Raw genomic sequence first — 64247 nt, 5'->3', positions numbered from 1 at the left:
CCTGAATATCATTAAGAAAGATGATTAATCTTCACGTTATAGATAGTTTAAAACTTTTCATTAATCAATCAATGATTATAATCCATTATTGGGAGATTTTTTTGGATTGTGATGCTCTTTTGTCCAATATTTAAAGGATCGCGCAAAAATGCACTAACAAACATTTTTTGTGAAATTATTTGGATAACGTTTCCTTCATATATGAAGTAATACTATCTATTTATTTGTGATAAAAATTATTATCTATTTATTGCATATGGTTTATCAATAAAAAAAAAAACTAACTATTTATAGCATATGGATTATCAACAAATTAAAGCAAAAAAGAGAGTAAAAGTACAACAACAAAGAAAAAAAAACTACTCTTGTTCCTATAACAAATACAGAAACGACATCAGCAAAATCTTAAAAAACATCATATATATATATATATATATATATATATATATATATATATATATAACATGGGGTTATTATAAACTCAAATCATCCGCAAGCAAATGCAATAACTATAATTTTCAGGCCCGGTCTGGTTCAAGATCCGAATCCCGGGTTTTGACCGGGTCGCCCGGGTCAATCCTCGGCATTACAAACCAAGTGAAGTTTCATGTTAGGAAATTTTTCATGTAGAACATAATTAATAACAAATTGTGCTCAAACACCCCCGCCCTCTGTTTTCTTTTTCTTTTTCCTCTTTTGTTGCAATAAACACCTAGCTCTTGCTGTTAGATCAAGAAATGGGATGATGCTTAAAAGTTAAAATAAGTGCACGTGCGGGAGACAAAAATCATAGGAAAATCTAACATGGTGGGGGAGTACTGTGTATAGGATGTTCAAAGATGAGCAGTTCAGTAAAAAATGGCAGCCTCTCATGTGCTCATGTCTCTATTCTAACTTTGTAACCATGCACACGTTCCGCTCAATGGCCAAAACGAAGACAAAATCAACATTTGCGTCCATAATTATTCCACACCATATGCAGAGGAAAAAAAACAATTCCGTCGGTGTGAACTAAATTTAAAACATTTGACTATGATGTTTTGGCAGTTGTAAAAAACTACGAAATATGATGTTGAGATTTTCTGATTTTTTAAATATATATTTAGATACTTGTTTTTTTCTTATATAATTATTTTTCTAAGTTAGTTCCTCTCTCATTATTTCAATAAATAAATTAGAAAAGTAATTTTTTTTTCCTATAGAAAACATGATAGCGGAGCTAGGTTACTAAAAATTCTTGAACCCTTGAATTTTCTTTTCGCAATCCTTAAATTCTTGAATTTTTTCCACAGTTAACTAAACAAATCCCATTGTTACTTTGACCCCAATCATGTTCAAACCCTTACTGATGATTTGAGTTTAGATTATGTTATAATCACTACAAGATTTCACAGTTTTACCGACGGACATATTCTGTCGGTGTGTGATTAGCAGTTCATCGGTGATTTATTTACCGACATCATCACCGATGGATTACGCCCGTCGGCTTTCTTTTCGTCGGTGATTCCCCATTCCGTCGCTATATCGGTCGGCAAAACAAAAAAACCATTTACCGATGGTTTTACAAACGGAATTTGTGCGCCAAAAAAAAAAGATTCCCGCTTGAAATATACCGATGAATTTTTATTCCATCGGTGATATCGTGATTTACCGACGGCTACTTACCATCAGTAAATCTGTCGGTGAGTGTATGAAATACCGACCGAATATATCTGTCTGTAAATTCGTCGGTAAGTGTGGCATTTACTGTCAAATGCCGACGGATTAAGTCTGTCGGTAAGGCTGTCGGTGAGTGTTTAAAATACCGACCGAATATATCCGTCTGTAAATGCGTCGGTGAATGCTACTGTCAGATGCCGACGAATTAATTCCGTCGGTAAAACCCTTGGTAATAGTTTTTTCTAAATTTGTTTTTAAAAAATTATTTAGAATATATAATATAAAACTATATAAATTAATGGTAATAAAAACCAATTATGCAAATAAAATTTATATTAAACATTAAAAAAAATCAAAGTTAAATAATATTCATTACAAACTAAATATGTTTCAAAAGAATTATTAAATGAAGTTTTAAAGGTAAATAATGTTTATTGCAAATTAATATAAAGGTGGAGCTGGAGGAGGAGGAGGAGGCTGGTGGTTATACGGCCAAAAAGGATTAGGCGCACATGTTCCACTATGTGTTGCCATGTTCATGACCATTTCGCGAAGCTGTTCATAAGCCGCTTTTTGTTGTTCATACTCCGCTTTTTGTTGTGCTTGAGACGCTTTGATTTGCTCAGACTCCGCTCTTTGTTATGCATGAGACGCTTTGAGTTGTACGTACTCCGCCGATAGGTGGTCGTATTTGCCGGTGAGCTGAGCCGTGTGTTGCTGCAAGGCCACGAACTCCTTAGATTGGGAGCTCGATATTGATTGGGAGCTCCCAACGGTTGAAACACTACGAGTTGACCACAAGTTGTCGGCCGTAGTGTTGGAGAGCCCGTAAACCTGATTTTTATTGGGTCCACCTGACGATCCAACCTCCATCCACAAATCCGGATTGAATTCCGGATGGGTCAAAATATCATCCCCGTATCTCTCCCTCGACCGATTATTATAGGTCTCCTGAAAATAAAAAAAGTAATCATCATATTCAATTCAATAAACATAATAACTTACAAAATAAAATGGTTGAACAAACATACCACGAAATGTTGAGCACGGTTATCAACGAACTGTTGCGCCCCCTTTTGGCGGTCTTGACTCCGCACGTGCGTCTCCACAAACAGCTCCATCGGGCTCGGCTCACGTCCAAGAGACGCAGCCTATAATGAAAAAATATATATTAACAACAACTTAATTTAACGATATATTTCATTTAAATTAATCTTACCATTCGTTTCGCATGTGCAGCAAACGGAACGGAGCCGCCAATATGCATTGTCACCGAGCCATGAATTGGCCGATTCCGGTTGCCAACACCGGACTGTGAGCGTCGTGTGAACCACTCAGACGTCACGTGCTCAAGATAGTGCAGCCATATATCTTCCGGGATGTATATCGGTTTGAAATCCCTCCAAATCGCAACATCGTTCCAGCCTTGGAAACCCCTATCCCTCGTGGTTTTTTTTGCCCTTTTTTGTGCTTCGTACCAAAAATCACGCAACCTACTTCACGCAACCAAAAATTACATTTCGAAACATAAATTTTTGTCTAAAAAAAATCTTGTATTGTTTTCGATCTTACCTAGTTGCCGCGTGATTTTCCTACACCCTCCTCACAAAAGTGTTATGCTTACTATCCCAGCAGAATTTGTGCTGTGTATAAATAAATAAGTTTAAATAAAAATAATGATTTATTTACAATTATATTAATAATTTATTAGAAATAAGCTGAAAATTATAAATTAACACCAACCTGAAATCTGTCAAACCATGTATTGATTTAAGGCATCCATTCAGGATGCTTGGATATCTGACTCCATTAAAACAATGGAATCTCCATCGACGATTTAAACACCGATGATATTACTCGGGCGGCCTCAATGTTTGTGAACCTGAAAATAAATGAAATAAATTAAATAGTGATTACTTCATAAATTATGTTGTAATTTTTTTTTAAAAAAAATAAAACCTTAACAAACTTACATTGAAAGGTCGTCCTTCCATTGTGCCTCGTACTTGCGGGTAAATTGATTCCGCTGCGAAGGCACCCCGCCTCTGCGCTGTGAAGTAGCACTGGAAGAGGCAACATCGGTTGATGGCGCAGGTGGTGTAGGTGCCTCTTCTTGAGAGGCACCTAAGGAAATATCAGCATCGCTGCTAGACGAACTAGCTGCGACCGTACGTGAGCGACCAGCTCTGGTTTTTATTCTGCGCATCTCCACAATTTTATACAAATAATTATATAATTAAATTCAAATGTTAAAAAAAAATTCGACAGCACCTCCCCTATACTGGATACTACCCAAATCCACAAACCTGCACATATTAACAAAAGCCACAACCAATTGACCCAATCTATACTAATTATTCCAACATATTCAATTATTAATCCTAAGGTAAATTCAACATTAAGAATTACAATTCAACAAATTATTCAATAATTATGCCAATACAACAATAAAATATATTCAATAAATAAAAAACAAACTGTAGACTAACAATTAAAATTAATGGAAAAAATTAAACATAAATCATGCAATAATAAAGTAAAATTAACAATTATTCCAAAATATTCAATTACAAATACTAAGGTAAATTCAACATTAACAATTACAATTCAAAAACTTATTCAATAATTATGCCAATACAACAAAACAATAAATTAAAAAAAAAACTCTAGAATAACAATCAAAATAAATGGAAAAAATTAAACACGAATCATTCAATAATAGAGTAAAATTAATAATTATTCCAACATATTCAATTACTAATTCTATGGTAAATTCAACATTAACAATAAATATTCAACAAATTAACTAATAATAATTATGTCAATACAACAATAAAAAATATTCAATAAATTCTAAAAACAAACTATAGACTTTATCTACATTATAAAAAATACACCAAAACAAAAAACATAGCAAAAAAAATAGCAAAAAAAAACCCTTAAAGTAAAATGAAATAGAAGAAACGCATACATTTTAAACTGATGGAGATTCATGAGAAAAGTTGCTAGAGATTGCTGGTGAAACCTTTGAAGAATGGAGAGGAAAAGAATCGATGAAAAACTGAGGAGAAGAAAAAATGAACTGAAGCGGCGATCGGGGGAACTTATATGGCAGTTTTACCGACGGATTCACCAACGGATATAAAATTAATTATTATTTTAATTTATTCCGTCGGTGAAGTGTCAAAAATCCGTCGGTAAATTTTGAATTTCGCACCAAAATTTTTAATGACCCTCCATATTTTTCGTGGTCCGTCAGTAATTCTGTCGGCAAGATAACGCGGTCAAAGATGCATTTAATGCACAACCCTTTGGAATTCGCGCGGTCCGTTGGTAATTTTGTCGGTAAACTTGACCCGCCGACAACTTACTAATGGACTTATATCCGTCGGTATTGACGTCGGTGACTGTGGCATTTCAAGTAATTACTTTCGAACTCTCTATGAAATGCCGGCGGACTTATATCTGTTGGTATGGACGTCGATGATTGTGGCATTTCAAGTAATTATTTCGTGTTACAAAATATATCATCCATGATCTATAATTATTTCAAGTAATTATTTCGTGATTGTGGCATTTCAAGTAATTATTTCAAGTAATAAATATTTCGTGTTACAAAATATATCATCCATAATCTAAATTACATGAAAAAAGGGTTTTACACAGGGCTTCATTTTGGTAGTTAGTCAGACTTTTCTTCTTCTTCGTCATCAATTGAATTGTCATCACCTTCATCGCAATCTTCAATATGGATATCATCTTCTTCATTGACATTTGCTTGTCCGCTAGAGCTCAAAACAAAATTCAACTCCTCTACGTCAACATCAACATCAACAAGACTATCATCGAAAACATGAAAATTTGAATTTTCTTCCAATTCAATCGAAGGACCAACTCGATATGGTTCAACCAACTCACTAACTTGAAAGACTTCATCTCGCACACTTGTGTCTTCGTTCTCATCCTGAACAACCTCGATACGACCCCGGGGTTTCGTTTTTAAAACGGACAACCAGTCCACTCTTGATCGATCCTTTCTAAATGAAGGGGTGTATGTGTAATAAACTTGTTGACATTGCTTTGCGAAAACAAAGACATCGTTTATGTTGCGAAGTCTAGCTTTTGAGTTGATTTCGACCAGACCATAGTGCGGATCAACTCTGTCAGTCGTGTCATACCAATAGCATTTGAATAAAAACACTCTATTCTGCTCGTTATGATATTGCAGTTCAACGACCTCTTCTAATCTGCCATAGTAGTCAACTTCTAACTCACTACTAGTGGATCCCTTAACACAAACACCGCTGTTGTATGTCTTTCTTCCTTGCCCGTATTCTTCAGTATGGAAAACATATCCATTGATAAAATACCCGTTGTAGCACTTACATTTTCTTTCAGACCCCAGGCTTAGTGAAGACAATGACTTAGGCGCACTCCTTCCCATTTGATAAACCTTGTATGTAATGTACATCAATAAACAGTAAATGAACGAGAATCTCGTAATGACATGCATATGTACAGTAATTTTGCAAGTTAGAATGAGTTTGTGATAGTGCTTACATGTGTTCTGAACCACGTGGCAAACTGTTCATCTTGTAATTGAAAGATCTAGGATTCGGTCAGCTGTGAGTTATTGGAGAGCAAATATTATCGATGTTGCCTACAAGTGATAATGAGTGTATGATATTACAATATATAATTAATAGTATATTACTAACAAAGTTTAATTAGTATAAACTTACTGAATAAAAGGTCTCAGCTCATCACAGTTAAATAGAACATAGTTGTGTGCTTGTTTGAACTCTATTTCCTACAAATATCTTCCTTTTACAGCATTTTTAGGTGTGGGTCGTCCAGTATTGGAGAATATTGACAAGTTCCCACTGGAAGGCACTTCACCGCCGCCATCATGCCGTGGAACGCGATTGATTCTCGTTCTCAGAGAAGGTTCGAAATAGTACGAGATAAATGTTGAGATCTCCTCAATAATATAGGCCTCACATATCGAAGCCTCAACATGCGCCTTGTTCTTAACCTTTTTCTTGAGATTAAACAAGTACCTACATTGAAATATTAATCAAGTTATTTCAATTAAGAAAAACATATAAAATACTTTTATATATGAATTACATTGCAACTGTAATATCTAACCGTTCGAATGGGTACATCCATCTATATTGGACCGGTCCTCTAGCTTTTGCCTCGAAAGGTAGATGTATAGGGAGATGCTCCATTGAGTCAAAAAATGATGGAGGGAATATCATCTCAAGTTTGCATAGTGTCTCGACGATATTCGTTTGAAGCCTCTCAATGTGATCAACATTCAACTTGCTGGAGCATATATCTCTGAAGAAATGACTGATCTCCGTGAGTGCATCCTATATTCCCTTTGGCAACAAATCACGAAAAGCTAATAAGATGAGTGTTTGCAAAAACACGTGACAGTCATGACTCTTCATTCCATACAATCTGCAGTCCTCTATATTAACCAGCCTTGATATGTTCGATGCATGTCCATCCAAAAAACACAGACTCTTAAGCCATTTGTAGACTAGCAGTTGTGCGTTTTTCTCTAACACGAAGCTTGCTCTTGGTTTTGCAACCCGTGACTCATCATAAACCAACTCGTATTTATTACGGTTACAGTATAAAGCTATATCCAATCTAGCCTTGATGTTGTCCTTTGTCTTCCCCTTCACCTCCATGACGGTGTTGAAAATGTTCTCAAACATGTTCTTTTCGATGTGGATGACATCAAGGTTATGGCGGAGCAGATTGGTCTTCCAATAAGGAAGCTCCCAAAAGATACTTCGTTTCACCCAATTATGGATCAAACCAAAACCAGGAAACTTTTGCTTACCTGATTGAAGGCCAAACACAATGTCACCGTACTCTGAGACAACGTCATGCAATTCTTCACCAGAAAAATACGGGGATGCAACATCTTTTTCAACTCTGCCAACAAAGAAATCTTTTCTGTTCTTTCTGTACCTGTGATTAAGTGGCAAGAAGCGACGGTGACAGTAAAAAAAAGAAGCTTTACCTCCGTTTGCTAGCGTGAATGCCTTGTTGTTTTCCATGTAGTATGGACATGTGAGTTTCCCATGCGTGCTCCAACCAGAAAGCATTCCATAAGCTGGAAAATCATTGATAGTCCACATCAAAGCCACCCTCATAAGGAAATTTTGTTTCCTCGATATATCATAAGTCAGAGCTCCGGAGGACCCCAACTGCGCCAACTCATCAATCAACGGTCGAAGACAAACATCTATATTCCGCCCCGGGCTGCTTGGACCGGGTATGACGGTAGATGAAAACATGAACTCCGACCTCATACACATTCCCGGTAGCAAGTTATAAACTGTGAATATGACCGGCCAACAAGAATAAGGAGCAGTAAATGACCCAAATGGGTTGAATCCCTCTGGACACAACCCAAGACGCACATTCCTTGATTTAGCTGAAAAGTGAGGATGCACACTGTTAAAGAGTTTCCACGCTTTGTCGTCAGAAGGATGCACCATCACTCCATCAACCGCATCATGTGCTTGGTGCCATGTCATGTACTCAGCAGTCCTTGGTGACATGAATAACCTCTGCAGTCTAGGTGTGATCGGGAAGTATCTAAGTTTTTTATATGCCATTAGAGTCTTTCCCCTGCCAGTTCTAGGTTTGTAACGGGAATGCCCGTATGTCATGCACTCGGTCATCTCAGCATTTTCAAGGTAGTATAACATGTAGAAGTTAGGGCACATGTTAATTTTCTGGTATCCTAAACCGAGAGGTTTCATCATGGACTTCGCAGCATAGAAGTTCTCTTTCAGCCTGTTCCCTTCAGGTAAAATGCTTCTTGCCCATTCAATAATCTTGTCATACCCGGGCTCACTCAACCCGTGATCTGACTTGATGGTGAGCACCTGTGCTACGGCCGATAATTTACTGTGGTTCGTGCAGCCATCCCATAATGGTTCGTCAGAATCTTTCAACAAATCAAAAAACCTAGCTCCATCTACATTAGGTTCTTCTTCTACGATTGGACATTGGCTGACATTACCTTGATTCATTCTCATTGCATCCATAACCATATTTCTGTAAGGATTAGTGTTGTCATTTGGCGCTTCATGCACGTTGCTAGCACTAGAAGTAGACCCAACCACCGTTTCTTCCATTCTCCTCTTACTAACAAATACTTCTCCATGTGCATATCAACACTAATAATTCTCCATAAACCCTTTGTGTAGAAGATGCATCATTACAACATCTGGATTCAGATACTTTTTATTTTGACACTTCCTGCATGGACACCTAATACCGCCTCCAGTAAAATTTCTGGGAATAGATGTTGTGAAATTAATAAAACCCTGAACCCCGTTACAATAATCCATCCTCCGCAATCCTTGGGGTGAATCTTGATAAATCCATGAACGATCATCCATGACTTATATCGAACCTCTATAAAATTACGATGACATCATGTATTAATTAACTAAGTTAGGTAAATAAACTTGCAAAAATATTACTTTACCTCGAGATTATCCAACAAACCAATCACAACTTCTCATAAATATTAAATATTCATTATCATTTATCAACGTTCATACAAATTAAAATATATAAATTTACAGAAATTACCACCCCGCAATACCATTGATAAAACTTTAAACGGACCCATTAAGTAAGCTATTAATTATTTCAAAACAGCACATGTACTTCGGTAGTTCCATAAAGTTTTAACAATTTACAAAAAAATACAATCTTACAAAATCTAAAACAAACCATAATAGGTATAGAATTATACATTCATATACTACAAGTTTATTTGAGAAATAACAATAAAACATGTACATCTACTAACAAAATACATATACTAAAAAAACAATAAAATTGACATTTAATTAAATGTTAAAATTTAAAAAGATAGAATTACTTACAAAAATTGATAAAATTCATCGGTAAATCAGAACACGGATGCTGTGACCACAAAACTTTAAGAAATATAACTTGTTGTGCTGATATGAGGGAGATTTTTGTTTGGGGGGGAGGGGGGCTGGTTGTTTGCAGATGGGAAAAGTTGGGATTAGGAAGAAGAAGGAGAAATAAAGGAGGAAAGGGTCAGCAAAGCTGACATATATTAACTTTTTCTGACGGTTTCACCGACGGATTTTCCGTCGGTGATGTCGTCGGTGATTCTGACGGAAAAATCAACACGTCACCGTACGGATCTGCCATTTCAAATCCCTCGGTGATTCCGTCGGCAATTTAAACGGCGAACCGGTCACGTCACTGTACGGGCTGTCGTTTTGAATCCGTCGGTGATTCTGTCGAAAAAAATAACCCGCCAAAACCTCCACGTCAGCGACCTGTCTTTTGTTTAATTCGGAAACTTTTCCATCCGTAATTCAGTCGATAACTACCGACGGAAACTTTCCGTCGGTAGTTACCGACTGAATTACGGACGGAAAATATTTCGTTGGTAGTTACCGACTGAAGTACGGACGGAAAAGTGTCCGTCAATAATTTCGACCTCAAATTACCGACAGACATATTCTGTCGGTAAATCCGTTGCTATTTAGCGAATTCATGGTAGTGAATTTTCCCATCATTATATTATAATTACTTCTTGTTGGTTTCTTAAATAACCTAAGCTAAATATTGTATGGTAATTTTTTGGCCTATGCTTTATGTATTTTAGGACATCTGAACCGGACAAAAGATTGGTTATGAAATTAAAAAGGGAACATGTATTACTTAGGCTTGGCATTAGAAAGTTATGATAGGCTACATCAAGTTTTAACAGTATGTTATCTTTGATTATCTAAAAAATTTATTTCTTAGTTTATTTAATAATATTGAAGACTCTAATTTTTTTTATGTGGTGTTTGTTATCGAGAAAAAAACCATCAACTTTATTTCCATTAAGTTTGAATAAAAATCATCATCCATATGTGGTTATACATTACCAAGAATGTGGTTCATCCAAAGTCTTTACTTTAGAAGGATCACTTTGGTTCGTTACTTTATTAATGATTGTAACATGATATCTTGAGTGTGCTTAATAAAATTTAAAAGTGAAGTGAACTTATTATTTTGAAATTTTTTTTCTTATAAAATGGTTGAATCTCAATACAAGAAAAAGGTTCATGTTCTTCACAGTGATAATTGGAAAGAATATTAAAGTTTAGAACTTCAATATTTTTTAAAAGCACATGGAACTATTATTAATCACACTAATTGTTCCAATACAACTTAACAAAATAGGGTGACATGAGAATTGACACCTTTTATAGGTTATTCATGCATCATTGATAGAAGCTCATATGTCATTATATTATCAGGGAAAAGCACTTGCTTAAGCAACATATTTAATCAATCAAGTACTCTCTAATTCCATTAACGTTCAAACACCATTATGAGCTCTCACTGATGTTGTTTATGCCTTACCAGTCCTAATTTTACCACCTTATATTTTTGTTTGGTCATATTCATACATCTCCATGAACACCAGTACAATAAGTTGACTCTTCGAGCATCTTGATGTGTTTTTCTTGGATATGTTAATCATTAAAAGGGGTATCAATGTTATCATCCTAGAACTCAAAAAATATTTATAACAATAGATGTTGCTTTTTATGAAGACATCACGTATTTTTTTCTCAAGTTTGAACTTCAGAAGGTAAAGGTAATGTAAAGAAATTAAGAATCTAGAATATGATTTTATTTAAATCAAATAGGATTTTAGTCAAAATGATTTACAATCTAGATTAGATAATTGAGAAAATGATGAATTGGATTTTAGTGGTGTATTTTTTAATCAAAACGGTGATGAACACCTAGAAGCTGAAGATATGACTCTAAAAAATGCTTTTCCGACAAATAATTTAACTGATTTTGAATTTCTGATAACTAATTTATCAAACCAATCAATTGTTGAGGATGTTTATGACTTAATATCCGAGTCATAAGAAAAATCACCGTATCATCACACCAGAAGCATTCCTAAACCCAGATATGAGACCAAACTTTCTAGTAAAGACAAATATCTCATGAGTCATTATGTGTCTAGCTATTGGTTATCAAAATCAAATATATCTTGTTTTAATAAATCATCTACCACATTTATTCTTAATAATATATAAGAAGTTTTAGCTAACCCGAGGTGGAAAATACTTATAAAAAAAAGAGATGAAATTATTGTACAAAAATGGAACATGAAAACTTATTAATCTTCCACCAGGAAAGAAACCAGTTAGATGTCAATGGATTTACATGATAAAGTACATAGTCGATGACATATTTGAACACTTTAAAACAAGATTGATAGTAAAAGGTTACACTCAAACTTATAGGAATGATTACATAGAGACATTTTCATCTGTAGCCAAGATCAACATAATTCAAGTCTTATTATCTTTAGTTAAAAACCTAAGGTGGTCATTACAACAATTCAATGTGAAGAATGCATTTATGTATGGTGAATTATTAAAAACATATCTATATGGATCTCCCACCATGATGCATAATACTTGAAAGGTATGATTAGAAGATGTGTAGGTTGAGAAATCATTGTATGGATTAAAACAATACCTGAGAGCATAGTTTAAAAGCTCACAAAATCTATGATAGCATTTTGGTTATAACCAAAGCAATTCGAATCACACATTATATAGATGATATGGTGATCACTAGAAATGATTATAAAGAAAGGACGGCACTTACAATAATACTTGGCCAAAGAATTTAAAATGAAAGATCTGGATCCTTGAAAGTTTTTTCATGGAATCTAAGTATCTCAATCTTATGAAAAAATATTCTATCACAAAAAAAATATATCTTGGATTTTTTATGAGAAATTGATATGTTAGCATGTTAAGCGGTTGACAAGTATGAAATTATATATAGAGTAAAATTATGAAAGATAATTGATAAAGAAAGATACCAGAAACTTGTAGAGAAATTAATGTATTTAATCGGACAAGACTTAGATTTGGAAAAAAATTCAAAATAATGAAAAGGACGGGAAAAAATCATGAAATCTTAAAAAGAATAAAATAAACCTAAAAGGAGAAAAATAAAGGCTCCGTGGAACAAATCAAACCAAACAATGGTAGGAAATCAAAATGTGAATTCAATAATAGAACGTAATGAATATCAAACACTGAGCAAGTTACATTGAGATATCAATAGGAAAAAAGGAGCATGAAAGAATCCATCCAAACACCACATTAAACGAGCACTAGGAATAATGAGTCAACAATGGCCTGAAAAAAAAAAACAGAGAGCAACGTGAAAGAGAAGGTCAAGCCTGTGTCGAGATTGGAATGTGCAATAACTGACCAGAACAACACCAAGTAGAGGGCAAAAAGGGTTTGCGAAAGGAGACTAAAATGTGCAAGGCATAAAAATAAAAAAAAAATAAAAAAAAGATTATCAAACCATTTGCTAAATCCCCGGGACAAACCTGCAAAGAGTAGATTAAAAGGCAAAGAAACCATAAAAAAACCACTCCATGAAAACTAATCATTCACGTAAACAGAAAATTACATGAAACATTTCAAAGATTACAGGCAAAAATAAACAGAAAATGAAGCAAAAGAAAAATCCCTACTCCAATGAGGCCTTAAAACCCAAACATGTTCAATAGACAGATGGAGAACAACCAATCTTGAGAGAAAAAAAGATGAATGACAATAAACATGCAAGGGCTTATATGCCCTGCCACATTCTTTTCACACAACTCCATTTTATATATATATCAAAGCCAAACAAACCACAGGGAGGAAAGCGACCAAAGTCCAAAGTTTGTTTTTCTTAGCAACTTGACTGACAAGGCAAAACCAACAGTAGAAAAGCATAGAAGCAGCACCATAGTCTAATAAAAAAAAGAAGAAAAAGCCAAACACATAGGAAAGCTGTCACGGGGTTAATTTTTCGCAACTAAACTTAACCCAATGCGGCAGTCTAGTCCCAACTAGACTCAGCCTTGCCTCACCCTTTCACTCGTGTTTTCCTACGACTATGTGTTTCGCTCACTCAAGGAGGTTCTCACACTCGCCTCGTCGTAGACAACAAGTAAACACAAGCAACACAAACACACTAGAGTTTACAAGAATCCCTCTCAACCTTTATTTATCTCGTCAACAAAGGAATACACAAAAATGGTGTGTGCTATGCACAAATCGCATGCTACACAGCAGAGGCTTGGCAGCCTATTTATAGCCAAATGTGAGATTCCATCCTCACCTATAATCCCCTAATTTCGGGGCATAGTGGAGCATTATCTCCCCCATGATCACCCTTTACATGGACTAGTGGAGCACTACCTTCCCCATTATCCTTAGTGGGTTGGTGAAGCACTTTGTCCTCCATTATCTGGCCCCTCCACCCATGATTCTGTCTGCCCTCATAGCAGCCCCAATTGTCTGCCTTGCTGTGTCAGCTGCTGACTTAGAAAGTCCATTGTCTAAGCCCCACGTCCATGCCAAGTCGCCAGCTCAAAGACTTGCACAGACCCTTGCACGCTGCCTGCCGAATTCGTTTCTGCCGCAGTCCATCGCTGCCAAATTCTAGGCAATGTGCCTTCGTTGGCGCGCCCCGCGCCTAGACCTCTAACAAACCACCCCCACTAGAAGAGTCCGACGTCCTCGTCGGAATAGACGTGAGGTAGTCTTGTATTTGATCCTCAAATTGCCACAAGTCAGTATCTTTCTCCCATGAAACCTCCTCATTTTTCTTCCATTTTACTAAGAATTCTGTCCGCCGATTCTTTCGATGTTGGCCGAGTCTACGATGATCCATAATCTTGACAATCCCATCGTCAAATTGTTTATGAATCGTAGGAGGAGCTCGTTGTGACTTGCTTCTTTTTGGATTCTCGTTGTCTTCATGAAAAGGCCGTAAGTAACTTACGTGAAACGTAGGATGAAGTTTCAGCCGTTCGGGCAGCTTCAGCCTATAGGCAACAGCGCCTACCTTTTTGAGGACTTCGAAAGGTCCATCGTACCTTGGCACCAGCCCTCGGTGCTTCGTCCCCACAATTTTCTTCCAAATCTGCGGAGTTAACTTGAGCAACACCTTGTCGCCCACACTGAATTCCGCACGGGTTTATTCGCGTAGCGAAAAGTACCCCCGTGACAAAAGCCATGAAAGCTAAAAAAAATGCCTTATTTTAAATGCAGATCTTTTGCCTTCTAAAATCACTTGTATTTCATGTCTACGGTGGAGGCTTATGTACTGGAATTTGACGTACGATGGTGCTCTAAAGTCTTGTATGATTCATGCACGAATATTCATGTACTGCTCTAGAACATAGGGGAAAAAAAGCTAGATAAAGCAAAAACCCTCCAAAAGAACAAAGATGAAAAGAGAAGAAAACACAACTTGATAAACGTAAGAGCATGGCAGAACGAAGAGAAAAAAAAACAAAACAAATCTGGAGAATAAGCCCAACACACTCTCCCAATCCTAGCTAGAAGAACCTGTTGGAATCAATACACAAACGACAAACAAAGAGAGCATCAGAATCCACAAAATAAAAGAAGGAATCGAACACAACAAACGGAAAAGTGAAACAACTGTAATGTGAAAGAACACACATGCAACAACAATTGAAAAATGATGAAAATGCATAAAAGAAAGCAAGAAAGCTGTTTGAAACTGTTTGAATAAAAATGATGAAAATGCATGAAAGACAGTCATTATCTCTTTTACAAGGAATTTGATGTCAAAATCTTTTAAACTATTAGTAATCACCTTGACATTTGTCCCTACAATTTCTGAGAATGTCATGCCTGCAGTTAAATTTCATCAATTATTAGTTAATGTTATATATATAAAAAATTAATTGAGTATTTTTTTTAATTTGCAGTACATAGGTTGTAATTAGTACTTCGCACTTGCATTTAGTTTATCCATTTTTTCATTATGATGTCCCATAATATTTATTAACTGTTTACATAAAAAACATGGAAAAATCTTTTTTCTTAACTATTTCATTTTGTGCAACTCTAATTGTTTTCAAAACAAATGTATTTTAAAAATTATGCACATGCAGCATACAAAACAATCAATAAACAATTTATAGTCTTGATTCATAGTGTTTTTATCTGAGCTCCTTTAGTTATTTGTTAATATAGTTTTGGCCATCAATCCAAAAAAAAAAAAAAAAAACGAAGAAAAGAAAAGAAAATGTAAATTATTGTTTGAATCTTGTGTTTTTAATGAAATAGTTAGATGATAAATCCAATACCGAATCTCAATATTTTTTTTTAACTATAACTTAAAAATCCTTTTTATTGTATTTTCATAACAATTAACTTTTTTTATGAAAAATATCCTTTATTTGTAGTTAAATTTATGAAATCTAAAATGCATTTAAAAGTGATAATCTAAAAAAAATTACAGTCAACTTTGATCAAGAGAACGGTGATTTTCAAAACTACAGTATATAACACGAAATAAATTATAATTTACTCAAATAAAATAAAACGTAAAAAAAGGGGAGGGGTTGGACGGTGAAAACAACAAGACGAAACAAACATTTATTGTATACCTCACGACCAACGGTACTGTCTGAAAAACCAGTTGGTTCAATGATAATTGAGGATTATATTAATGCTATAAGACGTCAAAGATAAACCAAGATGTTTGTCAAGATGTGTGACGAATAAAAGCCACCCGACCACCACTTAAATTTCTGGCTTCAATGGCGGAAGACCTTCTCGTGTAGTCTTCATCTAATACAGAGTGAAAGATGATGGGCGTGATTTAAAGATGATTTCTTTTCCCCTCGTTGCAAGCTAATTGCGTATTGGGTGTTTGATATTTACATTTGAGTATTATAATGGTGGTTTATTAAAGTGTTTTTTATTTAAAAATATATTAAAATTATATTTATTTTATTTTTAAAAAATTATTTATGATTTCAATATATCACAACAATTTAAAACAAAAAAAAACGATTCTATCACATCAAACCAACTATAATTAAACGAAATCTTAAGTTGTTTAATCATTTGATTCAAGAGGGGCCGCATTAATAAAATGGGACATCTCAACTAACTAAAACCTCTAGGTGAAGAACTGTCAATGCACGGGATGAGGACAATATTATTGTTGTGCCAAATGAAACTTCGTATGTTTAATACAAATGAATCTAATGATTTTCTCAATCACAAATCTTTTTGAAGATAGTGTTGTTCGATAATGGGTCCCTCAATTGATTTACGTGATGTGTAGATTGAAGGAGTGTAGGGTGATTCGGATGCATGGGGCTGTAGAGTACTTCTACGTATTTGTGTGCATATTGGCTTGGTCTTGTATGGTACTTGATTAATCTTCTTTCTGTCTCTCAATTCACCCTTCGAAGTAGAAAAGGCGAGGGTGGGTGGGTTAGTGATGGAGTTTCAGATTTAATACTCGGAGTTTTATGGTTTCCTTTGGTAACTTTTGTCCTTTTTGCACGTCTTAGTACACATTTCGGTGACAATCATCATATATATTTTATTTTATTTATGCATGGTAACTTGTATTGTGTTTATTTTCAATAATAAAGTAGCTATTATGCTCTTGCTAAAATTCTTGTCTAAATTATAATAAAAAATTATTAATTCTAAGATAATGATTTGAGATATAGATCTAACAAGGTATGATTATCCTTTTTAAAATACAAATATTTAATTTAAAAAAATAATAAATAATAAATTAAACTTTAAGCTTGTTTCTTAGATTATGTTCAAAATGAACTTAAATACATTCATTCACATTTAATGAATCTTAGTGGAGTCATATTGATCTCAAGTCCTTTAACAACAATAGAAGGAGGCATATCACAAGACCTAAATATTCAAAAAAAAATATAGAAACTAGAAACCCGTATGATCACATTATTATAACTCAAATCCCACAATAATCAACAAATACTTACACGCATAATATATTACAAATTAAAAATAGATAAATCAATGTATTAGGGTTCAAAGTAGGCCTTTAAGAGCTCTTTGGGTTGGCCAGGAGTTGCTAGAATTGGCCCTGCCAGTATGTTGATGTTGCTCTGAGGTTAAAAAAGATGTGGAGGGTGGCACTGAGGTTTTATGGCAGTGGACCTGTTGATAGTGATCAGTGGTCATTTATGGTGGTTTCTGCCATGGCGTTGTGTTTGCTTTTCGTGATGGTTTGTCACTATGCTAGTGGCACTAAATGGTGCGAGAGCTTCTAGTGGTTGGCGACTTTCTCGGTGATGCATAAAATTCATGAAATGTTTTACTTGGTATTTATTTTTTAAATAATATTTTATTTTTATTTTAAAAAAAAGTTTCAATTATAAATATATTTTTTTATAATTTTGATACAAGTGTATCAAAAAACACAAGAATAACGCCTAGCTTGTGTGTTGTCCCAATGAACTCTATAGTAATATCATTAAAACCGATCCAACAAATTAATCTTGAAATTTTCTAACCTAACTTTACCTAACCTAAATTTCAAATTAATTCGTTTGAAAGTTGATCCAATATTAACCGGTTGAATTGACAGGAGCTAAAGGCACTACGAACAACTAGCAAAACCTAATTTGACTTAAAAAATCAAGACAATATTTTTAAAATATTGAAATGATAATATTTAGATTAACCAAGGTTAACTATTGTAAACCTATGACCCAGGTCATAAAACTAACTAGGTTTATTAACTATTTTTAAATAATTTTTTATTTAATTATAATATAAGAAAAATAAATATTGATAAGAAAGCAATCAAATAAATTTTTTTTTAAAAAAAGTAAGATCATGGTGGGTTGTACAAAAAAAAAGCTTGCTGGTATTATAAAAAAAATATTATAGTCTTCTTCAAAAACAAAGTAACAATAGAATGACGTTTAATAAAACAATATATAAAATATATTCTAAAGAATTAAATTAAATAATATATATGATATATTAATTAATTTTAAAGAAATTAAATTTAAATTGAAGGAAACAATTAAAGAAAAAAAAGCTAAAACAGTCAAATACATGGGTCTAAGTGGCCCAATAGGCTTGGCCCATCTAAAATCAACCCGAGCACATGAGTTGAATAAAATTTTATTCATAAAAAAACAACCAAGTAAAATTTTAAAAAAATCATGGTGGGTGATATAAAAAAAATTGTTGCTAATATTATAAAAAGATCATTATAATCTTTTTTTAAAATAAAATAAAAATTAAATGGTATTTAATAAAATTAACAAAATAAAAAAGAAGAGATGAATTCATTGTTCACCTTCTCATAAAAGCACTATAAACTAGAATAGTACTTTTTCTTTTTTGGCTTATCAATTTAGGTTTTTTATTCAATTTCATATTTTAATATTGGGTTTGATAAGCAATGAGCTCCATATTTGTTTTTAATTGTTTTCTTTTGGGTTTTCGAGATTTAATGATTTGGATCATGGATTTAACAGGAATGGTAAATTAATTTAAGTTGACTTGAGTTATTTTTTTTGTGTTATTATTTTAATTGATTTTTTTTAATTTTATCCTAATTAGGAATTGAAATTCATAATTTGTTTTAATTTATTTTTTATAGAGTTATCACGGTCTCATGACTTTAGTCGTGAATTTGATAAATTGGTTTGGGTCGAACCCACATACTATCGTCTCATTTTTTCAAAAAAAAAAAAGATATACTCTTGAAATTTTTAAGACAAAATATATTTTGACCGGTTATTCGAGTTACCTTTAAAGTTGTCAAGTCAACTATATCATATTAGATTAACCTCTACATAATATTTTTTTTTTCTACTAGAAAACTCATTAAATCAATATGGAAGATTGTTTAGAGAAAAATCAATATGATGACGTGAAAACTGATATGATGATATCTTTCCATGAAAACAAAAAAACATGATGAAAAACACCATTTAAAAAATGAAAATGTCACATAAATCATGTTTCCATGATACATTCTCTCAATTTAATACGATTATATTTCAGAATATTTTAGTTCTATACGTTTGGTGTAGAGAGGAGAGACCGTGGACTTAGCTCCTTGGGAGGTGACAATTAATTTCAGCATCCAAGTTTATAAGACCTAGCTAGCTCCATGCATGGACTGGGCAACTAAATTTCAACATGGAAAGTTTATTGATACAAATATTCTACAAGGGTTTTCATATTTTAACATCGGCCAAGCCCATGTATCTAAGACTAATCGAGGTAGGATCCGGCACACTTTTACATGAGACCAAACCTAACCCTTTATCCATTTCTTATTTTCTAAAGTTTGATAAATTGAATTCAAAGAATTACATGGGCTTAATCCATCAATACTCAATTCTACCCAAACATCAAAACTCACTCCCATTTGATAAATCTACTGTTAGTAATGGATGATACTAACAAAAATCAGTTAACAACATTGTTGGGGCACTTGCTAGGACCAGAGGAGGGTAAGGGACCCTTTGGGAGGAGATTAAGCAGCAAGGGCCTGTACTTGCTAACCACTTCCTCCCCTTCTTGGCCATCATTTCCTCCTGGAAGAGCAATATTTGGTCCTCGTTTGGACTTTGTGTGTGTAATGCTGAAGCAATTTATGAGACGGTTTTCCAGGAGACTTTAGGAGCAAGCTCTTATCTTCAGAAAGGAAAGTCAGCATTCTGAAGGTTCTCGGTAGGAACAATAACGTGTTTCTGATATGAGGTTTTGACATTCTACACTCTTTATCTTTTCCATTGAATCCCTGGCGCCTGACCATGATAAATTCCCGTTTTCATGTCGGTGTATATGGCCATAAGTCTGTTCACTCTGCACATTGTTCCCTGTAAAATACTGACCAATTGAGGGTAATAGAAGTCTCTAAACAGTATACCCAGGAAAGATACTGATGCTGAACTGTTGAAATTAAAAAAACAGTAGTGGACTCATTTGGCTTTCACATTCTGGGTTTGCTCTACAGCTTGATCTGATCTCAAGTTCAAGTTTCTCTCAGAAAGCGTCAAACTTGTTTGGTTTCTCCTACAACAGATGCAAAACTTAGGCTTTTTCATTAATATATAATTGAGACGCCAGAAATAAAAGAAACTGAAATTCTCAATGAATCTTATTCGCAATAAGGAAGAAAAAAATGGCTTCGAGCTGAAATAATGAACCGATGAAGAAAATACACACTCACTGTCACTTTAAAGAAGAATTTTGTTTACAAATTCCTAAGATTTATTTACAATTAAGAAGCAAATAACAAACGTAAATGTGTTAAGCTGGTAACACCACTGTTGATGATGCGCTACTCACAGTTGCAACAGTACTATGCCCGTAAAAAAATTCAACATCCAAACCAGCTGCCCATCTTCTAAGAATCCTCAACAAAGTGGAAGCCTTTCTTCTTGCTCTCATTGTTCCTGATGCCAATAATTCCCATATAATTCTCTCGATTCCCATTATCGACGCCAGCTCTGCTATCGTGTCTGCCCCACCTTTACGACAGATGGTAACAAGTGTTGCCGCAGCGCTTTCTCTTACTATATCCGATCCTTCCCTCATTAACACACCCAACTTCTTAATAGCATTATATGCGGCAGCTACTGCCACTATTCCTCCTCTCTTCACCACCATTTCGAGCACCGCGGCGGCTTCTTCCGGCATCTCATTGATCACTTCATTAACCATATCCACCACCCCTTCCTTAACTAACCTCCCAACTGTCTCTCTATCTCCCGCCAAATTCAAAATAGCCACCATTGCATCTCTCTTCGAACTCGCGGGCCCGCTTTTCGCTAAATCCACCAATCCTTTAACGACACGCGTCTTCCTCCCAAGTCTTTTCCTATACGAGTGCACGCCAGATAGGCTGAATATAGTTGCTGCCGCATTCCCTTTAGCCTCCCAAGTGGCACCAGTGCGTAACACCTCGATAACGCCGTTGAGAGCTCTGCCGTTTTCAATGATCTTTGTTTTGTTCGCTTCTAGAATGGAAAGGTTTAGCATAGCAGTAACGGCATTAACTTGTAAATTTGGAAACTCTGAACCTATATCCGGACCTAAATATCGTGCGAGCACGGGAATAGCTCCAGCTTCAGCGATGCAGGCTCGGGAATCCGAGTTAGACTTCGCAAGTGCACGAAGCTCATAAATAACTCCGTTAACTGCTTCCATTGACTGTGAGGCCGACATTTTGTTAACCAGAAACGACACTGTCATTTTGTTGGCCTCAAGAGCCGCCTTGCTTTTTATAACGCGGTCTTTTCTGTTGTTGCCTTCCGCGGTTTCAAACGGTATTTTCTGCTCTCGGCACCACATGGCTATCAAATTCTTCAAAGCTCGGTTAGGAATCAGGTTGGTGTTGACCAGGGCCTGGCCTGTCTTCGGACAAGTGCTGTGCCCCGATTCAATCCAGAGATTAATACTCTCACGATCGTACGTCTGACCTGTGGCCACGACAACTGGATCCCGCATTAAATCCAGGCTTATCGGACACCGGAAATCCACCGGTACGTTGACATCCGATGCTAATTTCTTACTCCTGGAATCAGCGCCTGGTGTGGATGGTTCAAACAACACGCATTTCACGTAACGAACCAGTCCTATCAAAGCAATCAAGTCGGATTTCGATTTCTCATCTTTTTGGTTCTGAACTTCATCTTCAAGATTTTCAATTTCTTCTTTGCAGGATAAGGAATTGCGAAACCCCAACAAATAAAAAATCTCTGCTAGCTTTGAATGATCAGGGACAATCTCTTTCTGAATCCGATCAAGCATTGCTAACACGTCTTGGCGCAAATTGTAATCTCTTTTATCGACAAAGGTTTTAGCCTTAGAGCATTGTTTTCTTAACAACAAAAACAATTCTTCAACTTCCTCGCTAATCTCGACTTCCTTGACAGGAAAGATATCCAAAAGGGTTGCTAGTTCTACTGTCAGCTCGAGGAAATTATTAGCAACCGAATCGCTTTGCATCAATAGCCACATCCTGCTTCCGTTCACGCAGTCTTCAAGCAAAGTCTTGAATCTTTGAAGAACTAAGTACATTTCTTCGAAGCATAAGAGAGTAGGAGATAAGAACAGAATTGGGTTTTTCAGGAGTTCCTCGAATAAGATTGAAAGGATCTTCGTCTTCCGTAAGATTGAAGAAGAGGTGCGTTTTAGAAGGAATTGAAGAGGTTTGAGAGAAGAGATTTCTTGGGAGAGTTCAAGGAGAGTTTGGAGAAGTCTCTGGTCGGAGAATTTTGGTGGTATGAATGCCCCGGCCGACGGCCGCCGTTTTCTTGGCGGGAAAACTTGAGGGGAAACTGCCATGGAAAAGAATTATAACAGAGAGTTTTGTTTAGAAACAAAGAGAGATGATTGTAAGAGATGATGATAAGAGTTTTGTTGGCTTTTGATTGAAGGTGAAGATTTGTAAGAGATTATTGGTTTGGTTTCGTTAGTTGAAACAAGCTGTTTCTTACAATGTTGGGTTCTTCTTCTTCTTTTTTTAGTCTTTTTTTAATATAACCTAACAAACGAAGCAAAGGTCGGCTGTTGATTGAGACTGCAAAGGATATAGGTGTTTCTTTTTTACTGCTTTTGCTTGTTTTTTAATAAGAAAAAACAAATTGTATTCAACTGGGCAGGCCGTTTACTAGGCAATTAACAAGAATTTTCAACTTCTGTTTTGGTTTGAGATCATATTAAACCGAACTTGATCAAGAAAGGCTGTGTCATTGGATTGAGTCCACCAAACAAAAACAAATATTTGTTTTGTGAGAGTAAGGCTGTCTTTGATTAATGTGTTTGAACTATATTTTAAATAAAAATATATTTAAATTGAAAAAATATTAAATTACTATTTTTGAATGGATTTAATATTAAAACCATTCAATTTAATTAATTCTTTTTAAGCTTGGTTATTCATTTACAAAGATAGCTACATCATATTATCAAATCCATATTAATTTTTTATATATGTATATTTCGAGTCAGCTTACACTCATTGAGCTAAATCTTTACATCTCGAACAAAGCTTGTAAAACAGGATTTATATCTAGCTGTCCATGTCCATTAGTAAACGAAGAAAATCGAACTAAAAACCATATAAAAAACATACATTTTAATTCATATTAATTTTTTTTATATTTATATTTCGAGTCAACTTACTCTCATATTAAACTAAATCTTTACACCTCGAACAAAGCTTGTAAAACAGGAATATTTACACCTTGCAGTCCGTATCCATCAATATTAGTAGATGAAAAATGTCAAACTAAAAACATTAATTTTAATTCTCATCCATTGCCATCTCGCCATCCACGAATAGTCCACCAATATTAAATCCCTCCTCTAGTAGCCGCCGGCCGGCATGTGCATTACATATAAAATTATGTGTTCTGTTCAACGTATGAATTGGTATGCACTTACTCATAATATGATATTATATGTATAATTTTATACAAGTTGTAATGTTGGTGGAGGGTGGTTGGGGACTAGATCTGTTTCGTCACCTATCAACAATATGCTAATAAAAAAATTCATGCATTATTATGGGTCTCCTTTATCATATTGCATAGCCAGCTGGGGGTATTTAAAGACACTTTTTCTCTGTTTCTTTCCATTTCTTTTTGTTTCTTTTTCTCTTTTTAAAAGATAAAGTTATAAATGTTTCAAAGAATGTGCAGTAGATAAGTATTAACTTCGATTATTTGACCAATGGGTAGCCAAGTTGAGAATACTGGTACGCCAATATGTTATGTGTAAGCTACAGTCAATATAAGGTAATCTCCTAGCTAACCAGAAACGGCCCTTTAATCACAATATCAATTAATTAATTAATTAATAGGTTCGGCTAATAGTTGTTCTTAACACAATTGTTAATACATTAGTTTTTTTTTTTGTTCATTGCGATTAAATGAAGTAATAATTAGAAATTTCCCCATTTTAAACTTTTATTAATCACATTATAAACCCAATGTTTGACATACATTGCTAGTTGATGGTGATGAAAAACCCTTATTAGAAAGATTGGGAATGCTTTACATGTGCTGATAATCGAAGGGCTTGGTGAGTCAAAAAAACACTCTGAAACTTAAGTTGGTATAGTGTTTATTCAGATGATGGGGAGAATAAATATTCTCTAGATTTAAACGTTTATTTTTGCAGGAGTTCACTTTTTCATTGAGGCACCAATCAGACAGTTTATATAAGGTAGTTGATGCTCTTAATCGACATGTGACTTTGCTCAGTACCATATACACCTATGTGCTAGGATTTGATACTTTCTATAAGACATATCCGGGCGATGCCTCATTCGGTCAGATTTATACTGAGTTAATGGAGGGAGGTAAACAAGATAACTATGTGCTTTTAAATGCTTATCTTTTTCATGGTTTGCGACTTTGTGTTCCAGTTTTCTTTTTGCAAGAGCATATCATTCATGAATTGCATTGTAAGTGGCATTTTGGACAGGATAAGACTTGGCTCTAGTATCCATAGATTACTGGCCTAAGTTACTAGGATAGGTTTCTAACTTTGTCGAGAGGTGTGTTGTTTGTCAGAGGTCCGATGGGGCCTTATCGAATGCTAGGTTGTACACCCTGTTACCAGTTCCTGATGCTAAGTGGCTGGACGTGAGCATGAGTTTTGTATTGGGCTTACCTCGTACACAATAGGCTATTGGTTCTATTTTTATTGTTGTTGACAAGTTCTTGAAGATGACCCATTTTATAGCTTGCTAAAAAACCATGGAGGCATCTCGGGTAACCTAACTTTACTTCAATAAGGTGGTTCGTTTGCATAGCATTCCTAGGTCCATCACTTCGAATAAGGATGTCAAGTTCATGAGTAATTTCTAGAACAGTTTGTGGGGAAGGATGAGAACTCAGCTAAACTTTAGCAGTGCTTATCACCCTTAGACATATATGCAGATAAAGGTAGTTGATCGCAATCTCAACAACTTACTGTGAAGCTTGGTTAGAGATAAGCCAAAAAGGTGGGATATGACATTGCCACAGGTGGAGTTTGCTTATAATAGGTCTCGAAATCAGACCACCCAACTGAGTCATTTTGAGATTGTCTGTGGGTAGAATCCTTTTGGAGTATTGGAGTTAATTCTCATACCTTGCATCAGACGCTTGAGCATCCAAGCTATTGACATGAAAGATTACTTGTATGGCATTCAAAAGCAGGTCAAACAGATAATTGGTCACTATCAAAACCATAAAATTAATTCTGATTGTTCTCTCTTTTTAAGGAATTGATTTTTATAACACGATAGTGAAAGCTAGGTCAAACCCAAGGAAAAATATTTTGATTCTTCTTATAAGAAACTGAAATAAAGATTGTGGATTAATAAGGAAACTAAAGAAAATTAAACTTCTGAAAAGAAAATGTAAAAGATAATTCAGTGTTTATATGTTTGGTTCAAAGAGATTGTCCATTCAATGAATTAGGTTGATCATCAAAGTAAAATGAGTATTCTTTTAATTCAAGCAAATACTTAAATTTCTTTAAATAAGGAAGATCGAGAAAGATTAAATTAATTAGAAAATGCCCTAATGAATTCCTTAATGTCAATTGAATTAAATATTGAAAAGTAATTTTTATATTCGATGATGAAATCTTTAACAGCAAAAAAACAATCAAGTATTGCAAGCTATCATTAAGAAGCTTAATGATTTTTACTTATCTTTATTCTTTTAACCTGAAAATTAAATCAACTTAATTCATTTATTTTGCTTCTTTCTAAATCCAAATAAAAAATTATGGATTGAAAAATTCACAAAAAAAAAAAGCATACTTACCGTAAAAACCATTCAAAAAACTTGAATGAAAACAATAGATTACGTAACAAATTAGGCAAAATAAGTACTTGAATCTCCAAAAATAAAGTTGGAAATTTCTCTTCTCACAACCTAAAAAAATAATGGAACAAAACTACTCTGAATCGAAAGCAAAATTTTAGTTCAAAACTGCTGGAAAATTGATAAAAATATAGAAATAAAATGATGCAAAAAAGAAGAAGAGATTGTTTCTGTCGTGATTTGCTTCCTTTATTCCCTTCCTTAACTATTGTCTTTTGTTAGGATTCTTCTTCTAATTAGGAGTCCTTAATATTACTTAATTTTTTCCTCTTTATTTATGGATTGGTGGAACAAGTCTAGGTCCAAAAAGAGATTTGGTCATGCCAGACTAGAATAACGGTTCAAAAGAGCTATAACTTTTAATCTAACTGTTGGATCGCGTTTGATCTTTTACAAGAGTTTCCAGATATTGTTTTTCTTAAAGTAGCTATGAAATCACTACTCCGACCTTTGAATCTTTAGACTTTGAAAATCTCACCTCGAGGCCCTGATTTTAGTAATTTTTGTGATTTTTCTTGTTATTTTTTGATTTCATGTTTCTTTTCTTTGTAATTTTGTATTTTTGTTTTATTTTCTAGTTGAGGTAGAGTTTCTGGATTATTTAAGACCTTGTGAACCTCCTGAAAAGAGGGACTTGAGGATTGTTATTCTAGAGAAAATAAAACATGCAAACTTGGAGTTCACATCGACAGCCCATTTCACTCATTAAAATTCTTGTGTTCTTTCTTTTTTTATCGCTATTTTTAGTTTCCACCTGCATCAAATATCTTATAAATATCTAAGTTATAAGATATTTAATATAAATATGTAGGATATTTTTAGAGATATTTATGAAGGTGTGTTCATTGTATAAAACATCTATGTAGTTTTTTCATGTATGATCAAAGCTCCTCAAGTCTTGTAAACAGATGTGTTTGGAAGACTTGACCTAGAAATAGTGGGAGAGAAAATACATACAGTGAGTAATGTTATCTTTTGTGTATCATAGAGCTTTCCAAGTCTTGATGACACTTTTTATGTGTATAATATACCATAAAAATAGTCTGTTGGCGTAACCTTGGTACATAGCCACGGGCATAGTCGTAGATGTAATTGTAGGTGTTGCCATGTATAGCTGGTAGAGTAACTAAGTGGAGCGTAACCTCCAGCATAGTCATGGGAGCGTAGCCTAGGCAAAACTGTTGGCTTAGCGTCATTAATGTAGTCTTAGACATGGCTACTGGCATTGGCATAGCTTTAGAAATCTTAAAAAATATTAAAGTTATAAAATATTTAATATAAATACCTTTAATATTTATACCAAGATTTGTAGAAATGTGTATATTGTATAAAATATTTGTGTAATTTATTCTTTCACGTAATTAAACAATCACAGCCGAATTGATAGCTTCCGTTTGTTTCATAAGCCTTATTTGAGCTTATCATCTGTCAGTGTCACGTTTCCGTAGGCTAAAAGAGACATGAAATTGCCTAGTAGAAGTCACAGGCACGAGCACGGGCAGGTATAGAGTTTCTTTCTTTAGACGTCACCAGCAAAGTGGTTTTCGGCTTACGCCTCCATTTGCTTATCTATCCACGTAAGTATGTCAGCATGTTCTTGTCCAAGAAACGAAAATCACAATCCATTCTGCTTGTTTTGGTGGGCTTCTAGAGTTTAGTTTAATAATGACAAGTTATTAGTAATTAGTAGAATTAGCAGAAAAACAAACAAGGAAATTGAAGTGCGAGATGACAATATTAATATTAATTTGATTCTTATTCATACTTCTTCAATCTTAATTTTTATTTCTGAAAAATAATTTATGATGTAACTGCATTAGAAGAAATTTTTATATTTGGCATGAAATTATTAAAAGCAATTTTTAAAAAATTAAAATAACATGAATTGAAATCGAAAATTAAATTTGAAGTTAAGAATTTTAAATTTGATTGATACATAACAAATTTAGACTAGATTTATAAATGACCTTTTAATTAACGTTAGTTTTTTTAAGCATCTTAACATCCTTGTAATTTTCCCTTCCAACACAAATTAAAAAACGATACAAGTCAATTTGTAATAAATAAAACCAAACACAAACTGAATTTAGATTGTTCTGCTTATGTTTTTTTTTCAAGTTTATGATTTTTTTATAAACGAACCAAATACATTGAGATCAATTGTCATCTTATTCATCATCATCTCAAGCATGACACTATTATTTTGCCTTTTGTTTCTTCTTCTTAACAGATTGCAGATTTCTTACTAAGTTGCATTTTATTTTTCATTTTTGTTTTCTAGTTGATAAACTCTCGATATTTGTAGTTATTGCATCGTGAGTTTGAGAAGAGATATTAAAAAATATATTTATTTTTCTTTATTTGTTAAGGGTAGTATATTATTTTTAGTTTAGTCTATATATAATTTTTTTATATTTAGATTAAAACAAGAAGTTTAGAATAAAATGATCGATGAAAACTCTAGCCTTTTTTTCTCTTACATTGATATTTTTTTTGTGTTAATTTGGATTGATTTAACAAACCTAATCTTGGATTATTGCTTGGGTCAAGGTTCCTTCAGATGAACTATAGCGAACTCGAATTGTCTCAAAAGGTTCTATAAACCACCTTGGTTGGACAGGGATAAAAACGTAATGGAAAATGTTACATGCAAATATGCAAAGACATGAAACAAAGTAATGGAAATGAGAGTTTATGTTACTTTGAGATAGAGGTGATTATTTTCGATTCGGTTTGGTTTTTATCAAAAAAAAATAACCAAACCGAAATTTTAAAAAAAAAAACTGAAACCGGTTCAAACCGGTTTGGCTCGGTTTTTTAAGTTTTGCTTGGTTTTTTCCCTGTTTGGCTCGGTTTTTTTCGGTTTGGGTTCGGTTTTTTTGGTTTTAAGCTTATACAATCAAAACCGAACAGTCCGGTTTTTTCAAAATTTTAATCGGTTTAATCGGTTTTTTTTCACGGTTGATTTTTTCAGCTAATTTTTTCTAATTTTCTCAATTTTTTCCAATTTTTCAGTATTTTTACTCAATACACCGTTGATGTATATTGCTTTACATATAGCGTGGACATAATTAAGCCGTGTAGCTAGTGGCTCGATGCTTTCACTTTCTCCAAGAGTAGAATATAATGGGCTGGTGTAAGTGCAAATTAAGTTCCGGAGATCTTTCTTTTCTTGTTTCATTCCAAAAGATCCAGCCTAGTTTTGTCTTAGACTCTTCTTCACTTGTGAAAGCGAAGAAAATAATAGTAAATGAGCTCATAAACTTGAAGATTATGAGTTTAAAATGAGACAACATCTTTTGAGAGAGTTATTTAATGAGTGGATATGACCAACGTCTAAAAACAATTGATACACATCGATTCTTCACTTTTAATCTGAATTTTCTGTTCCTGCTATATATATATATATATATATATATATATATATATATATATATATATATATATATATATTAGTTTTAAGAAATTCCAATTTAATTAATCTTCTATAACTAAATAACTAATTAAAGCTGATCAGACGCTTCATGTTTTTTTTTTATTTTTCCTCTCGAATTCTATGTATATTATAACATATCATACAAATAACAAAAAACCAAAAAGAAAATTGAGTTATTTAATATTTAGGGATAACGTTGAGATTTCTTGAAAACTAAAAAGGTGTTTTAAACTATAGGAGTAGAAGTGGAACATTGATAGTTCAATAGGGTCAAAAATGAAGTTTAGCTTATAACGAAAGGGGTGGGTTTCATACAATATTTTCCCGTTAATGAGCTTACCAGAAAAGTAAACTAGGGCTAAGAACAAATACGGTATTTATACCATCAAGAATACGTACAGAACAAAACAGCAATAAAAAGCAAGAATACATACAGAACAAAACAGCAATATTTATACCTGCATGCTTTAATTGGATCTTAGCTAGGCATGTGGAGACCCACGTTTCTTTCCTTTTCTCTTTTAACAAAAGCAAGTGCGTTGATACTGATATAAAGCTAGAAGAGATTTATGCTAGAAGAACGGAAAAATCGAGTTGTTGGAGGTTGAAATAAAAAATATATATTTTATTAAAAAGTATAAATAATTAAATTAACTTGAGTTAACTTGTTAATTCGAAAATTAGATCATGAGATTGAGATAACCTCATGAAAAGCAAATTTAAAAAAATTACAAAGCCAAATAAATAAATATTCAATTAAAAAGGACCTAAAAATAAACACAATTAACCTGTCAAACCCGCGACCCAGGTCTTGAGATCGAATAACCCCATAAAAAGTTAATAAAAAAATTACACAACTCAATTCTTAATCAAGCTAATGTTGAAGGATGAAATTGAAAAAACAAATTGAGTTGTTGGAGGGTGAAATTGAAAAAAAAAATATTCAATTAAAAAAAGATAAAAATATAAATTGAGTCAACCTGCCAGCCCACAACCCGGATTATGAGATCAGAATAATCTCATAGAAAGTAAATAAAAAAAATCACAAAGCCCAAATAAATAAATATTTAATTAACAAAGTTTTAAAAAATAAACTTAGTCAATTCAGGTAAATCTACTAAACCTGATATTCGAATCTTGAGATCGACTAACCCTACTGAAAAATATAAACAAAAAAAAATCAATTAATAGTGTTATGTGGACTACCCTTTAGTGTTTTGATAATAATTGTTCTAATTAATTATTAAAGCAATACTCTACATGAACGATCGTTAATTTAATATTCTTTTAACTTTGTTTGGTTTGCCAACTAAAGATCATTTATCCCTTGCTATGGCAGACAGAATTGGATTTGTTTTCCAATGAGACAAAAAAACACAGAGGCATGAGTTTATCCAACCCATTATCTGTCCTTCCCATGCGTATGAAAACTGAGATTATAATATTATTCACAACCTCGCCATCTCTCTCTCGGGCTTTTCTGCTGCTTTATTTATTTTACAATATCCAGCCCAGTGACTACATCACCACGGCATGGGTGTTTGTAGTTATTATTTTTTAAAATATTTTTTAATTTAAAAATATATTAAAATAATATTTTTTATTTTTAAAAATTAATTTTGATATTAATATTTAAAAATATCAAAAACAATACTAATTTAAAGTAAAAAAAAACCACTTAAAATACAAAAAACAGTAGCCAAAACATCTCCCACCACATTGAGATTCGAATCTATCTACTCCATTTTTTCGATATTTATTTATATCTGGATTGCTAGAATGTTTACTTTTCTAAAACTCACCGGTATGCCTGTTCTTCAAGCGAGTAATCCATGATTTCACAAAAATGTTCATCGCCAACCAAATAGCTGAGACAGTTCATGAAAGTTCGGCCCTTCGATTTCAATTTATGAGCTTAATTAACGGTTTATATATGTATCCTCACTCCTCCCTTGGGCCTTCATGGGCCATATAAATGCATAGACGGGTATCCATCCAGATTTTAGCAAATCTGTCTTGCCATACCGGGCTTTAGGGTTCCTTCTCTCGGGAGTCGTGTTTTGATTGGATAAAAATAAATTTAAAATGGTTTTATTTAAAAATATATTAAAGTAATATTTTTTTATTTTTTTAAATTTATTTCCAATAACAACACATCAAAACAATATCAGACACTAAAAAAAATATTTTTAAAACAAACCATGTTTTTGCTGTGATGCAGAATATGCCTGGCTCATGAACAATCCGATAGAGCCAAGATCATGATTTGACGTTTATTTCTTCTTATCTGAGCAGGCATAGTTTGACCCTTTCTTCTTTTTTTTTCTTTTGATTTCTTTTTTTATAAGTTGTTTAGTTTGACCTTGTTTCTCTCCCTCTATGTTTATGATGTGAAATATAAAATCAAAGTGCTGAAAAAGGAATTTAAAATAAAAATGGGTCTGCTTGTCTTCATTTAACAAGTTAGTATTGAGTTTCGGTCCATCAATTTTAGCCTCGTTATCATCATCAAGTAAGAACTAAAATACTCTTTATCCATAACTATAAAACGAGAGAAGTGCTGATTAACATTTATGAATTTTATTGTAGTTTAGTCAACCGTTCTCATTCAGTTTTTAATATAATGGTTGCTAGTGATTTATATAATTGTTAATTTTAAAATCTATAAAATTAATCAAGATATGTCTGAATTAACTCGGATACTTACATTAATAATAATAAAAAAAATTAGAGTGATAGAAAATTATTTATTTGTCTATTTATATTCACACAAGTGCATGATAAATTAGATGAAATTAAGATTAAAAGAAGTTACAGCCGTCCAAGAAAGAAAAACAAAATGTTAAATGGATGGGACTTGCGCACGCTACTACGGGCCCGCTCTCTACAAAAGATTTTTTAATTAATTCGTGTTGAAATACAATTATTTTTTATTAATATTGATTGTTTGGTAGCACGATCATGTCAAAAAGTTCAATTAATCTATCTTAATTAACTCATTTTGATTATATTTTTTCTCTTTTAAAAATTTGCTCGATAATACACATTAAATTAAATAAAAATAGATTGATATTTTATTAACCGTCTCAAGATAGATTTCAGAATTTATTAAAGGGAGTTTTTCCATCAAGTGTTTCTAATAATATTATCAATATTTTACTTTTATAAAGTTCGAATACAGAACTAATACTTTTTATTTTTGATGATTTGATCCTAAATTAAATATCAACTGGTTATGATTTTTTAGACAAAAGCAATAATGTAAGAAAAAAACCAAAGTGAAAAGGCACCCAAAATAGGTTACTTGCCAAAGTTTGCACAAAAAATAACTTTGGTCCTTAATCTTTAAAAATAATATAATTTAGGCCCTTTTGAATGTCTAAGATTCAATTTTCCTTGGTTAGAGAGATGAGATAAATGGACTCGTTGAATTCTAGAGTTAGAGAGAGAAAATCAGAGTTGATAATGATTCCAACCACAAAAATTATCGAGGGGTTCCACTTATGTGTTTTTAAACCTTAAAATTGCCTAAAAACAATATCTAAGATCAAAAGAATTTTTTGTTTCAGGTTTTTGTGTGATCTTTTAAGTTTTTTATTGCTATTTATAGATTTATTAAGGAGTTTATGGTTTTCTAGGTATTTTGGATCAAAAATAGATTAAAAAATAGATTTTCAAGCCAAAAAACTAAGAACCCTAATTTTCTTTTCAGGTTGAAAAATGTTTTGTGAGTTTTATATTTTTTTTCAAAAACATTTATCATTCACCCCCATCAACTTTAAGATAATAAGGGCTCGTGTGCGATCTTTTTCTAATGGGCTAAGTTGGCTTGGCTTATTAGGCCTAACAATGTCTAATTTTTTTTAATTAATATCTTTTTTATATGTCTTAGTTTTAAATAATTTTTTTAATTTATATTTCAATTAATACCCATTCTTTGTGATCTTGTTTTGTTTATTTAGTCTTTTTTAAAATAGCAATTATTTTTTAATTATTTTGTATGCACATGATTTTTAAAGAGGTTATTATGATTCATTTATTTACATTTTATATAGATGAACTTTATTTTAAAAAATAAAACATATTTATTTTTGGATAATATTTATAAAATGTGCAGCCTTGCATAGTTTTTTTTTCCTTTTATTTTATTCAGTCAATTTTATGCGCGTGTTGGTTTCTATTATCATTTGATTTAATAAATAAATTTATTAAACACAACCGGATAAATAACCCGTGTTTTGAGATTAAATATCTTGATTTACTTTTGTTTCTCAATTTTTTTAAGTTTATTTTTAGTTATTTTTAATGATTTTTTTTATTTATTTACATAAAAGGTTCTCGATTTGTTTAATCAGACGTGCATAAGGTTTTAAATTTATATTTAGAAATCATTTTAAGTAAAAAAAAGAAAAACATATGGAGAAAGTGTATATGTTCAATTTTCTCATTGGAAAAAAAAAAAATTTGACCCGAATGTGGGTCAAATATCTATTTCTTCTAAAACTTGAATTCCCCCCCCCCCCCCCCCCCCCCCCATTTTCATCAACATGCCTTTAAGACGTCTCTAATTCCTAAATCTTAACGTGCATCATTCATACACTCTATGTATTTATCCATGGAGGCTTCGAGTCGAGGAAATATATAACTATAAGAGTTAATCTTACTGTACCTTCTACAAATTCATATTTAAAATCGCAAATACATAATAATTTAATCCAGCCTACACTAAAAGATGTTTAATAGTGATGTTTTTTTTAATATTTTTAGGTGAGAGATGTTTTTTTTCTTATTACCCTACTACACTAAAAGACCTAGGAAACTTAACGGAGCTTCACTACTCCTGTTAATAGTGAAACTTCTCCTTTTCTTTATTTTTTTTAATTCAGCTTTTTTTTTTCATTTCGCTTCTTTTTTTTATTTTTATTTTAATTTAGCTTTTTTTTTTCATTTAGCTCTGTTTTTTTTCTTTTGATTTCAATTTTTTCTCAATTTAATTTTCAGATTTTTTTAATAATCATTTGGATTGTTTTTAGACAGGTCAAGTAGATTGGATCATGTCAGAACAACTCCAATAAGTTTTAATTTAAAACCCTGACTAAGAAAGGAGTTGGGTTGATATTTTTTTGTTGTTGTTAATTTCATGCTTTTTTTTCTCAATCTTGTCCTATGAATTTTTTTTACGGGTTGATTGGGTTGCTTTTGGATTGGCTAAGTCGACTAAGTCAAGTCAGGGTAATTTTCACACAGTTTTATTTTAAAATCGGGTTAGACAAGAAGTTGAATCAAAAGGTATTTGTTATGTCAATTTCATGCATTTATTCTCGATTTTATTCTTAGATTTTTTTTACTAGTCGGTCAGGTTGCATTTAGGCTAGTTAAGACTATTGGGTCATGTCGGGTCTTTTCCTGCATGATTTAATTTTAAACTCGAGTTAAACAAATAGTTAAATAAAGAGGTTTTAAGGTTAGCCTGTTAGATCAGATTTAATAAAAATATCAAATAATTTTTTATAATCTAAATATTTTTTATTATGGTTAAATTTTTTTGATTCAACCTGGAACATAATACGGCTACATAAACTATAAACTAGTGATATTATAAAATAGAGAATATGAAAATTAAAAAAAGAGAAAGCTTCTATTGATTGCAATGGGTTTTATTATTATTATTATTATTATTTTGAAGGTGATACTTGTATATTTTTAAGGATATTGATCACCAATATTTGGCATATATGCAAAAATAAAACACCCATTTTAGACTTAGTATTCATTATTATTATTTTCTGACCGAATTTTCTACCCCAATTATTATAAAAATAAATAAATAAAGAGCTATAAGTGATTTACTATGACTTGTGACAGGAATTAATATGAATTCCCACAATGGTTTTTTTTTTTTTGTCTCTTATTATTTTTTTCATACAGGTCTCCATTTTTTTTCTTTTTATTTGGCCCTTTAACATTGCGATGATTTGAAATTGGTTTTGGTAATATGTTATTTATGCTTGCGTATAGAGATCTCACAATGTCAAGGAAGTGTTTTGTCGTTTGGTTAATTCTCAGTATGGAAAAATAAAACTCAATTTCATTGATTTAAAAAAATTAGAGCTTCAAGGATTGGATTTGAAACTTTTAAAAATGTTCAATCCCTTTTTTTTTTTTGCTAATATTGAGGACTGATTTGCATGGGCAGAGAAAGAATTCATGTCCTTTTTTTTCAGTCACTCAACTTTTTTAAAAATTTAATCATTTCACATTGCTTTTATTTGTAATTTAACTTAGTAGTTTATTTTGGTTGCCTAGATATGATAATCTTGCAATATCAAGAGAAAAATTCGGTACTCGATTAATGCTCGGTTTGTAAAAATAAGATAAAAATTTGATGTAAAACAATTAAGCCTTAAAAGACAAAAATTAAAACTAAAACAAATATGATGAACTGAAATTAACGGGTAAGGCAACTTGGTTGGTGCATGCCTTACATGTATCAGCATATGGAGAAAGTCGTTGCATTCTAATGGTGCATGCGGCTTCCTTTCATTTCCAAACACCGGATTTCTTGGTGGCATTGAAAGCGGCGTAGTGACAACTTTCAGGTGAGGCAGTGCGTGTCGGTGGAGGAGTGACGATGAAGTTCTAATGCTGTTTTTTTTTCTTCTCTCTCTTCTTTCTCTCTTCTCCCCAAGAATTACGCTATCCTAGCCAAAATCAAAAGGTGCTCTATCATTTTGTTTTTATGTTGAATTTGATCATCATTTTTTTATTGTCATTTTTTATTTGTATTTTTTAAAATAGAATTATCTTTCCAATTTAATCATTTGACACTGAGTTGATTAAGAATTAGATTTCATGATTTTTTTGTATGGGTTAGTCTTGGTCTCACAAAACGGGGCATATATTTGAAAGATTAACTCAGGTTGACATTAGTCTTTTTTTAGATCCATTTTTTATAGTGATATGCTCTTTTAGTTTCATCTTTTAACATTGAATTTGTATGGATTGAGCTTCGTGATTTTCTTTGCTTTCCTTTCTATGGGGTTACATCGATATTATGATATAAGTTACGAGTTTGGTAGGTTAGTTAAGGTTGACTTGGATATTTTTTAGGTCATTTTTTTAAGATTAAATATTTTTCTTGTTTCATCTTTCAATATTTGATTGGTTTGAAAATTAAATTTTATAATTTTTCCTGTTTTGTCATCTCTTAGGTTATCTTGTTCGCATGATCCAACTCATGGGGTTTGGTGGACTTATCCGGGCTCGCTAGTGTTTTGTTAATTTTTAATTTGGTTAATTTATTGTTATTTTTTATCATATAATTAAATGAAATCAACTTATTAAATCCAATTAAGACTATGACTTGAATTACAAAATTTGTTTACTTCTTTAAAATTTGCTAGAAAATTCTAAACATCATTTTTTTTATGTTAAAAAATATCATTAACAATGAAAGTCACAGATTAGATACACTCTACAATCTCCATCATCAAGTCCTGGTAAAACTCAATCTCAATCTCAATCTCAGGAGAAAAAAAAAAAAATCTTGGTAAAATTACCTCTATCTTGGCAACGAACATTTACTTGTGGTAAACAAACCCATCCTTAATTAAATCCTTAATTAATCAGCTCATTCATTTGCATTATAAAAAGAACCAAGGTGTTTTAGCCTTTTCAAACGCCAATCACACTAGTTTTTGTCTTAATTTTAATTAAAAGGTGGCTCAATGGTCTAGAAGAATAAACAAAACTATGTTTTAGCATTTTCACTTTAATTCTTAAATTGTTTTTTTAATATAATCTTTCCAGTACAATTTCGACCAAGAAGTTTGCTTCTCCTGTAGTCTCAGGTTCGAACATTATGGTTACTAATATGATGACCACTAGAGACTTACATGATTATTAACTTCAAGGCACGTGAAATTAATCAAGGTGCGCGCAAGCTGGCCCGGATACCCATGTTAATAATAATAATAAAAAGTATTCCACAAAAGAATAATTAATTATTAGCTATTTCACAATAAAGGGTCAAATTGAGATATTGTGAAAAATTTGAGAAGTTTAAACAGTGAGAGCCTGAAACGGAATATCTCATAATCTACAAGGACTATAATATAATTCACCCTAAAAAACTTGAAAGATTGCTTGTATAATTTGTTTTCCTTAAATTCCCTCAATATATTTATTTATTTATCTTTTAACAAAATAGAAAATCTCCCTTTTATCTTATTTATTATAAAAAATTTATTCATATATTTATTTTTATAATTTCTTGTTCTTCTCTTCTCTTTCTCGAGTTTCTTCTCTGTTAAAACAGAAAAACGAACACCAAAGCTGCTGCTACAACAACAACGACGACGAACCGATTTCCAAAATCCGAACCCGCCTGCCCGATTATCAAAATCTTTTTTTCTTCTTCTTCATTTTCTGCCTCTCATTTCCATCAATTGCCATGGGCTCTCAACCTGTGATTGTAAGTCCCCGAATCTCTCTCGCATTGTTTCCAGCTCATTACGTCGCCGTTTTATCAAACTCTAATCTAACAATTATTTTTAATCACTCAATTAATCTTGGATTAGGTTTTGTTTTTTTTTTAATTTTAATTGGTTTGGGATTTTTATTTATTTATTGATTTTTAGGGTTCTTGAAGTATCTGCGAATTGGTTTGAATTGGAGAAGATAGGGTTAGGGTCTCGAATTTGAAGCATTGCTAGATTTTGAATTGGGGATTTTCTTTTCTTTCTTTCTTCTCTTTGTGTTGGATTGTTTTCCAAAGACGGGGAAAATAGGAGGATAATGTGTATACTGTGTGTGATACAAAAGTGGTCTCGCCGGGTTGCTACGATGCTGCCTTGGTTAGTTATTCCTTTGATAGGATTATGGGCACTTTCACAGCTATTGCCGCCGGCATTTCGTTTTGAGATTACATCGCCGAGACTGGCGTGTGTTTTTGTGCTCCTGGTTACTTTATTTTGGTACGAGGTTTTGATGCCACAGCTGTCTGCTTGGCGGGTGCGTAGAAATGCACGATTGAGGGAGAGGAAAAGGTTTGAAGCTATTGAATTGCAGAAGCTTAGGAAAACTGCTACGAGGAAGTGTAGGAATTGTTTGAGTCCATATAAGGATCAGAATCCGGGTGCTGGTAAGTTTATGTGTTCTTATTGTGGGCATATTTCGAAACGGCCAGTTTTGGATTTGCCTGTACCACCTGGGTTGGGGATTTCAAATTCTGGGATTATTAAGGATTTGGTGGGGAAAGGTGGGAAGTTACTGAATGGCAAGGCGTGGAGTGATAATGGATGGATGTGTAGTCAGGAGTGGTTAGATAATGGTGGTTGGGCTGGTGGGTCTGTAGCTGGGAAGTCTAGTTATTGGAGGAAGAATGGGAGTGGGATTTTTGGAGGGGATGGACATTGTTTGGCCGAGACATCATATTCAGGGGTTGTAATTTTTGCTTGCAAGGTGTTGACATCTTTTTTCTTGAGCATCCGGTGGCTTTGGAGGAAGATTTTTAGGACTAGTTCCTCTGAGGATGGCTCTTCTGATGCCGAGCATAGGGTGATGTTGGCTAATAGGCGCGAGAATGGGGAAAACTTTCATGAGAGTAGAGGAGAGAAAGCACGCAGGAAAGCTGAAGAGAAGAGACAGGCTAGGTTAGAGAAGGAGCTCTTAGAGGAGGAAGAGAAAAAGCAAAGGGAGGAGGTTGCTAGATTGGTAGAGGAACGTAGGAAGCTGAGGGATGAGATAATGGAGGCTGAAAGGGATCGAAGTAGATCATCACCACTAACCAGGGAGAAAAATAGTAGGAAGGAAGCAGAAAAGAAACGTCAGGAAAGAAGGAAAGAGAAAGACAAGGGGTCTAGTAAGAGCAACTCTGATGCAGAAGATTTGGAAAAGAAAGTTGGTAAGGAAAGTGATCAGAAGCGGGATGTTGAGAAGAAGAGTGAAATTGAGCGCCGTCAACATCAAAAAACTGGGACAGAGAGTGTAAAAGGTCAGAACATTGAATTGGGACATGGGATTAAGAATACACCTGGAAGCAATTTTAACCGGGGCAATGCTGGATCTAGGTATTTTGATCGAATGAAGGGTACATTTTTGTCTTCTTCTAGAGCTTTTAGCGGAGGTGGTTTCTTTGGAAAACCTGCTAACATGCCTGCTATGGTCACTAAAGAAAATAAGCCCAACAGTTCTATAGATCCTGTTCATACTTCTGCCTATAGGAGAGAGATATATCCACCTGACCGTCTGGCTGGGAAAGCAAGTCTGAATGGAGATGAAAGGAACATCTATCGTCCTGTAAGTTGTCTTGCTGCATGTTTACTCTTATTTATTTTCGCTTGTTGACAGGTGGAAAAAATTTTAGGCATGCAGAATTTGTTGCTTTCTTTATATTGATTTTATCCTCATGGCATGCTGCGCTGGCCATCTATGTATTATAAATTTTGATTGTCTAGCACTTATTTTGCAACTTTGATTGAACATAATGGTTAACCGGCTTGATTGACTGTCATTTCAACTTTGTGTAAATTTGATATAGATTTTAAAATGTTTGTTTAGTTGCGTTGAAAATTTTCTGTTAATGCCTAGTTGCCTGTTCTTCTTAGAAACTTTGTTTGAAAAGCATGCTAGGGTTCTGGTGAAATTGTCTTGTATTAATTTTTTTTTATTATGTTTACAGGCATGCTGGATAAGTTATGCAGAAATTGTTTTTTTTTTTTTTTAATCCCATATTGAAATTCTCCTTGCTATTTTAGTCATATGTGCATAAGTTTGATCTAGATTTTTTAAATGCTTGCCCTTTTGCTTTGTGATGAGATTTGTCTCCTATCATTGGTTATTTGCCCATACTTATGGGTAACTTTGATTGGAAGGCATGCTAGGGTTTTTATTAAAGACAGATAGCTTATTTTGGATGCTTGTGGATTAGCAATGCATTTATAAGAAAAAAAGTGTTAAGATGCTCTGCTATTCACAACAGGTGCTCTCTGAAACGCAACCAAGCCAACCTAAGAAAACATGGCAGCAATTATTTGCACGCTCATCACCTGCTCCTTCATCCTCAAATGCAAATGTCATCTGTAGACCAAATTCAAAACAAGCAGAAGTTCAAGCACAACAGTTTCCTTTGCAATCATCACCAATGCAATCATTTGATAATCCAATCAATTTTGGGCTGCCATCACCATTTCCAGCCTCTGCATTTCCAAATGTATCCAGTAGCACTAGTTTAGGTTTCTCACCTCCTATTGAACCAATTTTTCCCCGTTCTGTGGAAGGGTCCTGTGATTTTATACCTGAAGAACCGGAACTGTTTGAAGACCCATGTTATATTCCTGACCCAATATCATTGCTTGGGCCTGTTTCAGAGTCGCTTGATAATTTTCAGTTAGACCTGGGAACTGGTTTTGCGCCAGACATGGGACTGGGATTGGAAAGGCCTTATGCTATAAAGAATGTGTCTGCATCTCCTGAAGTGAACAAGCCATCTCCAATTGAGTCCCCTTTGTCAAGACTACGAACTGCTGATGAAAAGAATAATGGTTCTAATTGGTTCCCAACTACTCCTATAGCCCAAGATTTTAACACTCTACCTACGGATGATATGCATGGGAATGAGAAGAGAACATGGCAAATGTGGAACAGTTCACCTCTTGGTCAGGATGGTTTAGGTTTAGTAGGTGGCCCAGGAAGCTGGCTTTTACCCCCAGAACGAAACAGATCAACCAAGGAAGATATTATACCACCTCCATCTCAGAAAACTATGCCATCGCTGTTTACAAAAGATGATCAAATCCTTTCTGGTACTCTTTCTCCCCAGAAGGTTTTTCTTGGCAATGGCCAGAATGGTGGGGTTTTCAGTCCAGTCATTGGTTCAAGTGAAAATGAACCATGGTTACAGAATGCCTTTTTCCCACCATTATCAGGCAGCACTAGCCAGTTCTCTCTGAAATCTCAGGAGGAATGTGCTCAGAATGAAGTGATTTATCGGAGTCCCACTGGAGCTGCAACCGACAATGCTTTGGGGTCATCTCCAGTCCATAGTTGTTCCAAGTGAGTGCATCATCATTTGAACTCTCTTTTATTAGATCTCTAATCTCGAATTGGAATGTATATATGACTAAAACGAGAAACCATCAGTCTGACTTTTATCATTGTTGAAACATCTGAAGATCATCTGATATCAATTAAAACTATGATAACTGAGATGAAAAGAATATTGTGTTAGATTGATGCACTGAAATAATTCCATTGTTTTGGACAATAAAAGAATGATGTGACACTTGATGCCCAAGTTTTTCGCAGTTAAATATAAATTCATGAGTGAACTCTGGTTTTTAACCTTTACTATGGTCACTATTCTCGGTTGCTTATTTAAATAACCACCCGGTGGTATTTGTCACACTTAGCGTGTTCATGTACAATATCCATTTCTTGGGCCGAATTCTAATTCCTGGCTACAATTAATTGGAGTGGCTTAGGACCAAGAAAAACTGTTGTAATGCAGGTATCTGCTGCAGCCTTCGGTCTCTTAGATTGTAGAGTTTGAGGTTGTACTCACCTAACTGTTAAACCCCCTGAAATATATATATAATAATCTATTTTTTCAAGAGTATTGGGAAACTAATCAACACCATGATGAAGCATCCGAATGCAAAGAAAGAAATATGAATAATTATTTCAAAGATTATTAAAAATACTTAAGATTAATGTCGAGTCAAAACTTAAATACTCGACACAGATCCAAAAAAATAATTTGCATAAACAATAAATGTTTATTGATATTCTCCTTGGCAGGTGATGCAGCAATATATAAAAACAAGCACAATTCTAATAAAATTTAACATAATTTGATAATTATATACGCACTAATTAGATGTATTTACTATATTTGAATATGTAAATAAAACTAATACAATATTTTGATTACTAACGATTATGTTCATTAATGATTAGAACAACTAATCAACCTTTGAGTGCTATTAGTTTGTCTATTTGCTTGTCTACTTGCTTGTCTACAGTGTTGAAACTGATAATGCTAATCTCTCTGATTCATTTCTTTTCCACTGGCAGGAATGAATGGGGTGCACAAGGTTCAGGAGAAGGTTTCGGGAAGTCATCTGTCACAAGACCCAATTTTGGTGGTTTGTTCCCCACCTCAGATGTACAGTGGTCATTCGATTAAAAAAAGGAAAGAAAAGTAAAAAAAAAAAAAAAAGGGTGACAGTATGAGGCGCCTGATCAGACCTCCTGTTCTGAAGAGGCAAATGCCCCTCAGATGTACACTGGACACGATTGTATCTTCTTCCATCGGTTCTTTAAAAGGGGCATTGATCTTTACGTACTTAGCATGCATAGGAAATTAGGATTACCCTTTGACATGCATTCACCTGTGCATGAGGTAACAGTTAGGTTTACTACAATTCTAAATTTTTTAGGTTTTGCCTGGGGGAGAGGGGGGTGTCCCCTTTTTGAGGAAAATTTCTTCTTTTGAAAATGGAGCTATTCCTCCTCGTAGTTGTAAACCACTTGATCTTCATCTGAATGAATGCCAATGAGATGATGCTAACGCATGCTGCTTATGCTTATGAGAAGCTATTTTGGCCTTCTTTTCATGTTAGGTTCACTTTTCCATGTACCTGGGAGCCTCCCCCCTCCATCCCAAGTCAAAGGCTATCTATTCGTGGAAACCAAAATTTCCCTCTTAAAGAACGTGTCATGGAGCCCCGATTTCCCTGTAGTTCTCCCCAATGTTGGAATAGGAGGCCAGGAAAAAGGCTAATATCGATTAAGCAGGGTTCATTTGCTAGCTGATAATTATGAAACATAAAACATGAAGTTAAGTTTAGAATAAGAACTGCTAGTTGTTTGGATTTGCAGCAATGTTCACCGACCGTTCTGTGCTCTAATTCTCCCTACCCTGTCTTCCTAAACTCTCCATAACATCTGGATCACGGAATTTAAGATGTAGCCGGTAGACCAAATATCAGCTTAAGCTCCATCATAGCCTCTTGTGTTGTCACTTCTGCAGCAACATAAACAGGGGTTCCACAGGTTGTGTGAAGCAACTCATCTTGCCGCTTAGATTCAGCAAGAGCGCTTGATCCAAAATCAGAAACCTTTAAATTTTTGTTCTCATCCAACAGCAGGATTTCTGGCTTCAGATCACGATGCAAAACTCTACTGTGACAGAATCAACCGCACTAATCAGCTGTTGAAACTTGAAAATATTTCCTCACAACATCCTCCTTAAGCTTTCCCTTGGCAACCTTGTTGAACAGCTCACCACCTTTAACATATTCTATGCAAAGTAAATCTTAGTTTTGGTAGCCATCACCTCATTCGGATGTCTAATCAGTCTCATGAAAAGAATTTCTCACTTAATACCTTCTCTTCGCCACACTCAGGCCAGTTTTGAGATTACTTGCATGGTAGACCTTGGCAAAGGTGCTTTCCCCAACAATCTCCCTATCTCATGCTTTTGCATCAGTACATTCCCCTTGTTTTCCAATCCAAGAAACAGCCTCTGAACACAATAAACACAAATAACTGCTACTACAATTAAAAGCTAAAAGAGATAAATCTTTCACTTATTATCAAGACAATTTATTATGAATTATGAAAGTGAAATGATTATTTTATAATTATCTAACAAAATCATTTAATTAGTTATTTAGGGCAAAACAATATTTTCAATAGTATTCATTTATTATTATCATATTAATTGGAAACAAATCAATCCTTTAATATTTTGGATGCATAGTGAAATGATTTAAATACTCTTAAAAGAGAAAAACCTTAAAACTGTGATTCAAAGGCTTTTCGGTTTTTTAATGCTTTGATTGTACTGTGAAATAACTAAATTGCTTTTAAAAGCAAAAAAAATCAAAACTAACATCTAGGATTGTTTTTGTATTTTCATTATGATTTTTTAGTTATAATCAATTTGAATGAAGAGCAATTCAATATTTTTACAAATATAAATATAATTAGAAAAAATAAAGTGGTTGGCGAGTAGGAGGCATCTATGTTTTTTGAGCAGTGCGTGTTGTGTCTCTCGACGAATAAATGTTGCCTTTTGAGACGGTGCTGAAAGCATCACATTGTTCTCTTCTCTATGATCATGAGCGTGCGCATAACGGAACAATGATTGGGCTTCAATGGACCTTTTCCCCTCATTTTTCTCTCTCTTTGCCTTGAATTTCACGCCAACCTTATCAAAAATTAAATGTGTTCTGATAATTTGTATGTATTAATTTTTATCCTTATTTTTTTGATTGATATTTGTTTTTTCTTTTAATGCTTTTTAATGTTTTTTAATTTTATCCATCAACATTTTATTTCATTTAATTTTTGTATTCAATTTGGTCCTATTTCTTTTGATTACTATTTCTTTTGTATTTTATACATATTTTTTAATTTATTCCCTTATTATTTTCTTTCATTTACTTTTTTATACCATATTTGATCCTCATTGTTTTGATTGTTAGTTTTTTTTAATTTTTGATGATTATGAATTTTTCTTCGTGATTTTTTCACGTTTATCTTTTATGGGGTAATCCTGGTGTCACGAGTTTTAAAGATTAGCTCGATTTAAATTTGATCTTTTATTTTTCAATCTCATCTTTCAACATTAGATTATTGAACTATAAGCTTCATGATTTTTTCTGTTTTCTTTTCTATGAGGTTATTGACCTTAAGTTAGTCAAGTTAACCTATGTTGAATAAAAAAAAAATCAAGGTTTTATTTAAATTGATTTTTTTTCCAGATTTACTTTTCATCATTTAGTTTGCTTGAGAGTTGACCTCCATTATTTTATTTTATTTTTTTGTATGGGGCTACCCTAATCTCACAACTGAGCCATAAATTTGATATGCTGACTCGAGTTAGGTTTTTTGTCCTTTTTTAAAATTGATTTTTTTTTCAATTCGTCCTTCAACATTTGTTTTGCTGATAATTAAGCTTTATTTTTCTTTATATAAGATTATTTTGTTCTCATTCAATTTTTACTTTGTTATTAAATACGATCGTTGAGATATTTTTAATAATATTTAGAGGGTATTTTTTTATAATACCAGCAAACATTCTTCTTCTTTTTTTCGATCAATCATTGGTTTTTTGTGGTTAATTGAAGATAGAAACATAATTCTTCAAGAGATTGTAGCTAATTTTACCATTAATAAGGAAACTAAAGAAACTACTATAAATTACATAACTCAAAGATTTGGAAAATTTTTTATGCAACTTGGAATCAACAATAAAACGAGACTCGAAGGGGAAAATTATAGGGAATACTCAAAATTCTGTACAAAAAATACATTAACTTCAGAAATAATACAAGGATACAACAATTGCTATACAACTTTCACATACTGTAAATAAAGAAATGAAGTTGTAAATCATTTTAAGTACTTTTTAATAACAACAAAATATAGAACATCATAACTGACTTATAAATCTGACGCTCTTGTTTTTTTTCTCACTAAACAGCTTCAAAATTTCCATCTTCAGCTTCCAAGGTCAGGAAAAAAAGAGAGTTGCTTTACCAGTTCCACAATTATTCACCTTGAAGCTCGGTTGTTGGGCTTGTCCAGTTGGAATAGCAACGAGCTTCAACATACTTTTTTTTGTTTTTATTTATTTATTGTATTATCAGTTAGATTTTTAACCTTGTGATGCCCGTGGTGATCCCCCTTCACTCAGAATTGGCACAGTAATTTGATCATATTTCGTATGGCCATAACATGCCAAGAGAAAGCAGCTTGCATAAAAGGCAACAAAACTTCAAGGATAACGTGTCAAATCCACTTCCCTCGGTCCAAATTATGTTAAAAAGACGTCAAGTACGCAAACAAAAAAAAACCGCTGCCTTCTTGGTATATAAAACACGTTTAGCAAAACTTATAGACCACAAGGTTTAGCAAATTTAATATATAGGAATCAACACATTTAACCGAGGTGAGGAGGTTGTTACCACAAACTAAATTTGAGGACAGGGCAAGGACGAGAAGCAACTAAATGGAGTAAGCCACCAGTGTCATGTAATAAAGCCTGTGTAAGTTTTCTCTTTTTTGTTTTTGTTCATCAGCAACCTGCAAGATCTGAAGTTCCCAAATCAAACTAATTCAATTATCCAGAGCTTCCGATGAGCAGAGAAATGAGTTTCCAGATCTATGGTTTTTATACAACAAGAATGTAATTATTTCAAACACGTAATGAAATCACAGTGCACCGTAATTACAACTGAAGCACCAGTTATTATGCACACCTGCAACATGAGCATTTTCTTTCCAATTGATCTTTCGCATCATGATTATGAATCAGCCGTCAGCATTGTCGATGCTTGCTCACCACTGTCTTTTGGCACTTTGCAGGCATGTAACAGTGTGCATACATCTTTTGTTTCCAGAAACTGCTCTGCATTGATAAGAATCAGGGGGCCATACTCAAAAACCATCCTTTTGCACTGCCAAAAAATCCAAACAAGATGTTAGAGAAATAAATCGAGTTGTAACATATGGTCGCAGGTTGAATTTTCCTGTAACCTTTAATTGAGAATTTTAATAGCCAGGAAAAACGCCACTAAAATTTCAATTTAATGTTTCTTTTATATTAATTTTGTCTAGCCTTACGTGTTCATTGTGTAGTTTTCTTATAGATGGTGATCCTAGGATGCCTATACAAACCATTGACCATGAGTATAAAATGAAATCGATCAATCAATGAGGATCACCACTATCATGCAAATAAGCGTGACAAATCAAATAGGTGGCCAACAAGATGGAGAAGCTTAATAAATTTGTGGTGCAGGTTGAGTTATGGCCCTATTCACTGTCTTCTGAATTACAATTGAATTAAAGTGTAATCCTATAAACATTTCATCTTAAATTCCAGTATTGTTCTCACCTTTTTAGCATAATTCTCCATGGAGTTGCATGCCTTCAAAAGTAAATCGATTATTTCCAGCTGGGAAAAAAAACAAAAAAAGCAAGAATGAGCATTAGGTTGACTAATTGGCAAAGAACTGCAATACATGCATCATACACGATAAAAAGTAAATAAATAGAGAAATTATAAGAACTTAAGATTGATTCTGTCGGTGTATAAATTAATTGCACTCTAACTGCAATGAGGTGACAATTAGATTATCTCACTAATCAGTTTCCCAAAAATATAAAAAGGAAGAGGAAGAAAGTTCCATTATCCTGTTTCTGTAGTTCTTCTGGACTGGACAAGTGTTTCAAAGGATATGATATCAACAACTAATTAGTTATTTATTGTTAGTCAGTCCAACAAATGGATTGCCAGATTGGTGCCTTTTGGTCTTTGGTTGGTCACTGATCCAGAAAACAATGATCTAACATGCGTGATTGATTAACTAATTGCATCCAAAATTCCAAATGATGCGGCAGTAAAGCAAAACAACCTTTATAATCATTATCCATGCTAGCCAACAGTCAAATGCAAACCTGTGTGTCAGGATCTTTCAACTTGACTAATACTTCTGAAATAGCATGTTGACAAATGCTACAGCTATCCTCTTGGTGTTTTGCAGAGAAGATTTCCATTTCATGACAGAGATTGTATTTGCGACAGAAATCATCAGATTGCACAGAGGAAACATATGAGAAGAAAATAGAAGAATAGTAGTCCACCAAAGTGATGCACTGTGCAAAGCAAAACATAAAGCATTTAGAATTGGTCAAGTACCATAATTAAGTATTCAAGGATTTTAAGATACACAAAGTTTTACAAGCTTCTCCATGGCCAGAGTTCCACCACTAAGTAACAATACTGGGTGCAATTAGTCAAATTAGACAGTCATACATACACCTAGAAATAGAAATTTGTGGTGCATGAATTTACACTATAATTATTCAAATTACATGACATGAACAATCTCTGCAATCATTATCTGTCCAATTGGCACTTGTGGTGGTATGCTGACCATTGAAAACAAACTATCCATATCCAAGTACAATAACATCTTTTAGATAAAAATAAGTGCAATTTATGCAGTCTTGCAACAAGAAACGTCCAAATAGATTATATTAAGCTTTCTAAAACAAAAGTCAATTTAAGGATTCACTCAAGTATGGAGAAAGTAAGACGACATTTTATGCACATGTAAAGCCACCTGTACATACAGCATGATATACGGTTGCAATGGTAAAATTCTCAGGCTAGCAACCACAAGTCAATTTAAGTCACAAGAGCATACATTTCAAGAACAAATCATGCACGGTCAGAACATTTCCAAATCCTTCATCCTAGGACTCCACTTGATGTAATCGACTACTATAGACAGAGATCACATGCTCAATTTCTCTTATAGCAAATGGGTGTGATAATAGCATTCAGCCAATCCACTCCGTTCTGCCTGCCTTCCAAAAAAAAAATCTCCCTGCTAGAATTTGCAACTCCACACTTGCTGCTCCACCAATGCTACCGAGGTGGATGTCCAGAATTATACATTATCATACAGAATTTAGACCAACACACAAACCACAAACAAAATCTTGCAGAGAAAAACTGAAGGTAGCACAATTGATGGAAAGAAGTGAAGGGCCAAAATTTTTGGTTTCCAATTCAACATCCAATAATGATCAGCCAAAAAGCTAAAGGTTACCTCTTGCTTGAAAGTAGTCAACCGAGAACAGGTTTTGTGAAGGATTTCAAGAATTTCAGTCTGGGTTTTGTTTTCAGCCATGTAATCAAGTGCCTGGGCAGCAAACTCCTCACACAATGTGCACACCTCATCTTTCCTGGTAACATTGTTTGAAGTTTGAATATCTGTTTCTTGCTCCTGGTTTTTCATTTTTATAGCTGAAAAAGGAAGCACAGGATCAGTAATGGGAATATTTTCAGAATTAAGAAGTTTCACATCAACAACCCTAGAAAAGGCAAATTATTTTCCAACCAGAAATGAAGCATCTTTAAATGGGAGAGTTGTTTTAGATCTACTCATCCATGATCATATAAGGGAGTCAAGGAGTTCACATCAGCAATCCTACAAAAAGCAAATTATTTTCCAACCAGAAAGGATAGATTTGAAGCATCTTTAAATGGGAGAGTTGTTTAAGATCTACCTATCCATGATCATACAATGACATGACTTTGGCAAATATCAAATTTCAAGGATCCCACACTTTTTGCTTCTAATATGAGTGAGAATAACCCAAAAAGCGATCACATACAAGTGATGGACCTGTTATATCAAGAAGAATGGCTATTGTCACTGCCAGCATCCATTGCCAAAATTCCACTTTAGAGACAGTAACATTATAATATCTTTCTGATGCAGTGTAAAATGAAAGGCAGCAGGTTTTTTCCTACCCCCCCAAAGAAAAAGAAGAAGAAAAACACATCTTAAGCTGTAAAACATCACCAAATTGAATATGCTCTGTTGGTGTACTCTGCAGAGTATTTAAAATGAAACTGCTAGTGGGATTAATCAATAAAACTGCTAGATATAAGTTCAGATAACACTGAGCTATAATTTAACATCTGACTAAACAGAACAGAACCATTTCTAATCAATTTCCCTGGCCAAGCAATAACAGAAGCAGTGCGTGCCAACATAAATTAAACATGTCATTGTTATGGCACTATAGTCACAATGTGCGGCTAACAGAGTTTCAAATTACACCACGAAACCATAGGTCCATCACCTGATGGTATACAATTGCAAAAGATTCTGTTAATTAGTATACAAAAAGGGTTAAGAGATTACCTGATATATCATAGGTTCCTGTGGTTGTCCTGAAAATCTCAGTGGCTGCCATTTGTCTAGCAGCAGTGGACCCAGCAGCACTTAGAGTGAGAAGAAATAACAGCCCTATTCTCATGTCCATAATAACCTAAACTTACATGAAGTTAATACCACAAGGAAAATTTTTCCAAGCATTAAAGAAAAATTCAAAAAAAAAATTGATGACCATAAGAGAGAAGAATATAATTACTGCAGATAGAAGGAAAAACCAGCACCAGAGAAATTCCAAATAGGTAAAACTTAAGAGATCCAACTACTTTAAATCTGGATGCAGAACAGTTGCCAAGAAGTAAATTTATCCTGCAAGGAAACATATTCTATCCATATTTTTATGAATTGGAACTGTCTTAGAATATCCTGGGAAGTAATATTTGCTTCTGCAGTTAGAAATTCCCTGTAAAATCACATTCTTCTACTCTCTATCTATCTATCTATCTATCCAATCAACATTCATGATTAAAATCTTTTATAACTAGCTCTTTATAACCATAGTCCTACATCGAGCATTATACAAAGGCAGCCTCTACATTAACCTGTTAATTTCAGGAGAATTCTCATAACACGAGCATTATTCTTCGCAACAACTCTTCAGTACAATAACAGCTAGGAGGGTTTAAATTCACTATCGGCAATAAGATTTTACAACTAAACACAACTTTGAGAGAGTCAACAATGATACTAAGGAGCAACACCTTAATAAAAAAAGTCATTGTCCCTCATTTTGGAGCAACTAGATTTTACATAAAATTTATAGGCAAGTGATGGCAACACAGATTACGAGTTCCACAGATAGTGTGATTAAGGTAGTATTTGAGATTATAATAGCGGTTGCTTGCTTTTGAAAATGATTTTTATTTGGAAATATATTTTTCATTTTTTAACCTTTATTTTTTACTTCAACACATCAAAATGATCCAAAATTATATAAAAAAAATTAATTTAAAACAAAAACAAACAAACACAGCCTAAGAATCAGGCTAATAGCCCTAATCTTCCATTTTTCTGCGATAATTTGCATCTTGTACTGCCTGATTAACTGTTAATTAGTAACTTCAAAGCTACGATAACTAAATCTAATTAGCTTAGAAATCTATTAATAATTACCTTGTTTTAACTTGCATAAAAACGGTATAATTAAATAAAAAATAGATTAATTAAAATTTGGAAACTAAAATTTTGATGGAATTGATTACCATGAACCATATAAGAGATCAATAGAATACCGAAATAAATATAAGGAAGATTACCTAATCGGAATTTCGCCGGCGGTAAGAGGATTTTGATCGATGGAATTGAAAACAGAGAGAGAGAGAGAGAGAGGTAGCAGTTCCTCTTCGGATTAGAGTGTCTGATCAGCCAAATAGACGAATTATAGTTGGGTTGCTTGCTGGCCCTGTTTTAATCCAATGACTTATGATCTTCTGTGATGAGGAGCAGATTAAATGCTTATGACATGTGTCTACGTGTTACTATGGGGATGGACGATTAGAGACAGAAGGGCGTTTATCGTTTTTAGTTGATTGGAAATGATAGTGATGTGGCAAGATGTGAGTGGATGGTGGAGTTTTGACTTTGGTTGGGTAGTTAATGAAACAAGGAAGGAAGCGATGGTTATGAGAAGGAAAGGATATTAACTGGGGTTGGAAGGGGTTATTTGTGACGGTGACAGATATTGTTTATTAAAATGTTTTTTTTATTTAAAAATATATTAAAATAATATTTTTTAAAATTAATTTTTAATATCAATGTACTAAAATAATTTAAAAAATTAATTTAGAGTAGAAAAATTAAAATTTAGTGCGCGCCAAACAAACACTTAAATGGTGACCTTCCACTTTATTTCTTTTATTTTTTTTCTAGATAATAGGATAGCTTCACTAACAAACAAAAGAAGGTGACGTGTAATAAAAATCTTCAATTAATATCCAATTGGAAGGAAATGATTGAGTGCAAAGAATACTTAGTTTATTTGCATTTTGCACACTTGCTTTATGCCAATAAGATTGTTTATTCCATTTTATAATCTAAAAACAAATGAAAGATCATATACCAATGGAAAGGAAGTACAAATGAAATCCAAGCCAAAATAATCAGTTTCTCGAGCTAGGAGGCCGGGATGGCACTTTCCCTTCTTGATAGAGATCTCCCGGCAACAAGAATTCCCAAGATTTTTCATACCTTCATGATTATTTTTTCTTTTTGTACATTATTTTAATTTACAGAGTAACTCTTACCTTATTATTATTTTTTTTTTTGGGTTATAAAAAAAAAGTCTCTCTTTTATAGTTACGACAAGTGATGGTCGCAGTGTTGTTCTTTACGATTTAGACTTTCTCGGTATTAATAAATATATCATAATCAATCAATTGGTTACGTGTTACCTTGATTTTATTAACATAAAATATATTTATTATTAATAAAGATTTTTTTTTTTATTTTAAATATTTATTTATATTTGAATAATAAATATAATATTTAATTAATAAATTTAGAGTAAAGATAAAGTCCAAATAACAAAAATACTTTACAAATAAAATTATAAAAATTATAATTAAGAGATTCTTATTGCATCAATATATTATTCGTAAATGATCACAATCAATGTTTTATTAAGACTATATATTAATTAGAGTTGTTGAGATCAATACATATTATGTTCATTCATTTAGGAAAGAAAACAATTGCTCTTATAAATTGAGGTATAAAAAATATCTCAAACTAATATGTAGATACTTGTCACAAGACAATAAAAATAATCTTTTATTTGAAAGAATAGGGTAAGAATGATGTTGATGTGCTCTCAGGACCATTTACTTGAATATCTAAAATCAGTTCTAATTTTTAGGATCTCTAATATTTTTTTTATTAACGTGGGTGTCCGGGTCAGCTTGCCATGTAAGCCTCTAGTAATCCTGAGGTTTGTGGGACTAGAACTGATGACCTCTAGGAAGTACACCCCTCAGGGTTAGATCTCTAATATTCTTTTTTACTAGGAGGTGACTTCAATTTTTTATAAATAAAAAATATTATTTTAATTTATTTTTAAATAAATTTTTTTTTAAAATAATTATTATCTCATTTTCAAACACCTCAAAAATAAGCATAAGCCAACTCGTGTTTCCTGAGTGTTGATCGAGAAAGCAATAAGTATTTGACAGGATGGTATCCTTAAGTATTGCTGTAGGTCAAGACATGATGGCTGCCATGGCCCAACACCAAATCATGATTGAGCCCAATCAAGCTTCCAGCTTTATCAAAGGGTCACCATTGCAAGGCCCACCTCAGAAACAACCTTCAATCTCCATGGAGGATTGCAGGCCCACTTTCCCATCAGTCTTGTTGTACCCTCATTAATATATTTTGTAGAGACAAACCCATTAATTAAGGACCAATCACTGTATATCATCTTAATCAATTACGGGTGTTCATGTCAGCATCACACAATGCATCTTTAACCTTACTTAAAAAAAAAATTTAATTTCCATCAACCAAATTAAAAGGAAGACACATTTAATTATCACACAAAATAAAAGATGAAAAAAATCAGCATCACTCGGTCCTACCGAGTCCAGGACAGCTCTCCATAAATGGCTATGGCTTCCATGGATGAGAGGGTAATATTTTAATTCAAGTGCCGTGGAAGCAAATAATACTTTATTGTAAATGCATTTGCACTCCAGGCTATTGGATCGCATTTGCATCCCATATGGGGCATTTCAAGAAACAGTTTGACTATCACATCGTAAGCATGTGTCAAGTGTCATTGGATCACATGCCTTGCTCCTCGAAGTGATCATAGCTTTCTAGACTCAAATGTCTCATTGTGTTCCAACTGATCTAGGCCATATTGGCCATGGCCATGAGCGAGCGAGCGAGCGAGCAAGAAAAAAAAAACATTTTGTTAATGAATTATTTTCTCACTGCCATCTAGGTTAAAGTCTCGGAAAAAGAGGCAATAAAACAAAATAACGCATCAATTCACGTATTATTAAAAATATATTTATTTTTGTGTTTTATAAATGTTTTATTTTTTATTTCAAATTAATATCTTTTAGTGTTTTCAGATTGTTTTGATATGTTGATTTTAAAATGTATTTTCAAGTGACAAACATTTTAAAAAACAACTGACATCATACACCTAAATACCCCTAAATAATCAAGATTTAATTTTGTTGCCATTATTTTAAGATCGGATATGCTACGAAAAAGAAATTTATCATGAATATTTTATTAGTTAGAATATAGATAGCTTGCATAACAGTTTATTTTAATATATTAAAACCAGCTTCCATCACTTAAAAAAAAGTGTGCAGAGGTGCAAATCTTACCACCCAAACTAAAAAAAAAAGAGGCAATTCTTCTTTAACTTTTGCATTCTTATCGAATTCTTGGATGGGGGCCATGCAGAGAAAGGCTCTAGATTGCCTTGCACGGCCAGGAGAATCCCTATGCTGAGAAGCACGAGTAAACTGATGAGCTTAGAGCCCGCCACTGTTAAACAAGAACTGGAAACAATGGTCAAAAAAAGGGTAGCTATGATATCTAGAGGGCTTTGTTAGGTCACTGATGCTCTAGGGTGGGGCACCATGCACCTTCGCACAAATCTTTTTAAGTCAATGTATGACCAACAACGCATGTTCTATTCTATTCTATATATGAGGTGCAAGATTTCAATTAATTAGTAGTAATTCTTAGGTGCTCCCTCTCTTTCATTTCTGAAACCTTCTTGTCTAGTCTCTGAAACCCAGCAATGCTTAGGAGGAGTGCTACTCCAGACATGGACCTTCCGCAGAAAGCCCTCCAGATTAAGCAAGATGACAAGTTTTTTTCCAGGCTTCTGTCCAGGGAAAGCTCCATGGCTAACCCTTCTTTTAGAGTGTATTATGGTGGGGTATCTGTTGGTGTTCCATTTGTGTGGGAGTCTCAGCCTGGTACCCCCAAGTACACATTTTGTGAAAATACACTCCCTCCTCTAACTCCACCTCCCTCTTACTATAGAAATTCTGATAAAAAAACCATCAAGAAACACTCAAGATCCAGTCTTTTACACTTGTTATTTTCAAGGAACAATCCCAAGAAAAACAACGTGTCCACTTCTGCAACAAATTTGTCATCAACCCCGTCTTCTGCATCATGGTCATCTTTGAATTCATCAAGTCTTCTGACTCCAAGAAAGTACCATGAGAGGAGCAGGTATTCTAGCCGTGGATCGTCATTTGATTCGAGGGTTTTTGAAGATGTTGAAGAATCACACATGGGATCACCTACTTCAACTTTGTGCTTTGGCATTAGCGGGAGAAATGCCAGTACCGGTGGGCTTCGAGGATGCTATGGTGTGTGGTAGCCAATTCTTAGTCATCGTTGTTGTTCGATCTGGCCTAGGAACTGTCTAGAAATTCTCAACATGTCTATGCTAATGTGTGTGTTTTTAATCTTCGGTGGTCTTAATTTTTCTGTGATTGTGTGACTTGAACAGCCATGATTAATGAAATGTATTTTGAATTTGTTGAAAACATAGCTAGTTTATTTTGCTACTGTGACGTATCTAATTAATTCAGCGTCGTCTCTGTTGTTAGAACTTCAGCATCTTCCTCTAAATTCTGCACTCACCAATAATGAAATTACTTGAACCTCTGGCTCAATTTAGCAACCGATAAACACCGTCATAGCGTGCATGAAATTATCAGTACCCTACTGGTCATCCATCATCTCTAATTTCTTACTAATTACTATGATAATGCATTGCCTTAATGAGCATGATTCTCAAGCCCTCAAGAACACACTTGGTAGGGCATTAGCGTATTTTTGGAGGATACATTTTAAGGTGGGGTGCAGTTAGTAACTGATTGCCGAAAGACATTGTTGTTAGAAGTTTCTGTGTCTCTATCTCCACCTCTGTGATTATTTAATGCAAAGAGGATAGATTGGTACAGTTTCCTACCAAAATATTTAATTTCACCATAGCCCTTTTGCTAGGAATCTTTTGGCTCTGAGTTGTCCTCTGTCTCATATTGAAATCTTGTCATATTTTGTAAAAAGAGAACATCAAGCTTCTGCCTGTCTCTAAATAAGATCAATTAATGAGTTGACTCACCGACTACACAATTATTCAATCAAATGCATAATTGTTGCATGTATGTGTAATCCCTGTTCATCTTGCCTAGTTTAGGCATTATTGATTTGCTGCTTAAGACAAGATCAGATCTTTGCTCATACAATCCAAAAAGATGAGCATAAACAAAAGCAAAATCAGATCGAATACAAAGCTCAGGGAAATTTCTTCATAACCATGAATCATAAACAGTTCGTTCTTAGAAAAATCCAATGAGTCAATGTCATGGGCCCAAAGCATCTGCACTTTAAGAACCTAAAGAACAAAAGAGCAAAGAAAGATGTACTGCTAAAGGATCTCATTTTGTTCTTTCTAATGACTGACAAAGAAGACTAGATGAGACTGAAGAACCTCACAAGAAAGAAGATTCCAAAATGGAAATCCAACGACTAACAAATAACAGTTGCTCAAGCTTTGCTTGTGTCCAACTTGTCGGCAGTTCAGCCTGCTAGCATCACGAGCGTGTTTCACAGCTGTTCTGTGGGATTGTGGTCCATGTTTACCCATATGTTAGGGATTGATTTGGCTTTACACGGACAAACCATTAAAGTTTCCATGCTTAAAACTTCCAGATTCTTAAATCAATTACAGTAACTAGGCTCTTTCAGCTGCTTCAGAAGCAAGACAGCTTTTGCTTTTCTGTTCTTTCTCAAAAAGCGTCTACAATATCGATGAGAGGCGAGATATTGATGAATTAAAATCAAATATCAGAGTCTTCATATGATAATTCATTGATGAAAAACTAGCAAGAAATCATCACACATTCTAATAAAATAGTTTTTAGAACTCAGAAGCTCATATCAGGGACAAGCATGTACAATTTCATCTGTCCCATCTGCATTACTATATAGATTGATATTTTTGTGTAAAAAAGATTGATTATTTACAAAGCCTAAAATAGAACAATAATAAGCCGAGTCATGTCTGAAATTTTTATTCTCCAGCTCCTCAACAATCTGTGGTTGTATAGTTATCATCACTTAAACAAGTCTTTAGCAGCATAAAAATTGATCAGTAGTCGCATGTAAGCTGATGGAGACGGTTAAAGATAATCAATGCTTCCTAACCAAATTTGGTTACTTCATGAATTGCATTTGCTAAATAACTCACATTGCCTGTGGTAACACCAGCCATGCTGCACGTGACAAGTGCAGTCATATCAGACAGCTTATGTTATTCCTATAGCTCATTAAATTAATATAATAGAAAATGAAAAAACCTATCTTAGGACTAGATCTATGCATTATTTCTTAGAATAGGTTTACCTCATACGTCCATCAAGAGTCATGTAAATGTGAAATCCCCTTTGCAGCCGATCAACCTGCTCAGGGGTCAAGCCGGAGAAGCAAAACATCCCAACCTGCAATTTGGTAATTTTTTAGCTAAATGTTTAAAGTTAAATGCTAAAATTTCAGTTCCTTTTTCTTTGTCTCAAATACTCTGAACTTGAAGCAGCATGAATTGAACTACAATGTTAAACTACTAACCTGATTAGTTATGTGTTCCCAATTGAGCGAAGAACTCAATTGCTCAAGGCTTTTCCGCAGAGTAGTCCGCAGACTTTGAATGCGATTTGCCATCACCTTATTTTTGCATGTATGATCAGAAGGGATATTAGATACCGATTCGTATATCTAATTGAGAAATAATAAAACAAAACAGGATAAAATAACTCGTGATAGTATTTACCTTCACCTCTTCGACCCAAAGTGCTTTCATATTAGGATCACTCAAGATACCTGAGACCAGTAATATACCATGAACAGGAGGACTGCTATACATTGCCCGGGCAATCTGCTGCAGTTGACTTTTAATTGCAACTGCTTGCTTTGCATCATTGCAGAGAACACTGAAAGAAGCAAAAGTAACTGATATCAGAATTCAAACCTAAAGACAAGTCAAGAGGGTGAGAGGTGAGGACTTTTAGGTTACTTGAACAGCAACCAGACCATACCATTTGACTATCATTCAATGGCAGTGAAGATAATTCGGTATGGTTTAGGACTGTGTCAATTACTTTCTCTGATTTTGTGTACTATTTTATGCTTATCACTACTCACAATCTATAATTAACTCAAACAGGTGCGAAAGCTAGCTCTCAAATAACTCTCTGCTCTAATAAACCAGGAATAAAACCAGTCTATTCCAACCTATGACAATGAAAAATATACACAAAACCTCAAAATATAATCCAGAATGTGCACATACTTGAGACAACCAACTCGATGTCCATATAATCCCATGTTCTTCGCAAAGGATTGAGCACAACCTATTAAGTTCCCATCTTCAACAAAAATCCGGATTGATTGGGCATCCCTGTCGAGGTCCCCACTTGCAAAACCTTGATAAGCCATGTCAAAGAAGGGGAAATGATTTTTTACCTAGAAAGAAAAAAAAAAAAAACAAAGACAGACTTAAGTTGACTATCTGGATATGCAGAAATGTGGCGAAACACAGCATCTGGTATAGTTACCTTAAAAAGATACGAAATTTCTCTCCACTGTTCCTCGGTAGGGTCAACCCCAGTTGGGTTGTGAGCACAAGGGTGGAGTAAGAAAAAAGAACCATCTGGGGCATTCTACAGAAGCCATCAAACAGAGTAACTAATGAAACTCGACAGTTGTTTTTACTCCATATGTTGCATGGATTAATATAATGCAGCATATTTAGTGCTCTTCTCAGCAAGCAGACATATTCAGAAAGGGAACAGTTAAGATAGAAACGGCAAATGTCTGAGACAATTCATGATTACACAATGAGTAATGTAGAGATAGCCTTCTCATTGCTGATTTTTTCATGTGCCTCTTAGTCAAATGACATGGTGAGTGTATTAGAGACAATAAAAATCTTTTGAATTATCAAATAAAGAATTATCTGAGTGACAAATTCTAGTAAACTGCTATACCTTGACATCATCCATAAGAGCAGAAAAATTTAAACCCTTTGAATCAGGATGGTAGTAGTGAAAAGTTCTCTCTGGAACGAGGGCATCTCTCCATATGTTATGGTGGCTATACATTGCGCAAGATTGAAGGTCATTGACAGAAGGGAGCTCATGCATTAGTCCAATTTAAAAAACCAGCTTCATATACCTGAGAAATAACCAAGTATACCAAACAAACTTACTTGGACCAAGTTGGACCAGTCATATATATTTGAGATCCAGGATAGAAACGCCTCTGGAACTCAGCAAAGAGACGACATGCACCGGTTCCTGATAGAGCTTGAACTCCAGCAAACCTCCCTTCTTTTATAATGTCCGAATTCATTCCATAAACCAATTTGACACTCTCCTCAACCAGTTTTGAACTCACTGCAGAAGAGACCGACTCCCTGCCAATACCTCTAAAAAGTTGAGACTAAAAAACATTCTGCAGCAGAGAGGAGTTTTCGCGAAGAAGGAGAAAGCTTACATTCAACAAAATGGTTTCTGTGATTGAACAAATATATTTGGAACATGTGGTAAGCATGACTAACCATTTCTCTGTAAATTTTGCCTAAAAGTTTTGCTCAGTAAGAATGAAGCAAATCCACATTTTACTCCTTCCTTTTATAATCAAGAGGTTACTTATACAGATAGATTGACACACGAGATTAGACTAATTCAGGCACCATAATCACTATTGACAATTACCATTCGAGAACAACCATGATTAAGGTCACTAATATGTTGAGATTGTCATTTTGAAGTTATATCTGCAGTGACCATAAAGTAAACTATTTATGCTAGAAACAAGAACAACATCACACAAATACATCAAATTATGAACCTTCAAGTTACAGAGAAGTTTTGGACAAATGAAAAGAAAAGTAAGTGAAAAGCCAAGTTCACTTCTTGATAATTAGAATTGGGATTTCTAAAAGATAGAACTGTAAATGAACACATCAAACTTAAAAACAGTATCTTGATGAATACCAAGCTAATGCACTATATACAAGAAATTTAATCAAATGAAACTCACAAGAAGTCACAACCAGCAATCTTTGCCTCAGCCTCTCTAACACATTGAAGGACAACAGGTTTCCCTTCATCATCTCTATAAGCTCCCTAAAAATTGAAGCAACAGGATACTATTAATTCACAACCCACAAAAGACTGTATAAGAAACACCATCAATGGATCAATAAATAGTAGGAATAGAAAGATATACCACTCCAAGATTGATCTTTGTGGGACTAGCGTCAGCAAGAAAAGCCTCAGTAACACTAGTAATGGGATCTTTTGGAGCTGGGGCTACATGATCCCACCATTTAAGTGCCTTGTTGCCTGCTGATGTTGAGAAGCATCTTGATGTTCTTGTCAAAAAGCACTTCCACATGATAAATAATCTTCAATCTCAGCTAACCCAAGAAAGCGAGTAATGTCCTTATATTCATCTTGCATAGAGAGGGAGGGTAGCTTAAGTGGGCTGTCATTTATCTCTTCCATGGTTTTTCTAGCAATTGTTTTCCTGTGGGCTAATGGTATTTGGTTCTAAAGCTAGCACCAAGGTTTACTAGTTCGCTGGTAATCTTTCCTACAGGGCCAACAGAAAGTGCTTGACTTTGATGCCTCTTTCTTTTCACCCATCTTTCCTGTATATCTTGTCGGGTTTATCCATAGTTTTTAAACCCTTGTTAGTTTTCCGTTAATTTGGTGTTGATTTTTCCCTTTTTTCAAATACTATCCAGAAAACTACAAACATATATAGCACTGTCACCAATAAATTACATAGGCACATAAGAAGGTTTAGCCTAATGATTATGTATTTATTAACCTTTTTTTTTAGAGTGTATTGGAAATAGGTTAGATTTTTATTTTTAAAAAATATTTTTTAGTGTTTTTGAATCGTTTTAATGTACTAATTTTAAAAATAAATTTTTAAAAATAAAAAATATTTTAATATATTTTTAAATAAAAATTACTTTAAAAAATAACATTTACTATATTTCTAAATAAACCCTTACTAATTATAATTTTTCAATTGTTATTGTGTAATTGGGAAAGATTATTACATCAGAAAACTTGGAACTTCTTAAATCTTCTATTGAATAAAAATAAATAAATCATATTGGCCAAATCTATTAATCTAAACCGAACCTATATATAGTTTGCTTGATTTGGTTGAAAGATAAGAAAGCAAGGTTGAGAATTTAAATCTAGAGAAATCTGAATTTTTTTTTATAATATTGTTGTTATTTAATATTTTTAATTGCATATGACTCAAGTGAATTTTTGAGTCAACGAAGATGCCAGTGGTTGTGAGTTTTATTTGACTAAAATCTCCTGCACTACATCACACAAAATCTTCTTACTAGTGAGATTTTTTACATGTTTAATTAAATCTTATAGATATCCTTATTTTATATTATACACCATTTTTATTTAATTCTCTTTCCTTTTAATTCATACAAAAACTCTCCTTTATATATATATATATATATATATATATATATATATATATATATATATATATATATATATTCCTATTCTTGTCTCTCTTCTGGATCTAGATTAAATCAATAGAAATAGATTTCTTCTTCTCCAACAAACAAAAAATCCTTCTCCTTTAGTGAACAAAAAAAAGTCATAGTTATTGGATTGCTTATATTTCCAACTGCTATATATATTTGATTTTTTTTGTTTGAAAATTAAATTAAAGTTACAAATTTTAAAAAAATTGTTAATTTATAAATTTAGTATTAAAAAGGTACGTAGATGCTCTACTATCTTTCTATAAGCTGAAAATCTTATGGTGTGTAGGGGATAATAGTGATATCTTATTAGCTATTTATGGATCTTACTTTGAACAAAGAAATATATACAAGTAGAAGAGAAAAAATAAAATTTATAATTCACTAAAGTGATAGAAATATAACTATATAAGATTTCTCTCCACTCCTATATATCTCTTTCTTCAAAGAAAATATTAGAGAGTAATTAATATTATATTTTCCGAGTATCATAAAATTCATGGTTAATTTCAAAGATAAAATATTAAAAATAGAGATTGGGTAGAAATATACATTTTCATTTTAGATTTAATAAAATAACTCAAATGGTTTTTTTATTTAGTTGAGAGTGATTATTGATAACAATAAATGGATTTAGATTAAGGAAAACAAAACTCAACATTAATTTACCAAGCATAAAGATAAAATCATGTTTAAAATGTATTAAATGGAGTATCCAAAAAGGAAAAGAAAATTAAGTAATAACTAGACGTCGATGTACCACACATTACAGCAATTTCTCAAATATATAATCTTTTGAAAACAAATTTGACCTTGAGCTTTGGGTGCAACTTTTTATTTTAAAAATATAACACTACATATAGGAAAAAAAAGAAGAGTGTCATGTGATATAATAAATAAATGTATGTTTACTTGTTAGAAAAGGAAATGTAAGAAAAAGACAATAAAGAATAAATTTTGTGTAAGAAAAAATTAATTTGACAAGATAATTTAATGTAACTCTAAACATTTTAGAGGTAAGCCTATTTCTTACGCAAGTATTTTCACCTTAAATGAAAGATCATTTAAGATCTAATATTTAATGTACACCAAATTGTTCTATGCTTAAAAAGTTCTTTTCATATCAAACAATCTTCTCAAATATTCGGCCAAGAGTAAGAACAACAAGTCTAATAGTTTATTTTTTTATAGCCAACTAGTCTCTTTTAATTGGTTAAAATTTAATGATCCATATATTTCTCTTTTCCAAAAGACCAAAATAAAATTTTTCTTCCATCTAAGCTCATTTTCATTAACTTGTGCGTGCATGTACAAGTTATTAAATGCCATTCATACAAGCATAAAAGAAAATTTATGTAAGCATGCAAGCAAAGAATATTCTCACATATACATGTTAAATATGCATCAAACTAAGTATAAAACAAGAACAATAAGATTGAGTTAAAAGAGGATTACCGATACCTATTTCAAGACTAAGAACACAATTTATCTTCATTTAACAACTTCGAGAATATATCCACAATTTTATTTTTAGTGATCACAACTCAAGAGTAATATCATTCTTTTGAACATGATCACAAATAAAATGATGCATAATTTCAATGTGTTTTGTCCGAGTGTGAGATGAGATTTTTGGTCAAGTTAATTGCACTAGTGTTTTAAATTTATAATAAATTAGAATATGGTCTAACTTAAGACCATAGTCCATTAAGGCTTGCTTTATCTATATTATTTAGGCATAATATGATTTAACTATAATATATTTAGCTTTTGTAATGGATGTTGCTACTGAATTATGCTTTTTGATAAACCATGGAATTAAGGCATGTCCTAGGAATTGGCAAGTCCCACCAGTGCTTTTGCTATCAACTATGCAACCAACAAAGTTAGAGTTCAAATAACTAGTCAAATCAAAATTGTACATTTGAGGGTACTTAAAATTTAAATTGGTTGTGACTTTTAGATATCTAAAAATTACTTAATGACATAAAGGTGAGACATTTTAGAATT

At 33.4% G+C, this 64247-nt stretch overlaps 5 protein-coding genes across 10 annotated transcripts; 2 read left to right on the top strand and 3 right to left on the bottom strand.

Moving 5' to 3' along the window:
* Positions 1 to 20782: 20782 nt before the first annotated feature.
* Positions 20783 to 23139, bottom strand: LOC7487359 (U-box domain-containing protein 16). Its single transcript, XM_002308211.4, has one exon. The coding sequence runs from the start codon at positions 22920 to 22922 to the stop codon at positions 20883 to 20885; it is 2040 nt and encodes a 679-aa protein (XP_002308247.3). The 5' UTR covers positions 22923 to 23139; the 3' UTR covers positions 20783 to 20882.
* Positions 23140 to 38146: 15007 nt separating this feature from the next.
* On the top strand, positions 38147 to 43486 carry LOC7487358 (stress response protein nst1). The gene is made up of 4 exons (XM_002309143.4): positions 38147 to 38370; positions 38537 to 40196; positions 40879 to 41951; positions 42972 to 43486. Exons 2-4 carry the CDS (start codon positions 38694 to 38696, stop codon positions 43081 to 43083), a joined length of 2688 nt encoding a protein of 895 aa, XP_002309179.2. The 5' UTR covers positions 38147 to 38370; positions 38537 to 38693; the 3' UTR covers positions 43084 to 43486.
* A 3267-nt stretch (positions 43487 to 46753) lies between these two features.
* LOC7487357 (uncharacterized) lies at positions 46754 to 52086 on the bottom strand. Its single transcript, XM_006381192.3, has 7 exons — positions 51919 to 52086; positions 50633 to 50759; positions 49529 to 49725; positions 48369 to 48566; positions 47806 to 47865; positions 47168 to 47365; positions 46754 to 47000 (listed from the first exon to the last, which is right to left on the bottom strand). Exons 2-6 carry the CDS (start codon positions 50751 to 50753, stop codon positions 47213 to 47215), a joined length of 729 nt encoding a protein of 242 aa, XP_006381254.1. The 5' UTR covers positions 50754 to 50759; positions 51919 to 52086; the 3' UTR covers positions 46754 to 47000; positions 47168 to 47212.
* A 3335-nt stretch (positions 52087 to 55421) lies between these two features.
* Positions 55422 to 56015, top strand: LOC7468080 (uncharacterized). The gene has a single exon (XM_002309141.3). The coding sequence runs from the start codon at positions 55422 to 55424 to the stop codon at positions 56013 to 56015; it is 594 nt and encodes a 197-aa protein (XP_002309177.1).
* A 913-nt stretch (positions 56016 to 56928) lies between these two features.
* Positions 56929 to 61348, bottom strand: LOC7468079 (aspartate aminotransferase, mitochondrial). Of its 6 annotated transcripts, none has more exons than XM_024602797.2 (10): positions 60935 to 61348; positions 60746 to 60831; positions 59910 to 60128; positions 59689 to 59794; positions 59257 to 59361; positions 58962 to 59164; positions 58473 to 58632; positions 58271 to 58366; positions 58049 to 58143; positions 56929 to 57443 (listed from the first exon to the last, which is right to left on the bottom strand). In XM_024602797.2, exons 1-10 carry the CDS (start codon positions 61100 to 61102, stop codon positions 57365 to 57367), a joined length of 1317 nt encoding a protein of 438 aa, XP_024458565.1. In that variant the 5' UTR covers positions 61103 to 61348; the 3' UTR covers positions 56929 to 57364. The 6 variants fall into 6 exon arrangements, with proteins under 6 accessions (XP_024458565.1, XP_024458567.1, XP_024458568.1 ...); XM_024602799.2 differs by having other exon boundaries at positions 59910 to 60116; positions 60935 to 61345; XM_024602800.2 differs by having other exon boundaries at positions 58992 to 59164; positions 60935 to 61341.
* Between the last annotated feature and the right edge of the window lie 2899 nt (positions 61349 to 64247).

This window comes from Populus trichocarpa, chromosome 6, assembly GCF_000002775.5.
Source record: "Populus trichocarpa isolate Nisqually-1 chromosome 6, P.trichocarpa_v4.1, whole genome shotgun sequence".
NCBI classification, from domain to species: domain Eukaryota; kingdom Viridiplantae; phylum Streptophyta; class Magnoliopsida; order Malpighiales; family Salicaceae; genus Populus; species Populus trichocarpa.
This window is presented reverse-complemented; position numbering and strand designations above follow the sequence as displayed.

Bases quoted from the DNA above. Each gene is read 5' to 3' on its own strand.
- LOC7468080 (XM_002309141.3), top strand. From the start codon at position 55,422: ATGCTTAGGAGGAGTGCTACTCCAGACATGGACCTTCCGCAGAAAGCC.
- LOC7487358 (XM_002309143.4), top strand. From the start codon at position 38,694: ATGTGTATACTGTGTGTGATACAAAAGTGGTCTCGCCGGGTTGCTACG. The intron at 40,197-40,878 runs GTAAGTTGTCTT...TATTCACAACAG, and splicing joins AAAGGAACATCTATCGTCCT to GTGCTCTCTGAAACGCAACC. The intron at 41,952-42,971 runs GTGAGTGCATCA...TTCCACTGGCAG, and splicing joins CCAGTCCATAGTTGTTCCAA to GAATGAATGGGGTGCACAAG.
- LOC7487359 (XM_002308211.4), bottom strand. From the start codon at position 22,922: ATGGCAGTTTCCCCTCAAGTTTTCCCGCCAAGAAAACGGCGGCCGTCG.
- LOC7468079 (XM_024602797.2), bottom strand. From the start codon at position 61,102: ATGTGGAAGTGCTTTTTGACAAGAACATCAAGATGCTTCTCAACATCA. The intron at 60,832-60,934 runs GTATATCTTTCT...TTCAATTTTTAG, and splicing joins CAAAGATCAATCTTGGAGTG to GGAGCTTATAGAGATGATGA. The intron at 59,795-59,909 runs GTAAGTTTGTTT...CGCAATGTATAG, and splicing joins ACTGGTCCAACTTGGTCCAA to CCACCATAACATATGGAGAG.
- LOC7487357 (XM_006381192.3), bottom strand. From the start codon at position 50,753: ATGGACATGAGAATAGGGCTGTTATTTCTTCTCACTCTAAGTGCTGCT. The intron at 49,726-50,632 runs GTAATCTCTTAA...TTCCTTTTTCAG, and splicing joins AGGAACCTATGATATATCAG to CTATAAAAATGAAAAACCAG. The intron at 47,866-48,368 runs GTTTGCATTTGA...TTTTTTTCCCAG, and splicing joins TGAAAGATCCTGACACACAG to CTGGAAATAATCGATTTACT.